Here is a 72089-nt window from a genome sequence, read left to right on the forward strand (position 1 = left end):
ATTGAGGTTGCTGACATTTCTCCCTCTTTTGACTCTCTGATGACACAGCTTGCATTTGACAAAGCAAATGTCATCTGCAACTGTGTCAAAAAAGGACCACGCACTGCAACTCTTGTGAGCGCCCGGTTTGCCTTTGGAAGGAGGAATGCTCCTAACGGGTGCCGAAGTGGAGGGTACAGGCAACCAAGTCTTCCCCCTCCCTCTGCCTCCTGTTTTGGCCGGTAGGGGAATCTCTTCCTCCGAGCTGCTCCCACCACCTTCCTGTTGCTCACGCCATGATGGGTCAAGGACCTCATCATCTTCCCTCCCCTCTTCAAACAGCTGCTTCTCCGGGGTTGTCTCGCCAGCACCGTACGCACCAGAAAGTGGCAACTGAGTCTCGTCATCATCTGATGCGTACTGAGGTGTGCTGACCATAGGCACTGGCCCACTCGCCTCTTCAGATTCAGAGGGACAAAGAAGTTGCGCATCACTGCATACTCCCTCTTCTTCACATTCAGGAATGCTGCTTGGCTGGCCCCCTCTTTCCAAGCCAACAGATTCCGAGAACAGAAGTAGAGATTGTGATGGCTCCTGTCCATGTCTCTCTGACTGCCTGGGCACTTTGGCAGGTGGTGAAGAGACAGATGGTTGCTCTTCGGTGCTCTGACCCTGAGAGGATGCGGAAGTAATTGAAGTCGATGCGTTAGCTGCCATCCATCCGACAACGGCTTCAATTTGTTCCTCCCGCAGCAGTGGGGTACGTTGAGGTCCTACAAAGCTGCGCATAAAGGACTGTTGCCTGCTAAAACTGGGGGATGCTGATCCACTGGTGCCCGCAGCAGGCCCAGAATCCCCACGTCCTCTACCTGTAGAATCCCCACGTCCTCTCCCTGCAGAATCCCCACGTCCTCTCCCTGCTGAAACTCCACGCCCACGCCCACGCCCCCGCGCCTTACTCCCTGCCTTCTTCATCTTGCAAGACTGCTTAAGATAGGCAAAAAAGGACAAAGGGGGGCCTTAGTGTGCTTATTCCTGAACAGCTGGTTACAGGTACAAGAAACACTAATTTTATGAAGTGTGTGTGTGTGGACTAGACTTTAATAGGAGCTGATGTGGCCTACACAAGTTCAAAATGTAGTGTTTGGTGAACTTTTTATGTGGTTTCTTTGTTTGAAACAAACTCAAAGTATGAGAACAAAGAATTGAAACTGATAGTATCACCAACTTTTTGGAGCTATTACAATGCAGGCAGGTAACCTACAATGCAAAAGATGAGGCTCCAAAAAAATTGGGTAATACTAATCTGGCTGCGCCGGCAGGGCACAAGCCAGAAAAAAAGGCTCCTCTATCTACTCCTATATAGTGTTTGCAACCAACCAATGTTGATGGATACGGATGGATGCACACTAATAGGAGAAGAAAAAATGAGCTGCACTCAGAGACAAATATGTGTGAGGCAGTGACGCACGTTGAGCGTCCTACAACCAGACGTAGCTGCAGGACACTCTACTCAGCGTGAGCTGCACTCACACACAGTCAGAGACCTCTCAGACAGCCGTCAACAGTGCAGCTAAGTGGGCACTGGCACTGACAGGCTGCAGAAAGGCTCCGCTGTGTACTCCTATATAGTGTTTGCAACCACCGTAGATGGAGACGGATGGATGCACACTAATAGAAGAAAAAATGAGCTGCACTCAAATAAAAATATGTGTGAGGCAGTGACGCACGCTGAGTGTCCTACAGCCAGACGTAGCTGCAGGACACACTACTCAGCATGAGCTGCACTCACACACAGTCAGAGACCTCTCAGACAGCCGTGAACAGTGCAGCAAAGTGGACACTAGCACTGAAAGGCTGCAGAAAGGCTCCGCTGTCTACTACTAGTGTTTGCAACCAACGTATATGGATACGGATGGAAGCACACTAGATTGAAATTATTTAAAAAATGCAGCTCAAAAAATAAAAGATGTATGAGGCAGCAGTGATCACACTGGGTGGCCTACAGCCTGACGTGGCTGCAGGACCCACTCCACAGCGTGAGCTGCACTCACACAGCCCTTGCAGACAGCTGTGAAAACAGCGCTGCTAGGGAAAAGCAAGCTACAGTGGTGGTTTATGTAGCCTGGATAAAGCACAATATTGTTTTTAGAATCACTATTTCTAACTGTCCCTCACAGTCTTCTACAGCAGCCTGTCCCTAACTGAATTCACAGCAGAGTGACCAGAAATGGCGGCTGCGGTGGCTTTTATAGTGCATCATGACATCATTTCGGCAGCCAATCACAGCCATGCCAATAGTTAACATGCCTACATGCCTAACAGGATGTGCCCACACTTCGGAGGATTCCCATTGGCTTAATCAAAGCAAGCAGGCTCATAGCATGATGGGAACTTCCTATTCCGATTCCGATCCCAGAATCCGATATGAAAAAAGTATCGGAATTAAGTATCGGAATTCCGATACCGCTGATATCGGCCGATACCCGATACTTGCGGTATCGGAATGCTCAACACTAGTCATAATCATTTGATGATGTCATAATCATTGGATGATGTCATAATCATTTTGTTGATGTCATAATCATTTGATGATGTCAAAATCATTTGATGACATAAACATTGGATGATGTAATAATCATTTTATTGATGTCATAATCATTTGATGATGTCATAATCATTTTGTTGATGTCATAATCATTTGATGATGTCATAATCATTGGATGATGTCATAATCATTGGATGATGTCATAATCATTTTGTTGATGTCATAATCATTTGATGATGTCAAAATTATTTGATGTCATAATCATTGGATGATGTCATAATCATTTTGTTAATGTCATAATCATTTGATGATGTCATAATCATTTTGTTGATGTCATAATCATTTTGTTGATGTCATAATGATTTGATGATGTCATAATCATTGGATGTTGTCATAATCATTGGATGATGTCATAATCATTTTGTTGATGTCATAATCATTCGATGATGTCATAATCATTTTGTTGATGTCATAATCATTTGATGATGTCATAATCATTTTGTTGATGTCATAATCATTTGATGATGTCATAATCATTTGATGTCATAATCATTGGATGATGTCATAATCATTTTGTTGATATCATAATCATTTGATGATGTCATAATCATTTTGTTGATGTCATAATCATTTGATGATGCCATAATCATTTTATTGATGTCATAATCATTTGATGATGCCATAATCATTTTGTTGATGTCATAATCATTGGATGATGTCATAATCATTTTGTTGATGTCATAATCATTTGATGATGTCTTAATCATTGGATGATGTCATAATCATTTTGTTGATGTCATAATCATTTGATGATGTCATAATCATTAGATGTTGTCATAATCATTTTGTTGATGTCATAATCATTTGATGATGTCATAATCATTAGATGATGTCATAATCATTTTGTTGATGTCATAATGATTTGATGAAGTCATAATCATTGGATGATGTCATAATCATTGGATGATGTCATAATCATTTTGTTGATGTCATAATCATTTGATGATGTCAAAATCATTTGATGTCATAATCATTGGATGATGTAATAATCATTTTGTTGATGTCATAATCATTTGATGATGTCATAATCATTTTGTTGATGTCATAATGATTTGATGATGTCATAATCATTGGATGATGTCATAATCATTGGATGATGTCATAATCATTTTGTTGATGTCATAATCATTTGATGATGCAATAATCATTTGATGTCATAATCATTGGATGTTGTCATAATCATTTGATGATGTCATAATCATTTTGTTGATGTCATAATCATTTGATGATGTCATAATCATTTTGTTGATGTCATAATCATTTTGTTGATGTCATAATGATTAGATGATGTCATAATCATTGGATGATGTCATAATCATTGGATGATGTCATTATCATTTTGTTTATGTCATAATCATTTGATGATGTCATAATCATTAGATGATGTCATAATCATTTTGTTGATGTCATAATCATTTGATGATGTCATAATCATTAGATGATGTCATAATCATTTTGTTGATGTCATAATCATTTGATGATGTCATAATCATTTGATGTCATAATCATTGGATGATGTCATAATCATTTTGTTGATGTCATAATCATTTGATGATGTCATAATCATTAGATGATGTCATAATCATTTTGTTGATGTCATAATCATTAGATGATGTCATAATCATTAGATGATGTTATAATCATTTTGTTGATGACATAATCATTTGATGATGTCATAATCATTTTGTTGATGTCATAATCATTTGATGATGCCATAATCATTTTGTTGATGTCATAATCATTTGATGATGTCATAATCATTGGATGATGTCATAATCATTTTGTTGATGTCATAATCATTTGATGATGTCATAATCATTTGATGTCATAATCATTGGATGATGTCATAATCATTTGAAGATGTCATAATCATTTTGTTGATGTCATAATCATTGGTTGATGTCATAATCATTTTGTTGATGTCATAATCATTTGATGATGTCATAATCATTTTGTTGATGTCATAATCATTTTGTTGATGTCATAATGATTAGATGATGTCATAATCATTGGATGATGTCATAATCATTGGATGATGTCATAATCATTTTGTTTATGTCATAATCATTTGATGATGTCATAATCATTAGATGATGTCATAATCATTTTGTTGATGTCATAATCATTTGATGATGTCATAATCATTAGATGATGTCATAATCATTTTGTTGATGTCATAATCATTTGATGATGTCATAATCATTAGATGATGTCATAATCATTTTGTTGATGTCATAATCATTTGATGATGTAATAATCATTTGATGTCATAATCATTGGATGATGTCATAATCATTTTGTTAATGTCATAATCATTTGATGATGTCATAATCATTTTGTTGATGTCATAATCATTTTGTTGATGTCATAATGATTTGATGATGTCATAATCATTGGATGTTGTCATAATCATTGGATGATGTCATAATCATTTTGTTGATGTCATAATCATTCGATGATGTCATAATCATTTTGTTGATGTCATAATCATTTGATGATGTCATAATCATTTTGTTGATGTCATAATCATTTGATGATGTCATAATCATTTGATGTCATAATCATTGGATGATGTCATAATCATTTTGTTGATATCATAATCATTTGATGATGTCATAATCATTTTGTTGATGTCATAATCATTTGATGATGCCATAATCATTTTATTGATGTCATAATCATTTGATGATGCCATAATCATTTTGTTGATGTCATAATCATTGGATGATGTCATAATCATTTTGTTGATGTCATAATCATTTGATGATGTCTTAATCATTGGATGATGTCATAATCATTTTGTTGATGTCATAATCATTTGATGATGTCATAATCATTAGATGTTGTCATAATCATTTTGTTGATGTCATAATCATTTGATGATGTCATAATCATTAGATGATGTCATAATCATTTTGTTGATGTCATAATGATTTGATGAAGTCATAATCATTGGATGATGTCATAATCATTGGATGATGTCATAATCATTTTGTTGATGTCATAATCATTTGATGATGTCAAAATCATTTGATGTCATAATCATTGGATGATGTAATAATCATTTTGTTGATGTCATAATCATTTGATGATGTCATAATCATTTTGTTGATGTCATAATGATTTGATGATGTCATAATCATTGGATGATGTCATAATCATTGGATGATGTCATAATCATTTTGTTGATGTCATAATCATTTGATGATGCAATAATCATTTGATGTCATAATCATTGGATGTTGTCATAATCATTTGATGATGTCATAATCATTTTGTTGATGTCATAATCATTTGATGATGTCATAATCATTTTGTTGATGTCATAATCATTTTGTTGATGTCATAATGATTAGATGATGTCATAATCATTGGATGATGTCATAATCATTGGATGATGTCATTATCATTTTGTTTATGTCATAATCATTTGATGATGTCATAATCATTAGATGATGTCATAATCATTTTGTTGATGTCATAATCATTTGATGATGTCATAATCATTAGATGATGTCATAATCATTTTGTTGATGTCATAATCATTTGATGATGTCATAATCATTTGATGTCATAATCATTGGATGATGTCATAATCATTTTGTTGATGTCATAATCATTTGATGATGTCATAATCATTAGATGATGTCATAATCATTTTGTTGATGTCATAATCATTAGATGATGTCATAATCATTAGATGATGTTATAATCATTTTGTTGATGACATAATCATTTGATGATGTCATAATCATTTTGTTGATGTCATAATCATTTGATGATGCCATAATCATTTTGTTGATGTCATAATCATTTGATGATGTCATAATCATTGGATGATGTCATAATCATTTTGTTGATGTCATAATCATTTGATGATGTCATAATCATTTGATGTCATAATCATTGGATGATGTCATAATCATTTGAAGATGTCATAATCATTTTGTTGATGTCATAATCATTGGTTGATGTCATAATCATTTTGTTGATGTCATAATCATTTGATGATGTCATAATCATTTTGTTGATGTCATAATCATTTTGTTGATGTCATAATGATTAGATGATGTCATAATCATTGGATGATGTCATAATCATTGGATGATGTCATAATCATTTTGTTTATGTCATAATCATTTGATGATGTCATAATCATTAGATGATGTCATAATCATTTTGTTGATGTCATAATCATTTGATGATGTCATAATCATTAGATGATGTCATAATCATTTTGTTGATGTCATAATCATTTGATGATGTCATAATCATTAGATGATGTCATAATCATTTTGTTGATGTCATAATCATTTGATGATGTCATAATCATTTGATGTCATAATCATTGGATGATGTCATAATCATTTTGTTGATGTCATAATCATTTGATGATGTCATAATCATTAGATGATGTCATAATCATTTTGTTGATGTCATAATCATTTGATGATGTCATAATCATTAGATGATGTCATAATCATTTTGTTGATGTCATAATCAATTTGTTGATTTCATAATCATTTGATGATGTCATAATCATTTGATGTCATAATCATGGGATGATGTCATAATCATTTTGCTGATGTCATAATCATTTGATGATGTCACAATCATTAGATGATGTCATAATCATTTTGTTTATGTCATAATGATTTGATGATGTCATAATCATTGGATGATGTCATAATCATTGGATGATGTCATCGTCATTTTGTTGATGTCATAATCATTTGATGATGTCATAATCATTTGATGTCATAATCATTGGATGATGTCATAATCATTGGATGATGTCATAATCATTTTGTTGATGTCATAATCATTGGATGATGTCAAAATCATTTGATGTCATAATCATTGGATGATGTAATAATCATTTTTTTGATGTCATAATCATTTCATGATGTCATAATCATTTTGTTGATGTCATAATGATTTGATGATGTCATAATCATTGGATGATGTCATAATCATTGGATGATGTCATAATCATTTTGTTGATGTCATAATCATTTGATGATGTCAAAATTATTTGATGTCATAATTATTGGATGATGTCATAATCATTTTGTTGATGTCATAATCATTTGATGATGTCATAATCATTAGATGATGTCATAATCATTTTGTTTATGTCATAATGATTTGATGATGTCATAATCATTGGATGATGTCATAATCATTGGATGATGTCATCATCATTTTGTTGATGTCATAATCATTTGATGTCATAATCATTGGATGATGTCATAATCATTTTGTTGATGTCATTATCATTTGATGATGTCATAATCATTTTGTTGATGTCATAATCATTTTGTTGATGTCATAATCATTGGATGATGTCATAATCATTAGATGATGTCATAATCATTTGATAATGTCATAATCATTAGATGATGTCATAATCATTTTGTTGATGTCATAATCATTGGATGATGTCATAATCATTTTGTTGATGTCATAATCATTAGATGATGTCATAATCATTTTGTTGATGTCATAATCATTGGATGATGTCATAATCATTTTGTTGATGACATAATCATTTGATGATGTCATAATCATTTTGTTGATGTCATAATCATTGGATGATGTCATAATCATTTTGTTGATGTCATAATCATTTGATGATGCCATAATCATTTTGTTGATGTCATAATCATTTGATGATGTCATAATCATTTGATGTCATAATCATTGGATGATGTCATAATCATTTTGTTGATGTCATAATCATTTGATGATGTCATAATCATTTTGTTGATGTCATAATCATTTTGTTGATGTCATAATCATTGGATGATGTCATAATCATTAGATGATGTCATAATCATTTGATAATGTCATAATCATTGGATGAAGTCATAATCATTTGAAGATGTCATAATCATTTTGTTGATGTCATAATCATTGGATGATGTCATAATCATTTTGTTGATGTCATAATCATGTGATGATGTCATAATCATTAGATGATGTCATAATCATTTTGTTGATGTCATAATCATTAGATGATGTCATAATCATTAGATGATGTTATAATCATTTTGTTGATGACATAATCATTTGATGATGTCATAATCATTTTGTTGATGTCATAATCATTGGATGATGTCATAATCATTTTGTTGATGTCATAATCATTTGATGATGCCATAATCATTTTGTTGATGTCATAATCATTTGATGATGTCATAATCATTTGATGTCATAATCATTGGATGATGTCATAATCATTTTGTTGATGTCATAATCATTTGATGATGTCATAATCATTTGATGTCATAATCATTGGATGATGTCATAATCATTTGAAGATGTCATAATCATTTTGTTGATGTCATAATCATTGGTTGATGTCATAATCATTTTGTTGATGTCATAATCATTTGATGATGTCATAATCATTTTGTTGATGTCATAATCATTTTGTTGATGTCATAATGATTAGATGATGTCATAATCATTGGATGATGTCATAATCATTGGATGATGTCATAATCATTTTGTTTATGTCATAATCATTTGATGATGTCATAATCATTAGATGATGTCATAATCATTTTGTTGATGTCATAATCATTTGATGATGTCATAATCATTAGATGATGTCATAATCATTTTGTTGATGTCATAATCATTTGATGATGTCATAATCATTAGATGATGTCATAATCATTTTGTTGATGTCATAATCATTTGATGATGTCATAATCATTTGATGTCATAATCATTGGATGATGTCATAATCATTTTGTTGATGTCATAATCATTTGATGATGTCATAATCATTAGATGATGTCATAATCATTTTGTTGATGTCATAATCATTTGATGATGTCATAATCATTAGATGATGTCATAATCATTTTGTTGATGTCATAATCAATTTGTTGATTTCATAATCATTTGATGATGTCATAATCATTTGATGTCATAATCATGGGATGATGTCATTATCATTTTGTTGATGTCATAATCATTTGATGATGTCATAATCATTAGATGATGTCATAATCATTTTGTTTATGTCATAATGATTTGATGATGTCATAATCATTGGATGATGTCATAATCATTGGATGATGTCATCATCATTTTGTTGATGTCATAATCATTTGATGATGTCATAATCATTTGATGTCATAATCATTGGATGATGTCATAATCATTTTGTTGATGTCATAATCATTTGATGATGTCAAAATCATTTGATGTCATAATCATTGGATGATGTAATAATCATTTTTTTGATGTCATAATCATTTCATTATGTCATAATCATTTTGTTGATGTCATAATGATTTGATGATGTCATAATCATTGGATGATGTCATAATCATTGGATGATGTCATAATCATTTTGTTGATGTCATAATCATTTGATGATGTCAAAATTATTTGATGTCATAATTATTGGATGATGTCATAATCATTTTGTTGATGTCATAATCATTTGATGATGTCATAATCATTAGATGATGTCATAATCATTTTGTTTCTGTCATAATGATTTGATGATGTCATAATCATTGGATGATGTCATAATCATTGGATGATGTCATCATCATTTTGTTGATGTCATAATCATTTTATGTCATAATCATTGGATGATGTCATAATCATTTTGTTGATGTCATTATCATTTGATGATGTCATAATCATTTTGTTGATGTCATAATCATTTTGTTGATGTCATAATCATTGGATGATGTCATAATCATTAGATGATGTCATAATCATTTGATAATGTCATAATCATTAGATGATGTCATAATCATTTTGTTGATGTCATAATCATTTGATGATGTCATAATCATTTGATGTCATAATCATTGGATGATGTCATAATCATTTTGTTGATGTCATAATCATTTGATGATGTCATAATCATTTGATGTCATAATCATTGGATGATGTCATAATCATTTTGTTGATGTCATAATCATTAGATGATGTCATAATCATTAGATGATGTTATAATCATTTTGTTGATGTCATAATCATTTGATGATGTCATAATCATTTTGTTGATGTCATAATCATTGGATGATGTCATAATCATTTTGTTGATGTCATAATCATTTGATGATGCCATAATCATTTTGTTGATGTCATAATTATTTGATGATGTCATAATCATTTGATGTCATAATCATTGGATGATGTCATAATCATTTTGTTGATGTCATAATCATTTGATGATGTCATAATCATTTGATGTCATAATCATTGGATGATGTCATAATCATTTGAAGATGTCATAGTCATTTTGTTGATGTCATAATCATTTGATGATGTCATAATCATTTTGTTGATGTCATAATCATTTGATGATGTCATAATCATTTGGTTGATGTCATAATCATTTTGTTGATGTCATAATGATTTGATGATGTCATAATCATTGGATGATGTCATAATCATTGGATGATGTCATAATCATTTTGTTTATGTCATAATCATTTGATGATGTCATAATCATTAGATGATGTCATAATCATTTTGTTGATGTCATAATCATTTGATGATGTCATAATCATTAGATGATGTCATAATCATTTTGTTGATGTCATAATCATTTGATGATGTCATAATCATTAGATGATGTCATAATCATTTTGTTGATGTCATAATCATTTGATGATGTCATAATCATTAGATGATGTCATAATCATTTTGTTCATGTCATAATCATTTGATGATGTCATAATCATTTGATGTCATAATCATTGGATGATGTCATAATCATTTTGTTGATGTCATAATCATTTGATGATGTCATAATCATTAGATGATGTCATAATCATTTTGTTGATGTCATAATCATTTGATGATGTCATAATCGTTAGATGATGTCATAATCATTTTGTTGATGTCATAATCATTTGATGATGTCATAATCATTTTGTTGATTTCATAATCATTTGATGATGTCATAATCATTTGATGTCATAATCATGGGATGATGTCATAATCATTTTGTTGATGTCATAATGATTTGATGATGTCATAATCATTGGATGATGTCATAATCATTGGATGATGTCATCATCATTTTGTTGATGTCATAATCATTTGATGATGTCATAATCATTTGATGTCATAATCATTGGATGATGTCATAATCATTGGATGATGTCATAATCATTTTGTTGATGTCATAATCATTTGATGATGTCAAAATCATTTGATGTCATAATCATTGGATGATGTAATAATCATTTTTTTGATGTCATAATCATTTCATGATGTCATAATCATTTTGTTGATGTCATAATGATTTGATGATGTCATAATCATTGGATGATGTCATAATCATTGGATGATGTCATAATCATTTTGTTGATGTCATAATCATTTGATGATGTCAAAATTATTTGATGTCATAATTATTGGATGATGTCATAATCATTTTGTTGATGTCATAATCATTTGATGATGTCATAATCATTTTGCTGATGTCATAATCATTTTGTTGATGTCATAATGATTTGATGATGTCATAATCATTGGATGATGTCATAATCATTGGATGATGTCATAATCATTTTGTTGATGTCATAATCATTTGATGTCATAATCATTGGATGATGTAATAATCATTTTGTTGATGTCATTATCATTTGATGATGTCATAATCATTTTGTTGATGTCATAATCATTTGATGATGTCATAATCTTTGATGTCATAATCATTGGATGATGTCATAATCATTTTGTTGATATCATAATCATTTGATGATGTCATAATCATTTTGTTGATGTCATAATCATTTGATGATGCCATAATCATTTTGTTGATGTCATAATCATTTGATGATGCCATAATCATTTTGTTGATGTCATAATCATTGGATGATGTCATAATCATTGGATGATGTCAAAATCATTTTGTTGATGTCATAATCATTTGATGATGTCAAAATCATTTGATGTCATAAACATTGGATGAAGTAATAATCATTTTGTTGATGTCATAATCATTTGATGATGTCATAATCATTTTGTTGATGTCATAATCATTGGATGATGTCATAATCATTGGATGATGTCATAATCATTGGATGATGTCATAATCATTTTGTTGATGTCATAATCATTTGATGATGTCAAAATTATTTGATGTCATAATCATTGGATGATGTCATAATCATTTTGTTAATGTCATAATCATTTGATGATGTCATAATCATTTTGTTGATGTCATAATCATTTTGTTGATGTCATAATGATTTGATGATGTCATAATCATTGGATGATGTCATAATCATTGGATGATGTAATAATCATTTTGTTGATGTCATAATCATTTGATGTCATAATCATTGGATGATGTCATAATCATTTTGATGATGTCATAATCATTTGATGATGTCATAATCATTAGATGATGTCATAATCATTTTGTTGATGTCATAATCATTTTGTTGATGTCATAATCATTTGATGATGTCATAATCATTTGATGTCATAATCATGGGATGATGTCATAATCATTTTGTTGATGTCATAATCATTTGATGATGTCATAATCATTAGATGATGTCATAATCATTTTGTTGATGTCATAATGATTTGATGATGTCATAATCATTGGATGATGTCATAATCATTGGATGATCTCATCATCATTTTGTTGATGTCATAATCATTTGTTGATGTCATAATCATTTGATGATGTCATAATCATTGGATGATGTCATAATCATTTTGTTGATGTCATAATCATTTGATGATGTCAAAATCATTTGATGACATAAACATTGGATGATGTAATAATCATTTTATTGATGTCATAATCATTTGATGATGTCATAATCATTTTGTTGATGTCATAATCATTTGATGATGTCATAATCATTGGATGATGTCATAATCATTGGATGATGTCATAATCATTTTGTTGATGTCATAATCATTTGATGATGTCAAAATTATTTGATGTCATAATCATTGGATGATGTCATAATCATTTTGTTAATGTCATAATCATTTGATGATGTCATAATCATTTTGTTGATGTCATAATCATTTTGTTGATGTCATAATGATTTGATGATGTCATAATCATTGGATGATGTCATAATCATTGGATGATGTCATAATCATTTTGTTGATGTCATAATCATTCGATGATGTCATAATCATTTTGTTGATGTCATAATCATTTGATGATGTCATAATCATTTTGTTGATGTCATAATCATTTGATGATGTCATAATCATTTGATGTCATAATCATTGGATGATGTCATAATCATTTTGTTGATATCATAATCATTTGATGATGTCATAATCATTTTGTTGATGTCATAATCATTTGATGATGCCATAATCATTTTATTGATGTCATAATCATTTGATGATGCCATAATCATTTTGTTGATGTCATAATCATTGGATGATGTCATAATCATTTTGTTGATGTCATAATCATTTGATGATGTCTTAATCATTGGATGATGTCATAATCATTTTGTTGATGTCATAATCATTTGATGATGTCATAATCATTAGATGTTGTCATAATCATTTTGTTGATGTCATAATCATTTGATGATGTCATAATCATTAGATGATGTCATAATCATTTTGTTGATGTCATAATGATTTGATGAAGTCATAATCATTGGATGATGTCATAATCATTGGATGATGTCATAATCATTTTGTTGATGTCATAATCATTTGATGATGTCAAAATCATTTGATGTCATAATCATTGGATGATGTAATAATCATTTTGTTGATGTCATAATCATTTGATGATGTCATAATCATTTTGTTGATGTCATAATGATTTGATGATGTCATAATCATTGGATGATGTCATAATCATTGGATGATGTCATAATCATTGGATGATGTCATAATCATTTTGTTGATGTCATAATCATTTGATGATGCAATAATCATTTGATGTCATAATCATTGGATGTTGTCATAATCATTTGATGATGTCATAATCATTTTGCTGATGTCATAGTCATTTGATGATGTCATAATCATTTTGTTGATGTCATAATCATTGGATGATGTCATAATCATTTGAAGATGTCATAATCATTTTGTTGATGTCATAATCATTGGATGATGTCATAATCATTTTGTTGATGTCATAATCATTTGATGATGTCATAATCATTTTGTTGATGTCATAATCATTTTGTTGATGTCATAATGATTAGATGATGTCATAATTATTGGATGATGTCATAATCATTGGATGATGTCATAATCATTTTGTTTATGTCATAATCATTTGATGATGTCATAATCATTAGATGATGTCATAATCATTTTGTTGATGTCATAATCATTTGATGATGTCATAATCATTAGATGATGTCATAATCATTTTGTTGATGTCATAATCATTTGATGATGTCATAATCATTAGATGATGTCATAATCATTTTGTTGATGTCATAATCATTTGATGATGTCATAATCATTTGATGTCATAATCATTGGATGATGTCATAATCATTTTGTTGATGTCATAATCATTTGATGATGTCATAATCATTAGATGATGTCATAATCATTTTGTTGATGTCATAATCATTAGATGATGTCATAATCATTAGATGATGTTATAATCATTTTGTTGATGACATAATCATTTGATGATGTCATAATCATTTTGTTGATGTCATAATCATTGGATGATGTCATAATCATTTTGTTGATGTCATAATCATTTGATGATGCCATAATCATTTTGTTGATGTCATAATCATTTGATGATGTCATAATCATTTGATGTCATAATCATTGGATGATGTCATAATCATTTTGTTGATGTCATAATCATTTGATGATGTCATAATCATTTGATGTCATAATCATTGGATGATGTCATAATCATTTGAAGATGTCATAATCATTTTGTTGATGTCATAATCATTGGTTGATGTCATAATCATTTTGTTGATGTCATAATCATTTGATGATGTCATAATCATTTTGTTGATGTCATAATCATTTTGTTGATGTCATAATGATTAGATGATGTCATAATCATTGGATGATGTCATAATCATTGGATGATGTCATAATCATTTTGTTTATGTCATAATCATTTGATGATGTCATAATCATTAGATGATGTCATAATCATTTTGTTGATGTCATAATCATTTGATGATGTCATAATCATTAGATGATGTCATAATCATTTTGTTGATGTCATAATCATTTGATGATGTCATAATCATTAGATGATGTCATAATCATTTTGTTGATGTCATAATCATTTGATGATGTCATAATCATTTGATGTCATAATCATTGGATGATGTCATAATCATTTTGTTGATGTCATAATCATTTGATGATGTCATAATCATTAGATGATGTCATAATCATTTTGTTGATGTCATAATCATTTGATGATGTCATAATCATTAGATGATGTCATAATCATTTTGTTGATGTCATAATCAATTTGTTGATTTCATAATCATTTGATGATGTCATAATCATTTGATGTCATAATCATGGGATGATGTCATAATCATTTTGTTGATGTCATAATCATTTGATGATGTCATAATCATTAGATGATGTCATAATCATTTTGTTTATGTCATAATGATTTGATGATGTCATAATCATTGGATGATGTCATAATCATTGGATGATGTCATCGTCATTTTGTTGATGTCATAATCATTTGATGATGTCATAATCATTTGATGTCATAATCATTGGATGATGTCATAATCATTGGATGATGTCATAATCATTTTGTTGATGTCATAATCATTTGATGATGTCAAAATCATTTGATGTCATAATCATTGGATGATGTAATAATCATTTTTTTGATGTCATAATCATTTCATGATGTCATAATCATTTTGTTGATGTCATAATGATTTGATGATGTCATAATCATTGGATGATGTCATAATCATTGGATGATGTCATAATCATTTTGTTGATGTCATAATCATTTGATGATGTCAAAATTATTTGATGTCATAATTATTGGATGATGTCATAATCATTTTGTTGATGTCATAATCATTTGATGATGTCATAATCATTAGATGATGTCATAATCATTTTGTTTATGTCATAATGATTTGATGATGTCATAATCATTGGATGATGTCATAATCATTGGATGATGTCATCATCATTTTGTTGATGTCATAATCATTTGATGTCATAATCATTGGATGATGTCATAATCATTTTGTTGATGTCATTATCATTTGATGATGTCATAATCATTTTGTTGATGTCATAATCATTTTGTTGATGTCATAATCATTGGATGATGTCATAATCATTAGATGATGTCATAATCATTTGATAATGTCATAATCATTAGATGATGTCATAATCATTTTGTTGATGTCATAATCATTTGATGATGTCATAATCATTTGATGTCATAATCATTGGATGATGTCATAATCATTTTGTTGATGTCATAATCATTTGATGATGTCATAATCATTTGATGTCATAATCATTGGATGATGTCATAATCATTTTGTTGATGTCATAATCATTTGATGATGTCATAATCATTTGATGTCATAATCATGGGATGATGTCATAATCATTTTGTTGATGTCATAATCATTTGATGATGTCATAATCATTAGATGATGTCATAATCATTTTGTTGATGTCATAATGATTTGATGATGTCATAATCATTGGATGATGTCATAATCATTGGATGATGTCATCATCATTTTGTTGATGTCATAATCATTTGTTGATGTCATAATCATTTGATGATGTCATAATCATTGGATGATGTCATAATCATTTTGTTGATGTCATAATCATTTGATGATGTCAAAATCATTTGATGTCATAATCATTGGATGATGTAATAATCATTTTATTGATGTCATAATCATTTGATGATGTCATAATCATTTTGTTGATGTCATAATCATTTGATGATGTCATAATCATTGGATGATGTCATAATCATTGGATGATGTCATAATCATTTTGTTGATGTCATAATCATTTGATGTCATAATCATTGGATGATGTCATAATCATTTTGTTGATGTCATAATCATTTGATGATGTCATAATCATTTTGTTGATGTCATAATCATTTGATGATGTCATAATCATTTTATTGATGTCATAATCATTTGATGATGTCATAATCATTTTGTTGATGTCATAATCATTGGATGATGTCATAATCATTTTGTTGATGTCATAATCATTTGATGATGTCATAATCATTGGATGATGTCATAATCATTTTGTTGATGTCATAATCATTTGATGATGTCATAATCATTAGATGATGTCATAATCATTTTGTTGATGTCATAATCATTTGATGATGTCATAATCATTAGATGATGTCATAATCATTTTGTTGATGTCATAATGATTTGATGATGTCATAATCATTGGATGATGTCATAATCATTGGATGATGTCATAATCATTTTGTTGATGTCATAATCATTTGATGATGTCAAAATCATTTGATGTCATAATCATTGGATGATGTAATAATCATTTTGTTGATGTCATAATCATTTGATGATGTCATAATCATTTTGTTGATGTCATAATGATTTGATGATGTCATAATCATTGGATGATGTCATAATCATTGGATGATGTCATAATCATTTTGTTGATGTCATAATCATTTGATGATGCAATAATCATTTGATGTCATAATCATTGGATGATGTCATAATCATTTGATGATGTCATAATCATTTTGTTGATGTCATAATCATTTGATGATGTCATAATCATTTTGTTGATGTCATAATCATTTTGTTGATGTCATAATCATTAGATGATGTCATAATCATTGGATGATGTCATAATCATTGGATGATGTCATAATCATTTTGTTGATGTCATAATCATTTGATGATGTCATAATCATTAGATGATGTCATAATCATTTTGTTGATGTCATAATCATTTGATGATGTCATAATCATTAGATGATGTCATAATCATTTTGTTGATGTCATAATCATTTGATGATGTCATAATCATTTGATGTCATAATCATTGGATGATGTCATAATCATTTTGTTGATGTCATAATCATTTGATGATGTCATAATCATTAGATGATGTCATAATCATTTTGTTGATGTCATAATCATTAGATGATGTCATAATCATTAGATGATGTTATAATAATTTTGTTGATGTCATAATCATTTGATGATGTCATAATCATTTTGTTGATGTCATAATCATTTGATGATGCCATAATCATTTTGTTGATGTCATAATCATTTGATGATGTCATAATCATTGGATGATGTCATAATCATTTTGTTGATGTCATAATCATTTGATGATGTCATAATCATTTGATGTCATAATCATTGGATGATGTCATAATCATTTGAAGATGTCATAATCATTTTGTTGATGTCATAATCATTGGTTGATGTCATAATCATTTTGTTGATGTCATAATCATTTGATGATGTCATAATCATTTTGTTGATGTCATAATCATTTTGTTGATGTCATAATGATTAGATGATGTCATAATCATTGGATGATGTCATAATCATTGGATGATGTCATAATCATTTTGTTTATGTCATAATCATTTGATGATGTCATAATCATTAGATGATGTCATAATCATTTTGTTGATGTCATAATCATTTGATGATGTCATAATCATTAGATGATGTCATAATCATTTTGTTGATGTCATAATCATTTGATGATGTCATAATCATTAGATGATGTCATAATCATTTTGTTGATGTCATAATCATTTGATGATGTCATAATCATTTGATGTCATAATCATTGGATGATGTCATAATCATTTTGTTGATGTCATAATCATTTGATGATGTCATAATCATTAGATGATGTCATAATCATTTTGTTGATGTCATAATCATTTGATGATGTCATAATCATTAGATGATGTCATAATCATTTTGTTGATGTCATAATCAATTTGTTGATTTCATAATCATTTGATGATGTCATAATCATTTGATGTCATAATCATTGGATGATGTCATAATCATTTTGTTGATGTCATAATCATTTGATGATGTCATAATCATTAGATGATGTCATAATCATTTTGTTTATGTCATAATGATTTGATGATGTCATAATCATTGGATGATGTCATAATCATTGGATGATGTCATCATCATTTTGTTGATGTCATAATCATTTGATGATGTCATAATCATTTGATGTCATAATCATTGGATGATGTCATAATCATTGGATGATGTCATAATCATTTTGTTGATGTCATAATCATTTGATGATGTCAAAATCATTTGATGTCATAATCATTGGATGATGTAATAATCATTTTTTTGATGTCATAATCATTTCATGATGTCATAATCATTTTGTTGATGTCATAATGATTTGATGATGTCATAATCATTGGATGATGTCATAATCATTGGATGATGTCATAATCATTTTGTTGATGTCATAATCATTTGATGATGTCAAAATTATTTGATGTCATAATTATTGGATGATGTCATAATCATTTTGTTGATGTCATAATCATTTGATGATGTCATAATCATTAGATGATGTCATAATCATTTTGTTGATGTCATAATGATTTGATGATGTCATAATCATTGGATGATGTCATAATCATTGGATGATGTCATAATCATTTTGTTGATGTCATAATCATTTGATGTCATAATCATTGGATGATGTCATAATCATTTTGTTGATGTCATTATCATTTGATGATGTCATAATCATTTTGTTGATGTCATAATCATTTTGTTGATGTCATAATCATTGGATGATGTCATAATCATTAGATGATGTCATAATCATTTGATAATGTCATAATCATTAGATGATGTCATAATCATTTTGTTGATGTCATAATCATTTGATGATGTCATAATCATTTTGTTGATGTCATAATCATTAGATGATGTCATAATCATTTTGTTGATGTCATAATCATTGGATGATGTCATAATCATTTTGTTGATGTCATAATCATTTGATGATGTCATAATCATTTTGTTGATGTCATAATCATTGGATGATGTCATAATCATTTTGTTGATGTCATAATCATTTGATGATGTCATAATCATTTTGTTGATGTCATAATCATTTGATGATGTCATAATCATTTGATGTCATAATCATTGGATGATGTCATAATCATTTTGTTGATGTCATAATCATTTGATGATGTCATAATCATTTTGTTGATGTCATAATCATTTTGTTGATGTCATAATCATTGGATGATGTCATAATCATTAGATGATGTCATAATCATTTGATGATGTCATAATCATTGGATGATGTCATAATCATTTGATGATGTCATAATCATTTTGTTGATGTCATAATCATTGGATGATGTCATAATCATTTTGTTGATGTCATAATCATTTGATGATGTCATAATCATTAGATGATGTCATAATCATTTTGTTGATGTCATAATCATTAGATGATGTCATAATCATTAGATGATGTTATAATCATTTTGTTGATGACATAATCATTTGATGATGTCATAATCATTTTGTTGATGTCATAATCATTGGATGATGTCATAATCATTTTGTTGATGTCATAATCATTTGATGATGCCATAATCATTTTGTTGATGTCATAATCATTTGATGATGTCATAATCATTTGATGTCATAATCATTGGATGATGTCATAATCATTTTGTTGATGTCATAATCATTTGATGATGTCATAATCATTTGATGTCATAATCATTGGATGATGTCATAATCATTTGAAGATGTCATAATCATTTTGTTGATGTCATAATCATTGGTTGATGTCATAATCATTTTGTTGATGTCATAATCATTTGATGATGTCATAATCATTTTGTTGATGTCATAATCATTTTGTTGATGTCATAATGATTAGATGATGTCATAATCATTGGATGATGTCATAATCATTGGATGATGTCATAATCATTTTGTTTATGTCATAATCATTTGATGATGTCATAATCATTAGATGATGTCATAATCATTTTGTTGATGTCATAATCATTTGATGATGTCATAATCATTAGATGATGTCATAATCATTTTGTTGATGTCATAATCATTTGATGATGTCATAATCATTAGATGATGTCATAATCATTTTGTTGATGTCATAATCATTTGATGATGTCATAATCATTTGATGTCATAATCATTGGATGATGTCATAATCATTTTGTTGATGTCATAATCATTTGATGATGTCATAATCATTAGATGATGTCATAATCATTTTGTTGATGTCATAATCATTTGATGATGTCATAATCATTAGATGATGTCATAATCATTTTGTTGATGTCATAATCAATTTGTTGATTTCATAATCATTTGATGATGTCATAATCATTTGATGTCATAATCATGGGATGATGTCATAATCATTTTGTTGATGTCATAATCATTTGATGATGTCATAATCATTAGATGATGTCATAATCATTTTGTTTATGTCATAATGATTTGATGATGTCATAATCATTGGATGATGTCATAATCATTGGATGATGTCATCATCATTTTGTTGATGTCATAATCATTTGATGATGTCATAATCATTTGATGTCATAATCATTGGATGATGTCATAATCATTTTGTTGATGTCATAATCATTTGATGATGTCAAAATCATTTGATGTCATAATCATTGGATGATGTAATAATCATTTTTTTGATGTCATAATCATTTCATGATGTCATAATCATTTTGTTGATGTCATAATGATTTGATGATGTCATAATCATTGGATGATGTCATAATCATTGGATGATGTCATAATCATTTTGTTGATGTCATAATCATTTGATGATGTCAAAATTATTTGATGTCATAATTATTGGATGATGTCATAATCATTTTGTTGATGTCATAATCATTTGATGATGTCATAATCATTAGATGATGTCATAATCATTTTGTTTCTGTCATAATGATTTGATGATGTCATAATCATTGGATGATGTCATAATCATTGGATGATGTCATCATCATTTTGTTGATGTCATAATCATTTTATGTCATAATCATTGGATGATGTCATAATCATTTTGTTGATGTCATTATCATTTGATGATGTCATAATCATTTTGTTGATGTCATAATCATTTTGTTGATGTCATAATCATTGGATGATGTCATAATCATTAGATGATGTCATAATCATTTGATAATGTCATAATCATTAGATGATGTCATAATCATTTTGTTGATGTCATAATCATTTGATGATGTCATAATCATTTGATGTCATAATCATTGGATGATGTCATAATCATTTTGTTGATGTCATAATCATTTGATGATGTCATAATCATTTGATGTCATAATCATTGGATGATGTCATAATCATTTTGTTGATGTCATAATCATTAGATGATGTCATAATCATTAGATGATGTTATAATCATTTTGTTGATGTCATAATCATTTGATGATGTCATAATCATTTTGTTGATGTCATAATCATTGGATGATGTCATAATCATTTTGTTGATGTCATAATCATTTGATGATGCCATAATCATTTTGTTGATGTCATAATTATTTGATGATGTCATAATCATTTGATGTCATAATCATTGGATGATGTCATAATCATTTTGTTGATGTCATAATCATTTGATGATGTCATAATCATTTGATGTCATAATCATTGGATGATGTCATAATCATTTGAAGATGTCATAATCATTTTGTTGATGTCATAATCATTTGATGATGTCATAATCATTTTGTTGATGTCATAATCATTTGATGATGTCATAATCATTTGGTTGATGTCATAATCATTTTGTTGATGTCATAATGATTTGATGATGTCATAATCATTGGATGATGTCATAATCATTGGATGATGTCATAATCATTTTGTTTATGTCATAATCATTTGATGATGTCATAATCATTAGATGATGTCATAATCATTTTGTTGATGTCATAATCATTTGATGATGTCATAATCATTAGATGATGTCATAATCATTTTGTTGATGTCATAATCATTTGATGATGTCATAATCATTAGATGATGTCATAATCATTTTGTTGATGTCATAATCATTTGATGATGTCATAATCATTAGATGATGTCATAATCATTTTGTTGATGTCATAATCATTTGATGATGTCATAATCATTTGATGTCATAATCATTGGATGATGTCATAATCATTTTGTTGATGTCATAATCATTTGATGATGTCATAATCATTAGATGATGTCATAATCATTTTGTTGATGTCATAATCATTTGATGATGTCATAATCGTTAGATGATGTCATAATCATTTTGTTGATGTCATAATCATTTGATGATGTCATAATCATTTTGTTGATTTCATAATCATTTGATGATGTCATAATCATTTGATGTCATAATCATGGGATGATGTCATAATCATTTTGTTGATGTCATAATGATTTGATGATGTCATAATCATTGGATGATGTCATAATCATTGGATGATGTCATCATCATTTTGTTGATGTCATAATCATTTGATGATGTCATAATCATTTGATGTCATAATCATTGGATGATGTCATAATCATTGGATGATGTCATAATCATTTTGTTGATGTCATAATCATTTGATGATGTCAAAATCATTTGATGTCATAATCATTGGATGATGTAATAATCATTTTTTTGATGTCATAATCATTTCATGATGTCATAATCATTTTGTTGATGTCATAATGATTTGATGATGTCATAATCATTGGATGATGTCATAATCATTGGATGATGTCATAATCATTTTGTTGATGTCATAATCATTTGATGATGTCAAAATTATTTGATGTCATAATTATTGGATGATGTCATAATCATTTTGTTGATGTCATAATCATTTGATGATGTCATAATCATTTTGCTGATGTCATAATCATTTTGTTGATGTCATAATGATTTGATGATGTCATAATCATTGGATGATGTCATAATCATTGGATGATGTCATAATCATTTTGTTGATGTCATAATCATTTGATGTCATAATCATTGGATGATGTAATAATCATTTTGTTGATGTCATTATCATTTGATGATGTCATAATCATTTTGTTGATGTCATAATCATTTGATGATGTCATAATCTTTGATGTCATAATCATTGGATGATGTCATAATCATTTTGTTGATATCATAATCATTTGATGATGTCATAATCATTTTGTTGATGTCATAATCATTTGATGATGCCATAATCATTTTGTTGATGTCATAATCATTTGATGATGCCATAATCATTTTGTTGATGTCATAATCATTGGATGATGTCATAATCATTGGATGATGTCATAATCATTTTGTTGATGTCATAATCATTTGATGATGTCAAAATCATTTGATGTCATAAACATTGGATGAAGTAATAATCATTTTGTTGATGTCATAATCATTTGATGATGTCATAATCATTTTGTTGATGTCATAATCATTTGATGATGTCATAATCATTGGATGATGTCATAATCATTGGATGATGTCATAATCATTTTGTTGATGTCATAATCATTTGATGATGTCAAAATTATTTGATGTCATAATCATTGGATGATGTCATAATCATTTTGTTAATGTCATAATCATTTGATGATGTCATAATCATTTTGTTGATGTCATAATCATTTTGTTGATGTCATAATGATTTGATGATGTCATAATCATTGGATGATGTCATAATCATTGGATGATGTAATAATCATTTTGTTGATGTCATAATCATTTGATGTCATAATCATTGGATGATGTCATAATCATTTTGATGATGTCATAATCATTTGATGATGTCATAATCATTAGATGATGTCATAATCATTTTGTTGATGTCATAATCATTTTGTTGATGTCATAATCATTTGATGATGTCATAATCATTTGATGTCATAATCATGGGATGATGTCATAATCATTTTGTTGATGTCATAATCATTTGATGATGTCATAATCATTAGATGATGTCATAATCATTTTGTTGATGTCATAATGATTTGATGATGTCATAATCATTGGATGATGTCATAATCATTGGATGATCTCATCATCATTTTGTTGATGTCATAATCATTTGTTGATGTCATAATCATTTGATGATGTCATAATCATTGGATGATGTCATAATCATTTTGTTGATGTCATAATCATTTGATGATGTCAAAATCATTTGATGACATAAACATTGGATGATGTAATAATCATTTTATTGATGTCATAATCATTTGATGATGTCATAATCATTTTGTTGATGTCATAATCATTTGATGATGTCATAATCATTGGATGATGTCATAATCATTGGATGATGTCATAATCATTTTGTTGATGTCATAATCATTTGATGATGTCAAAATTATTTGATGTCATAATCATTGGATGATGTCATAATCATTTTGTTAATGTCATAATCATTTGATGATGTCATAATCATTTTGTTGATGTCATAATCATTTTGTTGATGTCATAATGATTTGATGATGTCATAATCATTGGATGATGTCATAATCATTGGATGATGTCATAATCATTTTGTTGATGTCATAATCATTCGATGATGTCATAATCATTTTGTTGATGTCATAATCATTTGATGATGTCATAATCATTTTGTTGATGTCATAATCATTTGATGATGTCATAATCATTTGATGTCATAATCATTGGATGATGTCATAATCATTTTGTTGATATCATAATCATTTGATGATGTCATAATCATTTTGTTGATGTCATAATCATTTGATGATGCCATAATCATTTTATTGATGTCATAATCATTTGATGATGCCATAATCATTTTGTTGATGTCATAATCATTGGATGATGTCATAATCATTTTGTTGATGTCATAATCATTTGATGATGTCTTAATCATTGGATGATGTCATAATCATTTTGTTGATGTCATAATCATTTGATGATGTCATAATCATTAGATGTTGTCATAATCATTTTGTTGATGTCATAATCATTTGATGATGTCATAATCATTAGATGATGTCATAATCATTTTGTTGATGTCATAATGATTTGATGAAGTCATAATCATTGGATGATGTCATAATCATTGGATGATGTCATAATCATTTTGTTGATGTCATAATCATTTGATGATGTCAAAATCATTTGATGTCATAATCATTGGATGATGTAATAATCATTTTGTTGATGTCATAATCATTTGATGATGTCATAATCATTTTGTTGATGTCATAATGATTTGATGATGTCATAATCATTGGATGATGTCATAATCATTGGATGATGTCATAATCATTGGATGATGTCATAATCATTTTGTTGATGTCATAATCATTTGATGATGCAATAATCATTTGATGTCATAATCATTGGATGTTGTCATAATCATTTGATGATGTCATAATCATTTTGCTGATGTCATAGTCATTTGATGATGTCATAATCATTTTGTTGATGTCATAATCATTGGATGATGTCATAATCATTTGAAGATGTCATAATCATTTTGTTGATGTCATAATCATTGGATGATGTCATAATCATTTTGTTGATGTCATAATCATTTGATGATGTCATAATCATTTTGTTGATGTCATAATCATTTTGTTGATGTCATAATGATTAGATGATGTCATAATTATTGGATGATGTCATAATCATTGGATGATGTCATAATCATTTTGTTTATGTCATAATCATTTGATGATGTCATAATCATTAGATGATGTCATAATCATTTTGTTGATGTCATAATCATTTGATGATGTCATAATCATTAGATGATGTCATAATCATTTTGTTGATGTCATAATCATTTGATGATGTCATAATCATTAGATGATGTCATAATCATTTTGTTGATGTCATAATCATTTGATGATGGCATAATCATTTGATGTCATAATCATTGGATGATGTCATAATCATTTTGTTGATGTCATAATCATTTGATGATGTCATAATCATTAGATGATGTCATAATCATTTTGTTGATGTCATAATCATTAGATGATGTCATAATCATTAGATGATGTTATAATCATTTTGTTGATGACATAATCATTTGATGATGTCATAATCATTTTGTTGATGTCATAATCATTGGATGATGTCATAATCATTTTGTTGATGTCATAATCATTTGATGATGCCATAATCATTTTGTTGATGTCATAATCATTTGATGATGTCATAATCATTTGATGTCATAATCATTGGATGATGTCATAATCATTTTGTTGATGTCATAATCATTTGATGATGTCATAATCATTTGATGTCATAATCATTGGATGATTTCATAATCATTTGAAGATGTCATAATCATTTTGTTGATGTCATAATCATTGGTTGATGTCATAATCATTTTGTTGATGTCATAATCATTTGATGATGTCATAATCATTTTGTTGATGTCATAATCATTTTGTTGATGTCATAATGATTAGATGATGTCATAATCATTGGATGATGTCATAATCATTGGATGATGTCATAATCATGTTGTTTATGTCATAATCATTTGATGATGTCATAATCATTAGATGATGTCATAATCATTTTGTTGATGTCATAATCATTTGATGATGTCATAATCATTAGATGATGTCATAATCATTTTGTTGATGTCATAATCATTTGATGATGTCATAATCATTAGATGATGTCATAATCATTTTGTTGATGTCATAATCATTTGATGATGTCATAATCATTTGATGTCATAATCATTGGATGATGTCATAATCATTTTGTTGATGTCATAATCATTTGATGATGTCATAATCATTAGATGATGTCATAATCATTTTGTTGATGTCATAATCATTTGATGATGTCATAATCATTAGATGATGTCATAATCATTTTGTTGATGTCATAATCAATTTGTTGATTTCATAATCATTTGATGATGTCATAATCATTTGATGTCATAATCATGGGATGATGTCATAATCATTTTGTTGATGTCATAATCATTTGATGATGTCATAATCATTAGATGATGTCATAATCATTTTGTTTATGTCATAATGATTTGATGATGTCATAATCATTGGATGATGTCATAATCATTGGATGATGTCATCGTCATTTTGTTGATGTCATAATCATTTGATGATGTCATAATCATTTGATGTCATAATCATTGGATGATGTCATAATCATTGGATGATGTCATAATCATTTTGTTGATGTCATAATCATTTGATGATGTCAAAATCATTTGATGTCATAATCATTGGATGATGTAATAATCATTTTTTTGATGTCATAATCATTTCATGATGTCATAATCATTTTGTTGATGTCATAATGATTTGATGATGTCATAATCATTGGATGATGTCATAATCATTGGATGATGTCATAATCATTTTGTTGATGTCATAATCATTTGATGATGTCAAAATTATTTGATGTCATAATTATTGGATGATGTCATAATCATTTTGTTGATGTCATAATCATTTGATGATGTCATAATCATTAGATGATGTCATAATCATTTTGTTTATGTCATAATGATTTGATGATGTCATAATCATTGGATGATGTCATAATCATTGGATGATGTCATCATCATTTTGTTGATGTCATAATCATTTGATGTCATAATCATTGGATGATGTCATAATCATTTTGTTGATGTCATTATCATTTGATGATGTCATAATCATTTTGTTGATGTCATAATCATTTTGTTGATGTCATAATCATTGGATGATGTCATAATCATTAGATGATGTCATAATCATTTGATAATGTCATAATCATTAGATGATGTCATAATCATTTTGTTGATGTCATAATCATTTGATGATGTCATAATCATTTGATGTCATAATCATTGGATGATGTCATAATCATTTTGTTGATGTCATAATCATTTGATGATGTCATAATCATTTGATGTCATAATCATTGGATGATGTCATAATCATTTTGTTGATGTCATAATCATTTGATGATGTCATAATCATTTGATGTCATAATCATGGGATGATGTCATAATCATTTTGTTGATGTCATAATCATTTGATGATGTCATAATCATTAGATGATGTCATAATCATTTTGTTGATGTCATAATGATTTGATGATGTCATAATCATTGGATGATGTCATAATCATTGGATGATCTCATCATCATTTTGTTGATGTCATAATCATTTGTTGATGTCATAATCATTTGATGATGTCATAATCATTGGATGATGTCATAATCATTTTGTTGATGTCATAATCATTTGATGATGTCAAAATCATTTGATGACATAAACATTGGATGATGTAATAATCATTTTATTGATGTCATAATCATTTGATGATGTCATAATCATTTTGTTGATGTCATAATCATTTGATGATGTCATAATCATTGGATGATGTCATAATCATTGGATGATGTCATAATCATTTTGTTGATGTCATAATCATTTGATGATGTCAAAATTATTTGATGTCATAATCATTGGATGATGTCATAATCATTTTGTTAATGTCATAATCATTTGATGATGTCATAATCATTTTGTTGATGTCATAATCATTTTGTTGATGTCATAATGATTTGATGATGTCATAATCATTGGATGATGTCATAATCATTGGATGATGTCATAATCATTTTGTTGATGTCATAATCATTCGATGATGTCATAATCATTTTGTTGATGTCATAATCATTTTGTTGATGTCATAATCATTTGATGATGTCATAATCATTTGATGTCATAATCATTGGATGATGTCATAATCATTTTGTTGATATCATAATCATTTGATGATGTCATAATCATTTTGTTGATGTCATAATCATTTGATGATGCCATAATCATTTTATTGATGTCATAATCATTTGATGATGCCATAATCATTTTGTTGATGTCATAATCATTGGATGATGTCATAATCATTTTGTTGATGTCATAATCATTTGATGATGTCTTAATCATTGGATGATGTCATAATCATTTTGTTGATGTCATAATCATTTGATGATGTCATAATCATTAGATGTTGTCATAATCATTTTGTTGATGTCATAATCATTTGATGATGTCATAATCATTAGATGATGTCATAATCATTTTGTTGATGTCATAATGATTTGATGAAGTCATAATCATTGGATGATGTCATAATCATTGGATGATGTCATAATCATTTTGTTGATGTCATAATCATTTGATGATGTCAAAATCATTTGATGTCATAATCATTGGATGATGTAATAATCATTTTGTTGATGTCATAATCATTTGATGATGTCATAATCATTTTGTTGATGTCATAATGATTTGATGATGTCATAATCATTGGATGATGTCATAATCATTGGATGATGTCATAATCATTGGATGATGTCATAATCATTTTGTTGATGTCATAATCATTTGATGATGCAATAATCATTTGATGTCATAATCATTGGATGTTGTCATAATCATTTGATGATGTCATAATCATTTTGCTGATGTCATAGTCATTTGATGATGTCATAATCATTTTGTTGATGTCATAATCATTGGATGATGTCATAATCATTTGAAGATGTCATAATCATTTTGTTGATGTCATAATCATTGGATGATGTCATAATCATTTTGTTGATGTCATAATCATTTGATGATGTCATAATCATTTTGTTGATGTCATAATCATTTTGTTGATGTCATAATGATTAGATGATGTCATAATCATTGGATGATGTCATAATCATTGGATGATGTCATAATCATTTTGTTTATGTCATAATCATTTGATGATGTCATAATCATTAGATGATGTCATAATCATTTTGTTGATGTCATAATCATTTGATGATGTCATAATCATTAGATGATGTCATAATCATTTTGTTGATGTCATAATCATTTGATGATGTCATAATCATGGGATGATGTCATAATCATTTTGTTGATGTCATAATCATTTGATGATGTCATAATCATTAGATGATGTCATAATCATTTTGTTTATGTCATAATGATTTGATGATGTCATAATCATTGGATGATGTCATAATCATTGGATGATGTCATCGTCATTTTGTTGATGTCATAATCATTTGATGATGTCATAATCATTTGATGTCATAATCATTGGATGATGTCATAATCATTGGATGATGTCATAATCATTTTGTTGATGTCATAATCATTTGATGATGTCAAAATCATTTGATGTCATAATCATTGGATGATGTAATAATCATTTTTTTGATGTCATAATCATTTCATGATGTCATAATCATTTTGTTGATGTCATAATGATTTGATGATGTCATAATCATTGGATGATGTCATAATCATTGGATGATGTCATAATCATTTTGTTGATGTCATAATCATTTGATGATGTCAAAATTATTTGATGTCATAATTATTGGATGATGTCATAATCATTTTGTTGATGTCATAATCATTTGATGATGTCATAATCATTAGATGATGTCATAATCATTTTGTTTATGTCATAATGATTTGATGATGTCATAATCATTGGATGATGTCATAATCATTGGATGATGTCATCATCATTTTGTTGATGTCATAATCATTTGATGTCATAATCATTGGATGATGTCATAATCATTTTGTTGATGTCATTATCATTTGATGATGTCATAATCATTTTGTTGATGTCATAATCATTTTGTTGATGTCATAATCATTGGATGATGTCATAATCATTAGATGATGTCATAATCATTTGATAATGTCATAATCATTAGATGATGTCATAATCATTTTGTTGATGTCATAATCATTTGATGATGTCATAATCATTTGATGTCATAATCATTGGATGATGTCATAATCATTTTGTTGATGTCATAATCATTTGATGATGTCATAATCATTTGATGTCATAATCATTGGATGATGTCATAATCATTTTGTTGATGTCATAATCATTAGATGATGTCATAATCATTAGATGATGTTATAATCATTTTGTTGATGTCATAATCATTTGATGATGTCATAATCATTTTGTTGATGTCATAATCATTGGATGATGTCATAATCATTTTGTTGATGTCATAATCATTTGATGATGCCATAATCATTTTGTTGATGTCATAATTATTTGATGATGTCATAATCATTTGATGTCATAATCATTGGATGATGTCATAATCATTTGAAGATGTCATAATCATTTTGTTGATCTCATAATCATTTGATGATGTCATAATCATTTTGTTGATGTCATAATCATTTGATGATGTCATAATCATTTGGTTGATGTCATAATCATTTTGTTGATGTCATAATGATTTGATGATGTCATAATCATTGGATGATGTCATAATCATTGGATGATGTCATAATCATTTTGTTTATGTCATAATCATTTGATGATGTCATAATCATTAGATGATGTCATAATCATTTTGTTGATGTCATAATCATTTGATGATGTCATAATCATTAGATGATGTCATAATCATTTTGTTGATGTCATAATCATTTGATGATGTCATAATCATTAGTTGATGTCATAATCATTTTGTTGATGTCATAATCATTTGATGATGTCATAATCATTAGATGATGTCATAATCATTTTGTTGATGTCATAATCATTTGATGATGTCATAATCATTTGATGCCATAATCATTGAATGATGTCATAATCATTTTGTTGATGTCATAATCATTTGATGATGTCATAATCATTAGATGATGTCATAATCATTTTGTTGATGTCATAATCATTTGATGATGTCATAATCGTTAGATGATGTCATAATCATTTTGTTGATGTCATAATCATTTGATGATGTCATAATCATTTTGTTGATTTCATAATCATTTGATGATGTCATAATCATTTGATGATGTCATAATCGTTAGATGATGTCATAATCATTTTGTTGATGTCATAATCATTGGATGATGTCATAATCATTTTGTTGATGTCATAATCATTGGATGATGTCATAATCATTTTGTTGATGTCATAATCATTTGATGATGTCATAATCATTAGATGATGTCATAATCATTTTGTTTATGTCATAATGATTTGATGATGTCATAATCATTGGATGATGTCATAATCATTGGATGATGTCATCATCATTTTGTTGATGTCATAATCATTTGATGATGTCATAATCATTTGATGTCATAATCATTGGATGATGTCATAATCATTGGATGATGTCATAATCATTTTGTTGATGTCATAATCATTTGATGATGTCAAAATCATTTGATGTCATAATCATTGGATGATGTAATAATCATTTTTTTGATGTCATAATCATTTCATGATGTCATAATCATTTTGTTGATGTCATAATGATTTGATGATGTCATAATCATTGGATGATGTCATAATCATTGGATGATGTCATAATCATTTTGTTGATGTCATAATCATTTGATGATGTCAAAATTATTTGATGTCATAATTATTGGATGATGTCATAATCATTTTGTTGATGTCATAATCATTTGATGATGTCATAATCATTTTGCTGATGTCATAATCATTTTGTTGATGTCATAATGATTTGATGATGTCATAATCATTGGATGATGTCATAATCATTGGATGATGTCATAATCATTTTGTTGATGTCATAATCATTTGATGTCATAATCATTGGATGATGTCATAATCATTTTGTTGATGTCATTATCATTTGATGATGTCATAATCATTTTGTTGATGTCATAATCATTTGATGATGTCATAATCTTTGATGTCATAATCATTGGATGATGTCATAATCATTTTGTTGATATCATAATCATTTGATGATGTCATCATCATTTTGTTGATGTCATAATCATTTGATGATGTCATAATCATTTGATGTCATAATCATTGGATGATGTCATAATCATTGGATGATGTCATAATCATTTTGTTTATGTCATAATGATTTGATGATGTCATAATCATTGGATGATGTCATAATCATTGGATGATGTCATCATCATTTTGTTGATGTCATAATCATTTGATGATGTCATAATCATTTGATGTCATAATCATTGGATGATGTCATAATCATTGGATGATGTCATAATCATTTTGTTGATGTCATAATCATTGGATGATGTCATAATCATTTTGTTGATGTCATAATCATTTGATGATGTCTTAATCATTGGATGATGTCATAATCATTTTGTTGATGTCATAATCATTTGATGATGTCATAATCATTAGATGTTGTCATAATCATTTTGTTGATGTCATAATCATTTGATGATGTCATAATCATTAGATGATGTCATAATCATTTTGTTGATGTCAAAATGATTTGATGAAGTCATAATCATTGGATGATGTCATAATCATTGGATGATGTCATAATCATTTTGTTGATGTCATAATCATTTGATGATGTCAAAATCATTTGATGTCATAATCATTGGATGATGTAATAATCATTTTGTTGATGTCATAATCATTTGATGATGTTATAATCATTTTGTTGATGTCATAATGATTTGATGATGTCATAATCATTGGATGATGTCATAATCATTGGATGATGTCATAATCATTGGATGATGTCATAATCATTTTGTTGATGTCATAATCATTTGATGATGCAATAATCATTTGATGTCATAATCATTGGATGTTGTCATAATCATTTGATGATGTCATAATCATTTTGCTGATGTCATAGTCATTTGATGATGTCATAATCATTTTGTTGATGTCATAATCATTTGATGATGTCATAATCATTTTGTTGATGTCATAATCATTTGATGATGTCATAATCATTTTGTTGATGTCATAATCATTTGATGATGTCATAATCATTGGATGATGTCATAATCATTTTGTTGATGTCATAATCATTTGGTGATGTCAAAATTATTTGATGTCATAATCATTGGATGATGTCATAATCATTTTGTTGATGTCATAATCATTTGATGATGTCATAATCATTAGATGATGTCATAATCATTATGTTTATGTCATAATGATTTGATGATGTCATAATCATTGGATGATGTCATAATCATTGGATGATGTCATCATCATTTTGTTGATGTCATAATCATTTGATGATGTCATAATCATTTGATGTCATAATCATTGGATGATGTCATAATCATTGGATGATGTCATAATCATTTTGTTTATGTCATAATGATTTGATGATGTCTTAATCATTGGATGATGTCATAATCATTGGATGATGTCATCATCATTTTGTTGATGTCATAATCATTTGATGATGTCATAATCATTTGATGTCATAATCATTGGATGATGTCATAATCATTGGATGATGTCATAATCATTTTGTTGATGTCATAATCATTTGATGATGTCAAAATCATTTGATGTCATAATCATTGGATGATGTAATAATCATTTTTTTGATGTCATAATCATTTCATGATGTCATAATCATTTTGTTGATGTCATAATGATTTGATGATGTCATAATCATTGGATGATGTCATAATCATTGGATGATGTCATAATCATTTTGTTGATGTCATAATCATTTGATGATGTCAAAATTATTTGATGTCATAATTATTGGATGATGTCATAATCATTTTGTTGATGTCATAATCATTTGATGATGTCATAATCATTTTGCTGATGTCATAATCATTTTGTTGATGTCATAATGATTTGATGATGTCATAATCATTGGATGATGTCATAATCATTGGATGATGTCATAATCATTTTGTTGATGTCATAATCATTTGATGTCATAATCATTGGATGATGTCATAATCATTTTGTTGATGTCATTATCATTTGATGATGTCATAATCATTTTGTTGATGTCATAATCATTTGATGATGTCATAATCTTTGATGTCATAATCATTGGATGATGTCATAATCATTTTGTTGATATCATAATCATTTGATGATGTCATAATCATTTTGTTGATGTCATAATCATTTGATGATGCCATAATCATTTTGTTGATGTCATAATCATTTGATGATGCCATAATCATTTTGTTGATGTCATAATCATTGGATGATGTCATAATCATTGGATGATGTCATAATCATTTTGTTGATGTCATAATCATTTGATGATGTCAAAATCATTTGATGTCATAAACATTGGATGATGTAATAATCATTTTGTTGATGTCATAATCATTTGATGATGTCATAATCATTTTGTTGATGTCATAATCATTTGATGATGTCATAATCATTGGATGATGTCATAATCATTGGATGATGTCATAATCATTTTGTTGATGTCATAATCATTTGATGATGTCAAAATTATTTGATGTCATAATCATTGGATGATGTCATAATCATTTTGTTAATGTCATAATCATTTGATGATGTCATAATCATTTTGTTGATGTCATAATCATTTTGTTGATGTCATAAAGATTTGATGATGTCATAATCATTGAATGATGTCATAATCATTGGATGATGTAATAATCATTTTGTTGATGTCATAATCATTTGATGTCATAATCATTGGATGATGTCATAATCATTTTGATGATGTCATAATCATTTGATGATGTCATAATCATTAGATGATGTCATAATCATTTTGTTGATGTCATAATCATTTGATGATGTCATAATCATTTTGTTGATGTCATAATCATTTGATGATGTCATAATCATTTGATGTCATAATCATGGGATGATGTCATAATCATTTTGTTGATGTCATAATCATTTGATGATGTCATAATCATTAGATGATGTCATAATCATTTTGTTGATGTCATAATGATTTGATGATGTCATAATCATTGGATGATGTCATAATCATTGGATGATGTCATCATCATTTTGTTGATGTCATAATCATTTGTTGATGTCATAATCATTTGATGATGTCATAATCATTGGATGATGTCATAATCATTTTGTTGATGTCATAATCATTTGATGATGTCATAATCATTAGATGATGTCATAATCATTTTGTTGATGTCATAATGATTTGATGATGTCATAATCATTGGATGATGTCATAATCATTGGATGATGTCATAATCATTTTGTTGATGTCATAATCATTTGATGATGTCAAAATCATTTGATGACATAAACATTGGATGATGTAATAATCATTTTATTGATGTCATAATCATTTGATGATGTCATAATCATTTTGTTGATGTCATAATCATTTGATGATGTCATAATCATTGGATGATGTCATAATCATTGGATGATGTCATAATCATTTTGTTGATGTCATAATCATTTGATGATGTCAAAATTATTTGATGTCATAATCATTGGATGATGTCATAATCATTTTGTTAATGTCATAATCATTTGATGATGTCATAATCATTTTGTTGATGTCATAATCATTTTGTTGATGTCATAATGATTTGATGATGTCATAATCATTGGATGATGTCATAATCATTGGATGATGTCATAATCATTTTGTTGATGTCATAATCATTTGATGTCATAATCATTGGATGATGTCATAATCATTTTGTTGATGTCATAATCATTTGATGATGTCATAATCATTTTGTTGATGTCATAATCATTTGATGATGTCATAATCATTTGATGTCATAATCATTGGATGATGTCATAATCATTTTGTTGATATCATAATCATTTGATGATGTCATAATCATTTTGTTGATGTCATAATCATTTGATGATGCCATAATCATTTTATTGATGTCATAATCATTTGATGATGCCATAATCATTTTGTTGATGTCATAATCATTGGATGATGTCATAATCATTTTGTTGATGTCATAATCATTTGATGATGTCTTAATCATTGGATGATGTCATAATCATTTTGTTGATGTCATAATCATTTGATGATGTCATAATCATTAGATGTTGTCATAATCATTTTGTTGATGTCATAATCATTTGATGATGTCATAATCATTAGATGATGTCATAATCATTTTGTTGATGTCATAATGATTTGATGAAGTCATAATCATTGGATGATGTCATAATCATTGGATGATGTCATAATCATTTTGTTGATGTCATAATCATTTGATGATGTCAAAATCATTTGATGTCATAATCATTGGATGATGTAATAATCATTTTGTTGATGTCATAATCATTTGATGATGTCATAATCATTTTGTTGATGTCATAATGATTTGATGATGTCATAATCATTGGATGATGTCATAATCATTGGATGATGTCATAATCATTTTGTTGATGTCATAATCATTTGATGATGCAATAATCATTTGATGTCATAATCATTGGATGTTGTCATAATCATTTGATGATGTCATAATCATTTTGCTGATGTCATAGTCATTTGATGATGTCATAATCATTTTGTTGATGTAATAATCATTTGATGATGTCATAATCATTTTGTTGATGTCATAATCATTTGATGATGTCATAATCATTTTGTTGATGTCATAATCATTTGATGATGTCATAATCATTGGATGATGTCATAATCATTTTGTTGATGTCATAATCATTTGGTGATGTCAAAATTATTTGATGTCATAATCATTGGATGATGTCATAATCATTTTGTTGATGTCATAATCATTTGATGATGTCATAATCATTAGATGATGTCATAATCATTTTGTTTATGTCATAATGATTTGATGATGTCATAATCATTGGATGATGTCATAATCATTGGATGATGTCATCATCATTTTGTTGATGTCATAATCATTTGATGATGTCATAATCATTTGATGTCATAATCATTGGATGATGTCATAATCATTGGATGATGTCATAATCATTTTGTTGATGTCATAATCATTTGATGATGTCAAAATCATTTGATGTCATAATCATTGGATGATGTAATAATCATTTTTTTGATGTCATAATCATTTCATGATGTCATAATCATTTTGTTGATGTCATAATGATTTGATGATGTCATAATCATTGGATGATGTCATAATCATTGGATGATGTCATAATCATTTTGTTGATGTCATAATCATTTGATGATGTCAAAATTATTTGATGTCATAATTATTGGATGATGTCATAATCATTTTGTTGATGTCATAATCATTTGATGATGTCATAATCATTTTGCTGATGTCATAATCATTTTGTTGATGTCATAATGATTTGATGATGTCATAATCATTGGATGATGTCATAATCATTGGATGATGTCATAATCATTTTGTTGATGTCATAATCATTTGATGTCATAATCATTGGATGATGTCATAATCATTTTGTTGATGTCATTATCATTTGATGATGTCATAATCATTTTGTTGATGTCATAATCATTTGATGATGTCATAATCTTTGATGTCATAATCATTTTGTTGATGTCATAATCATTTTGTTGATATCATAATCATTTGATGATGTCATAATCATTTTGTTGATGTCATAATCATTTGATGATGCCATAATCATTTTGTTGATGTCATAATCATTTGATGATGCCATAATCATTTTGTTGATGTCATAATCATTGGATGATGTCATAATCATTGGATGATGTCATAATCATTTTGTTGATGTCATAATCATTTGATGATGTCAAAATCATTTGATGTCATAAACATTGGATGATGTAATAATCATTTTGTTGATGTCATAATCATTTGATGATGTCATAATCATTTTCTTGATGTCATAATCATTTGATGATGTCATAATCATTGGATGATGTCATAATCATTGGATGATGTCATAATCATTTTGTTGATGTCATAATCATTTGATGATGTCAAAATTATTTGATGTCATAATCATTGGATGATGTCATAATCATTTTGTTAATGTCATAATCATTTGATGATGCCATAATCATTTTGTTGATGTCATAATCATTTGATGATGCCATAATCATTTTGTTGATGTCATAATCATTGGATGATGTCATAATCATTGGATGATGTGATAATCATTTTGTTGATGTCATAATCATTTGATGTCATAATCATTGGATGATGTCATAATCATTTTGATGATGTCATAATCATTTGATGATGTCATAATCATTAGATGATGTCATAATCATTTTGTTGATGTCATAATCATTTGATGATGTCATAATCATTTTGTTGATGTCATAATCATTTGATGATGTCATAATCATTTGATGTCATAATCATGGGATGATGTCATAATCATTTTGTTGATGTCATAATCATTTGATGATGTCATAATCATTAGATGATGTCATAATCATTTTGTTGATGTCATAATGATTTGATGATGTCATAATCATTGGATGATGTCATAATCATTGGATGATGTCATCATCATTTTGTTGATGTCATAATCATTTGTTGATGTCATAATCATTTGATGATGTCATAATCATTGGATGATGTCATAATCATTTTGTTGATGTCATAATCATTTGATGATGTCAAAATCATTTGATGACATAAACATTGGATGATGTAATAATCATTTTATTGATGTCATAATCATTTGATGATGTCATAATCATTTTGTTGATGTCATAATCATTGGATGATGTCATAATCATTGGATGATGTCATAATCATTTTGTTGATGTCATAATCATTTGATGATGTCAAAATTATTTGATGTCATAATCATTGGATGATGTCATAATCATTTTGTTAATGTCATAATCATTTGATGATGTCATAATCATTTTGTTGATGTCATAATCATTTTGTTGATGTCATAATGATTTGATGATGTCATAATCATTGGATGATGTCATAATCATTGGATGATGTCATAATCATTTTGTTGATGTCATAATCATTTGATGTCATAATCATTGGATGATGTCATAATCATTTTGTTGATGTCATAATCATTTGATGATGTCATAATCATTTTGTTGATGTCATAATCATTTGATGATGTCACAATCATTTGATGTCATAATCATTGGATGATGTCATAATCATTTTGTTGATATCATAATCATTTGATGATGTCATAATCATTTTGTTGATGTCATAATCATTTGATGATGCCATAATCATTTTATTGATGTCATAATCATTTGATGATGCCATAATCATTTTGTTGATGTCATAATCATTGGATGATGTCATAATCATTTTGTTGATGTCATAATCATTTGATGATGTCTTAATCATTGGATGATGTCATAATCATTTTGTTGATGTCATAATCATTTGATGATGTCATAATCATTAGATGCTGTCATAATCATTTTGTTGATGTCATAATCATTTGATGATGTCATAATCATTAGATGATGTCATAATCATTTTGTTGATGTCATAATGATTTGATGAAGTCATAATCATTGGATGATGTCATAATCATTGGATGATGACATAATCATTTTGTTGATGTCATAATCATTTGATGATGTCAAAATCATTTGATGTCATAATCATTGGATGATGTAATAATCATTTTGTTGATGTCATAATCATTTGATGATGTCATAATCATTTTGTTGATGTCATAATGATTTGATGATGTCATAATCATTGGATGATGTCATAATCATTGGATGATGTCATAATCATTGGATGATGTCATAATCATTTTGTTGATGTCATAATCATTTGATGATGCAATAATCATTTGATGTCATAATCATTGGATGTTGTCATAATCATTTGATGATGTCATAATCATTTTGCTGATGTCATAGTCATTTGATGATGTCATAATCATTTTGTTGATGTCATAATCATTTGATGATGTCATAATCATTTTGTTGATGTCATAATCATTTGATGATGTCATAATCATTTTGTTGATGTCATAATCATTTGATGATGTCATAATCATTGGATGATGTCATAATCATTTTGTTGATGTCATAATCATTTGGTGATGTCAAAATTATTTGATGTCATAATCATTGGATGATGTCATAATCATTTTGTTAATGTCATAATCATTTGATGATATCATAATCATTTTGTTGATGTCATAATCATTTTGTTGATGTCATAATGATTTGATGATGTCATAATCATTGGATGATGTCATAATCATTGGATGATGTCATAATCATTTTGTTGATGTCATAATCATTTGATGTCATAATCATTGGATGATGTCATAATCATTTTGTTGATGTCATAATCATTTGATGATGTCATAATCATTTTCTTGATGTCATAATCATTTGATGATGTCATAATCATTTGATGTCATAATCATTGGATGATGTCATAATCATTTTGTTGATATCATAATCAATTGATGATGTCATAATCATTTTGTTGATGTCATAATCATTTGATGATGCCATAATCATTTTATTGATGTCATAATCATTTGATGATGCCAAAATCATTTTGTTGATGTCATTATCATTGGATGATGTCATAATCATTTTGTTGATGTCATAATCATTTGATGATGTCTTAATCATTGGATGATGTCATAATCATTTTGTTGATGTCATAATCATTTGATGATGTCATAATCATTAGATGTTGTCATAATCATTTTGTTGATGTCATAATCATTTTGTTGATGTCATAATCATTGGATGATGTCATAATCATTGGATGATGACATAATCATTTTGTTGATGTCATAATCATTTTGTTGATGTCATAATCATTGGATGATGTCATAATCATTAGATGATGTCATAATCATTTGATGTCATAATCATTGGATGATGTCATAATCATTTTGTTGATGTCATAATCATTTGATGATGTCATAATCATTAGATGATGTCATAATCATTTTGTTGATGTCATAATCATTTGATGATGTCATAATCATTAGATGATGTCATAATCATTTTGTTGATGTCATAATCATTTGATGAAGTCATAATCATTGGATGATGTCATAATCATTGGATGATGTCATAATCATTTTGTTGATGTCATAATCATTTGATGATGTCAAAATCATTTGATGTCATAATCATTGGATGATGTAATAATCATTTTGTTGATGTCATAATCATTTGATGATGTCATAATCATTTTGTTGATGTCATAATGATTTGATGATGTCATAATCATTGGATGATGTCATAATCATTGGATGATGTCATAATCATTTTGTTGATGTCATAATCATTTGATGATGCAATAATCATTTGATGTCATAATCATTGGATGATGTCATAATCATTTGATGATGTCATAATCATTTTGTTGATGTCATAATCATTTGATGATGTCATAATCATTTTGTTGATGTCATAATCATTTGATGATGTCATAATCATTTTGTTGATGTCATAATCATTTGATGATGTCATAATCATTTTGTTGATGTCATAATCATTTGATGATGTCATAATCATTGGATGATGTCATAATCATTTTGTTGATGTCATAATCATTTGGTGATGTCAAAATTATTTGATGTCATAATCATTGGATGGTGTCATAATCATTTTGTTGATGTCATAATCATTTGATGATGTCATAATCATTTTGTTGATGTCATAATCATTTTGTTGATGTCATAATGATTTGATGATGTCATAATCATTGGATGATGTCATAATCATTGGATGATGTCATCATCATTTTGTTGATGTCATAATCATTTGATGATTTCATAATTATTTGATGTCATAATCATTGGATGATGTCATAATCATTGGATGATGTCATAATCATTTTGTTGATGTCATAATCATTTGATGATGTCAAAATCATTTGATGTCATAAACATTGGATGATGTAATAATCATTTTGTTGATGTCATAATCATTTGATGATGTCATATTCATTTTGTTGATGTCATATTGATTTGATGATGTCATAATCATTGGATGATGTCATAATCATTGGATGATGTCATAATCATTTTGTTGATGTCATAATCATTTGATGATGTCAAAATTATTTGATGTCATAATCATTGGATGATGTCATAATCATTTTGTTAATGTCATAATCATTTTGTTGATGTCATAATGATTTGATGATGTCATAATCATTGGATGATGTCATAATCATTGGATGATGTCATAATCATTTTGTTGATGTCATAATCATTTTGTTGATGTCATAATGATTTGATGATGTCATAATCATTGGATGATGTCATAATCATTGGATGATGTCATAATCATTTTGTTGATGTCATAATCATTTGATGTCATAATCATTGGATGATGTCATAATCATTTTGTTGATGTCATAATCATTTGATGATGTCATAATCATTTTCTTGATGTCATAATCATTTGATGATGTCATAATCATTTGATGTCATAATCATTGGATGATGTCATAATCATTTTGTTGATATCATAATCATTTGATGATGTCATAATCATTTTGTTGATGTCATAATCATTTGATGATGCCATAATCATTTTATTGATGTCATAATCATTTGATGATGCTATAATCATTTTGTTGATGTCATAATCATTGGATGATGTCATAATCATTTTGTTGATGTCATAATCATTTGATGATGTATTAATCATTGGATGATGTCATAATCATTTTGTTGATGTCATAATCATTGGATGATGTCATAATCATTTTGTTGATGACATAATCATTTTGTTGATGTCATAATCATTTGATGATGTCAAAATCATTTGATGTCATAATCATTGGATGATGTAATAATCATTTTGTTGATGTCATAATCATTTGATGATGTCATAATCATTTTGTTGATGTCATAATGATTTGATGAAGTCATAATCATTGGATGATGACATAATCATTGGATGATGTCATAATCATTTTGTTGATGTCATAATCATTTGATGATGTCAAAATCATTTGATGTCATAATCATTGGATGATGTAATAAACATTTTGTTGACGTCATAATCATTTGATGATGTCATAATCATTTTGTTGATGTCATAATGATTTGATGATGTCATAATCATTGGATGATGTCATAATCATTGGATGATGTCATAATCATTGGATGATGTCGTAATCATTTTGTTGATGTCATAATCATTTGATGATGCAATAATCATTTGATGTCATAATCATTGGATGATGTCATAATCATTTGATGATGTCATAATCATTTTGTTGATGTCATAATGATTTGATGATGTCATAATCATTGGATGATGTCATAATCATTGGATGATGTCATCATCATTTTGTTGATGTCATAATCATTTGTTGATGTCATAATCATTTGATGATGTCATAATCATTGGATGATGTCATAATCATTTTGTTGATGTCATAATCATTTGATGATGTCAAAATCATTTGATGTCATAAACATTGGATGATGTAATAATCATTTTGTTGATGTCATAATCATTTGATGATGTCATAATCATTTTGTTGATGTCATAATCATTTGATGATGTCTTAATCATTGGATGATGTCATAATCATTGGATGATGTCATAATCATTTTGTTGATGTCATAATCATATGATGATGTCAAAATTATTTGATGTCATAATCATTGGATGATGTCATAATCATTTTGTTAATGTCATAATCATTTGATGATGTCATAATCATTTTGTTGATGTCATAATCATTTTGTTGATGTCATAATGATTTGATGATGTCATAATCATTGGATGATGTCATAATCATTGGATGATGTCATAATCATTTTGTTGATGTCATAATCATTTGATGTCATAATCATTGGATGATGTCATAATCATTTTGTTGATATCATAATCATTTGATGATGTCATAATCATTTTGTTGATGTCATAATCATTTGATGATGCCATAATCATTTTATTGATGTCATAATCATTTGATGATGCCATAATCATTTTGTTGATGTCATAATCATTGGATGATGTCATAATCATTTTGTTGCTGTCATAATCATTTGATGATGTCATAATCATTAGATGTTGTCATAATCATTTTGTTGATGTCATAATCATTTGATGATGTCATAATCATTAGATGATGTCATAATCATTTTGTTGATGTCATAATGATTTGATGAAGTCATAATCATTGGATGATGTCATAATCATTGGATGATGTCATAATCATTTTGTTGATGTCATAATCATTTGATGATGTCAAAATCATTTGATGTCATAATCATTGGATGATGTCATAATCATTTTGTTGATGTCATAATGATTGGATGATGTCATAATCATTGGATGATGTCATAATCATTGGATGATGTCATAATCATTTTGTTGATGTCATAATCATTTGATGATGCAATAATCATTTGATGTCATAATCATTGGATGATGTCATAATCATTTGATGATGTCATAATCATTTTGCTGATGTCATAATCATTTGATGATGTCATAATCATTTTGTTGATGTCATAATCATTTGATGATGTCATAATCATTTTGTTGATGTCATAATCATTTGATGATGTCATAATCATTTTGTTGATGTCATAATCATTTGATGATGTCATAATCATTGGATGATGTCATAATCATTTTGTTGATGTCATAATCATTTGGTGATGTCAAAATTATTTGATGTCATAATCATTGGATGATGTCATAATCATTTTGTTAATGTCATAATCATTTGATGATGTCATAATCATTTTGTTGATGTCATAATCATTTTGTTGATGTCATAATGATTTGATGATGTCATAATCATTGGATGATGTCATAATCATTGGATGATGTCATAATCATTTTGTTGATGTCATAATCATTTGATGTCATAATCATTGGATGATGTCATAATCATTTTGTTGATGTCATAATCATTTGATGATGTCATAATCATTTTCTTGATGTCATAATCATTTGATGATGTCATAATCATTTGATGTCATAATCATTGGATGATGTCATAATCATTTTGTTGATATCATAATCATTTGATGATGTCATAATCATTTTGTTGATGTCATAATCATTTGATGATGCCATAATCATTTTATTGATGTCATAATCATTTGATGATGCCATAATCATTTTGTTGATGTCATTATCATTGGATGATGTCATAATCATTTTGTTGATGTCATAATCATTTGATGATGTCTTAATCATTGGGTGATGTCATAATCATTTTGTTGATGTCATAATCATTTGATGATGTCATAATCATTAGATGTTGTCATAATCATTTTGTTGATGTCATAATCATTTTGTTGATGTCATAATCATTGGATGATGTCATAATCATTGGATGATGACATAATCATTTTGTTGATGTCATAATCATTTTGTTGATGTCATAATCATTGGATGATGTCATAATCATTCGATGATGTCATAATCATTAGATGATGTCCTAATCATTTTGTTGATGTCATAATCATTGGATGATGTCATAATCATTTGATGATGCCATAATCATTTTATTGATGTCATAATCATTTGATGATGCTATAATCATTTTGTTGATGTCATAATCATTGGATGATGTCATAATCATTTTGTTGATGTCATAATCATTTGATGATGTATTAATCATTGGATGATGTCATAATCATTTTGTTGATGTCATAATCATTGGATGATGTCATAATCATTTTGTTGATGACATAATCATTTTGTTGATGTCATAATCATTTGATGATGTCAAAATCATTTGATGTCATAATCATTGGATGATGTAATAATCATTTTGTTGATGTCATAATCATTTGATGATGTCATAATCATTTTGTTGATGTCATAATGATTTGATGAAGTCATAATCATTGGATGATGTCATAATCATTGGATGATGTCATAATCATTTTGTTGATGTCATAATCATTTGATGATGTCAAAATCATTTGATGTCATAATCATTGGATGATGTAATAAACATTTTGTTGATGTCATAATCATTTGATGATGTCATAATCATTTTGTTGATGTCATAATGATTTGATGATGTCATAATCATTGGATGATGTCATAATCATTGGATGATGTCATAATCATTGGATGATGTCGTAATCATTTTGTTGATGTCATAATCATTTGATGATGCAATAATCATTTGATGTCATAATCATTGGATGATGTCATTATCATTTGATGATGTCATAATCATTTTGTTGATGTCATAATGATTTGATGATGTCATAATCATTGGATGATGTCATAATCATTGGATGATGTCATCATCATTTTGTTGATGTCATAATCATTTGTTGATGTCATAATCATTTGATGATGTCATAATCATTGGATGATGTCATAATCATTTTGTTGATGTCATAATCATTTGATGATGTCAAAATCATTTGATGTCATAAACATTGGATGATGTAATAATCATTTTGTTGATGTCATAATCATTTGATGATGTCATAATCATTTTGTTGATGTCATAATCATTTGATGATGTCATAATCATTGGATGATGTCATAATCATTGGATGATGTCATAATCATTTTGTTGATGTCATAATCATATGATGATGTCAAAATTATTTGATGTCATAATCATTGGATGATGTCATAATCATTTTGTTAATGTCATAATCATTTGATGATGTCATAATCATTTTGTTGATGTCATAATCATTTTGTTGATGTCATAATGATTTGATGATGTCATAATCATTGGATGATGTCATAATCATTGGATGATGTCATAATCATTTTGTTGATGTCATAATCATTTGATGTCATAATCATTGGATGATGTCATAATCATTTTGTTGATGTCATAATCATTTGATGATGTCATAATCATTTAGTTGATGTCATAATCATTTGATGATGTCATAATCATTTGATGTCATAATCATTGGATGATGTCATAATCATTTTGTTGATATCATAATCATTTGATGATGTCATAATCATTTTGTTGATGTCATAATCATTTGATGATGCCATAATCATTTTATTGATGTCATAATCATTTGATGATGCCATAATCATTTTGTTGATGTCATAATCATTGGATGATGTCATAATCATTTTGTTGCTGTCATAATCATTTGATGATGTCATAATCATTAGATGTTGTCATAATCATTTTGTTGATGTCATAATCATTTGATGATGTCATAATCATTAGATGATGTCATAATCATTTTGTTGATGTCATAATGATTTGATGAAGTCATAATCATTGGATGATGTCATAATCATTGGATGATGTCATAATCATTTTGTTGATGTCATAATCATTTGATGATGTCAAAATCATTTGATGTCATAATCATTGGATGATGTAATAATCATTTTGTTGATGTCATAATCATTTGATGATGTCATAATCATTTTGTTGATGTCATAATGATTGGATGATGTCATAATCATTGGATGATGTCATAATCATTGGATGATGTCATAATCATTTTGTTGATGTCATAATCATTTGATGATGCAATAATCATTTGATGCCATAATCATTGGATGATGTCATAATCATTTGATGATGTCATAATCATTTTGCTGATGTCATAATCATTTGATGATGTCATAATCATTTTGTTGATGTCATAATCATTTGATGATGTCATAATCATTTTGTTGATGTCATAATCATTTGATGATGTCATAATCATTTTGTTGATGTCATAATCATTTGATGATGTCATAATCATTGGATGATGTCATAATCATTTTGTTGATGTCATAATCATTTGGTGATGTCAAAATTATTTGATGTCATAATCATTGGATGATGTCATAATCATTTTGTTAATGTCATAATCATTTGATGATGTCATAATCATTTTGTTGATGTCATAATCATTTTGTTGATGTCATAATGATTTGATGATGTCATAATCATTGGATGATGTCATAATCATTGGATGATGTCATAATCATTTTGTTGATGTCATAATCATTTGATGTCATAATCATTGGATGATGTCATAATCATTTTGTTGATGTCATAATCATTTGATGATGTCATAATCATTTTCTTGATGTCATAATCATTTGATGATGTCATAATCATTTGATGTCATAATCATTGGATGATGTCATAATCATTTTGTTGATATCATAATCATTTGATGATGTCATAATCATTTTGTTGATGTCATAATCATTTGATGATGCCATAATCATTTTATTGATGTCATAATCATTTGATGATGCCATAATCATTTTGTTGATGTCATTATCATTGGATGATGTCATAATCATTTTGTTGATGTCATAATCATTTGATGATGTCTTAATCATTGGGTGATGTCATAATCATTTTGTTGATGTCATAATCATTTGATGATGTCATAATCATTAGATGTTGTCATAATCATTTTGTTGATGTCATAATCATTTTGTTGATGTCATAATCATTGGATGATGTCATAATCATTGGATGATGACATAATCATTTTGTTGATGTCATAATCATTTTGTTGATGTCATAATCATTGGATGATGTCATAATCATTAGATGATGTCATAATCATTTGATGTCATAATCATTGGATGATGTCATAATCATTTTGTTGATGTCATAATCATTTGATGATGTCATAATCATTTTGTTGATGTCATAATGATTTGATGATGTCATAATCATTGGATGGTGTCATAATCATTGGATGATGTCATAATCATTGGATGATGTCGTAATCATTTTGTTGATGTCATAATCATTTGATGATGCAATAATCATTTGATGTCATAATCATTGGATGATGTCATAATCATTTGATGATGTCATAATCATTTTGTTGATGTCATAATGATTTGATGATGTCATAATCATTGGATGATGTCATAATCATTGGATGATGTCATCATCATTTTGTTGATGTCATAATCATTTGTTGATGTCATAATCATTTGATGATGTCATAATCATTGGATGATGTCATAATCATTTTGTTGATGTCATAATCATTTGATGATGTCAAAATCATTTGATGTCATAAACATTGGATGATGTAATAATCATTTTGTTGATGTCATAATCATTTGATGATGTCATAATCATTTTGTTGATGTCATAATCATTTGATGATGTCATAATCATTGGATGATGTCATAATCATTGGATGATGTCATAATCATTTTGTTGATGTCATAATCATATGATGATGTCAAAATTATTTGATGTCATAATCATTGGATGATGTCATAATCATTTTGTTGATGTCATAATCATTTGATGATGTCATAATCATTTTGTTGATGTCATAATCATTTGATGATGTCATAATCATTTGATGTCATAATCATTGGATGATGTCATAATCATTTTGTTGATATCATAATCATTTGATGATGTCATAATCATTTTGTTGATGTCATAATCATTTGATGATGCCATAATCATTTTATTGATGTCATAATCATTTGATGATGCCATAATCATTTTGTTGATGTCGTAATCATTGGATGATGTCATAATCATTTTGTTGCTGTCATAATCATTTGATGATGTCATAATCATTAGATGTTGTCATAATCATTTTGTTGATGTCATAATCATTTGATGATGTCATAATCATTAGATGATGTCATAATCATTTTGTTGATGTCATAATGATTTGATGAAGTCATAATCATTGGATGATGTCATAATCATTGGATGATGTCATAATCATTTTGTTGATGTCATAATCATTTGATGATGTCAAAATCATTTGATGTCATAATCATTGGATGATGTAATAATCATTTTGTTGATGTCATAATCATTTGATGATGTCATAATCATTTTGTTGATGTCATAATGATTGGATGATGTCATAATCATTGGATGATGTCATAATCATTGGATGATGTCATAATCATTGGATGATGTCATAATCATTTTGTTGATGTCATAATCATTTGATGATGCAATAATCATTTGATGTCATAATCATTGGATGATGTCATAATCATTTGATGATGTCATAATCATTTTGCTGATGTCATAATCATTTGATGATGTCATAATCATTTTGTTGATGTCATAATCATTTGATGATGTCATAATCATTTTGTTGATGTCATAATCATTTGATGATGTCATAATCATTTTGTTGATGTCATAATCATTTGATGATGTCATAATCATTGGATGATGTCATAATCATTTTGTTGATGTCATAATCATTTGGTGATGTCAAAATTATTTGATGTCATAATCATTGGATGATGTCATAATCATTTTGTTAATGTCATAATCATTTGATGATGTCATAATCATTTTGTTGATGTCATAATCATTTTGTTGATGTCATAATGATTTGATGATGTCATAATCATTGGATGATGTCATAATCATTGGATGATGTCATAATCATTTTGTTGATGTCATAATCATTTGATGTCATAATCATTGGATGATGTCATAATCATTTTGTTGATGTCATAATCATTTGATGATGTCATAATCATTTTCTTGATGTCATAATCATTTGATGATGTCATAATCATTTGATGTCATAATCATTGGATGATGTCATAATCATTTTGTTGATATCATAATCATTTGATGATGTCATAATCATTTTGTTGATGTCATAATCATTTGATGATGCCATAATCATTTTATTGATGTCATAATCATTTGATGATGCCATAATCATTTTGTTGATGTCATTATCATTGGATGATGTCATAATCATTTTGTTGATGTCATAATCATTTGATGATGTCTTAATCATTGGGTGATGTCATAATCATTTTGTTGATGTCATAATCATTTGATGATGTCATAATCATTAGATGTTGTCATAATCATTTTGTTGATGTCATAATCATTTTGTTGATGTCATAATCATTGGATGATGTCATAATCATTGGATGATGACATAATCATTTTGTTGATGTCATAATCATTTTGTTGATGTCATAATCATTGGATGATGTCATAATCATTAGATGATGTCATAATCATTTGATGTCATAATCATTGGATGATGTCATAATCATTTTGTTGATGTCATAATCATTTGATGATGTCATAATCATTAGATGATGTCATAATCATTTTGTTGATGTCATAATCATTGGATGATGTCATAATCATTTGATGATGCCATAATCATTTTATTGATGTCATAATCATTTGATGATGCTATAATCATTTTGTTGATGTCATAATCATTGGATGATGTCATAATCATTTTGTTGATGTCATAATCATTTGATGATGTATTAATCATTGGATGATGTCATAATCATTTTGTTGATGTCATAATCATTGGATGATGTCATAATCATTTTGTTGATGACATAATCATTTTGTTGATGTCATAATCATTTGATGATGTCAAAATCATTTGATGTCATAATCATTGGATGATGTAATAATCATTTTGTTGATGTCATAATCATTTGATGATGTCATAATCATTTTGTTGATGTCATAATGATTTGATGAAGTCATAATCATTGGATGATGTCATAATCATTGGATGATGTCATAATCATTTTGTTGATGTCATAATCATTTGATGATGTCAAAATCATTTGATGTCATAATCATTGGATGATGTAATAAACATTTTGTTGACGTCATAATCATTGGATGATGTCATAATCATTTGATGATGTCATAATGATTTGATGATGTCATAATCATTGGATGATGTCATAATCATTGGATGATGTCATAATCATTGGATGATGTCGTAATCATTTTGTTGATGTCATAATCATTTGATGATGCAATAATCATTTGATGTCATAATCATTTTTTTGATGTCATAATCATTTGTTGATGTCATAATCATTTGATGATGTCATAATCATTGGATGATGTCATAATCATTTTGTTGATGTCATAATCATTTGATGATGTCAAAATCATTTGATGTCATAAACATTGGATGATGTAATAATCATTTTGTTGATGTCATAATCATTGGATGATGTCATAATCATTTTGTTGATGTCATAATCATTTGATGATGTCAAAATCATTTGATGTCATAAACATTGGATGATGTAATAATCATTTTGTTGATGTCATAATCATTTGATGATGTCATAATCATTTTGTTGATGTCATAATCATTTGATGATGTCATAATCATTGGATGATGTCATAATCATTGGATGATGTCATAATCATTTTGTTGATGTCATAATCATATGATGATGTCAAAATTATTTGATGTCATAATCATTGGATGATGTCATAATCATTTTGTTAATGTCATAATCATTTGATGATGTCATAATCATTTTGTTGATGTCATAATCATTTTGTTGATGTCATAATGATTTGATGATGTCATAATCATTGGATGATGTCATAATCATTGGATGATGTCATAATCATTTTGTTGATGTCATAATCATTTGATGTCATAATCATTGGATGATGTCATAATCATTTTGTTGATGTCATAATCATTTGATGATGTCATAATCATTTTGTTGATGTCATAATCATTTGATGATGTCATAATCATTTGATGTCATAATCATTGGATGATGTCATAATCATTTTGTTGATATCATAATCATTTGATGATGTCATAATCATTTTGTTGATGTCATAATCATTTGATGATGCCATAATCATTTTATTGATGTCATAATCATTTGATGATGCCATAATCATTTTGTTGATGTCATAATCATTGGATGATGTCATAATCATTTTGTTGCTGTCATAATCATTTGATGATGTCATAATCATTAGATGTTGTCATAATCATTTTGTTGATGTCATAATCATTTGATGATGTCATAATCATTAGATGATGTCATAATCATTTTGTTGATGTCATAATGATTTGATGAAGTCATAATCATTGGATGATGTCATAATCATTGGATGATGTCATAATCATTTTGTTGATGTCATAATCATTTGATGATGTCAAAATCATTTGATGTCATAATCATTGGATGATGTAATAATCATTTTGTTGATGTCATAATCATTTGATGATGTCATAATCATTTTGTTGATGTCATAATGATTGGATGATGTCATAATCATTGGATGATGTCATAATCATTGGATGATGTCATAATCATTTTGTTGATGTCATAATCATTTGATGATGCAATAATCATTTGATGCCATAATCATTGGATGATGTCATAATCATTTGATGATGTCATAATCATTTTGCTGATGTCATAATCATTTGATGATGTCATAATCATTTTGTTGATGTCATAATCATTTGATGATGTCATAATCATTTTGTTGATGTCATAATCATTTGATGATGTCATAATCATTTTGTTGATGTCATAATCATTTGATGATGTCATAATCATTTGATGATGTCATAATCATTTTGTTGATGTCATAATCATTTGGTGATGTCAAAATTATTTGATGTCATAATCATTGGATGATGTCATAATCATTTTGTTAATGTCATAATCATTTGATGATGTCATAATCATTTTGTTGATGTCATAATCATTTTGTTGATGTCATAATGATTTGATGATGTCATAATCATTGGATGATGTCATAATCATTGGATGATGTCATAATCATTTTGTTGATGTCATAATCATTTGATGTCATAATCATTGGATGATGTCATAATCATTTTGTTGATGTCATAATCATTTGATGATGTCATAATCATTTTCTTGATGTCATAATCATTTGATGATGTCATAATCATTTGATGTCATAATCATTGGATGATGTCATAATCATTTTGTTGATATCATAATCATTTGATGATGTCATAATCATTTTGTTGATGTCATAATCATTTGATGATGCCATAATCATTTTATTGATGTCATAATCATTTGATGATGCCATAATCATTTTGTTGATGTCATTATCATTGGATGATGTCATAATCATTTTGTTGATGTCATAATCATTTGATGATGTCTTAATCATTGGGTGATGTCATAATCATTTTGTTGATGTCATAATCATTTGATGATGTCATAATCATTAGATGTTGTCATAATCATTTTGTTGATGTCATAATCATTTTGTTGATGTCATAATCATTGGATGATGTCATAATCATTGGATGATGACATAATCATTTTGTTGATGTCATAATCATTTTGTTGATGTCATAATCATTGGATGATGTCATAATCATTAGATGATGTCATAATCATTTGATGTCATAATCATTGGATGATGTCATAATCATTTTGTTGATGTCATAATCATTTGATGATGTCATAATCATTAGATGATGTCATAATCATTTTGTTGATGTCATAATCATTGGATGATGTCATAATCATTGGATGATGTCATAATCATTTTGTTGATGTCATAATCATTTGATGATGTCAAAATCATTAGATGATGTCATAATCATTGGATGATGTAATAATCATTTTGTTGATGTCATAATCATTTGATGATGTCATAATCATTTTGTTGATGTCATAATGATTTGATGATGTCATAATCATTGGATGATGTCATAATCATTGGATGATGTCATAATCATTTTGTTGATGTCATAATCATTTGATGATGCAATAATCATTTGATGTCATAATCATTGGATGATGTCATAATCATTTGATGATGTCATAATCATTTTGTTGATGTCATAATCATTTGATGATGTCATAATCATTTTGTTGATGTCATAATCATTTGATGATGTCATAATCATTTTGTTGATGTCATAATCATTTGATGATGTCATAATCATTTGATGTCATAATCATTGGATGATGTCATAATCATTTTGTTGATATCATAATCATTTGATGATGTCATAATCATTTTGTTGATGTCATAATCATTTGATGATGCCATAATCATTTTATTGATGTCATAATCATTTGATGATGCCATAATCATTTTGTTGATGTCATAATCATTGGATGATGTCATAATCATTTTGTTGCTGTCATAATCATTTGATGATGTCATAATCATTAGATGTTGTCATAATCATTTTGTTGATGTCATAATCATTTGATGATGTCATAATCATTAGATGATGTCATAATCATTTTGTTGATGTCATAATGATTTGATGAAGTCATAATCATTGGATGATGTCATAATCATTGGATGATGTCATAATCATTTTGTTGATGTCATAATCATTTGATGATGTCAAAATCATTTGATGTCATAATCATTGGATGATGTAATAATCATTTTGTTGATGTCATAATCATTTGATGATGTCATAATCATTTTGTTGATGTCATAATGATTGGATGATGTCATAATCATTGGATGATGTCATAATCATTGGATGATGTCATAATCATTTTGTTGATGTCATAATCATTTGATGATGCAATAATCATTTGATGCCATAATCATTGGATGATGTCATAATCATTTGATGATGTCATAATCATTTTGCTGATGTCATAATCATTTGATGATGTCATAATCATTTTGTTGATGTCATAATCATTTGATGATGTCATAATCATTTTGTTGATGTCATAATCATTTGATGATGTCATAATCATTTTGTTGATGTCATAATTATTTGATGATGTCATAATCATTGGATGATGTCATAATCATTTTGTTGATGTCATAATCATTTGGTGATGTCAAAATTATTTGATGTCATAATCATTGGATGATGTCATAATCATTTTGTTAATGTCATAATCATTTGATGATGTCATAATCATTTTGTTGATGTCATAATCATTTTGTTGATGTCATAATGATTTGATGATGTCATAATCATTGGATGATGTCATAATCATTGGATGATGTCATAATCATTTTGTTGATGTCATAATCATTTGATGTCATAATCATTGGATGATGTCATAATCATTTTGTTGATGTCATAATCATTTGATGATGTCATAATCATTTTCTTGATGTCATAATCATTTGATGATGTCATAATCATTTGATGTCATAATCATTGGATGATGTCATAATCATTTTGTTGATATCATAATCATTTGATGATGTCATAATCATTTTGTTGATGTCATAATCATTTGATGATGCCATAATCATTTTATTGATGTCATAATCATTTGATGATGCCATAATCATTTTGTTGATGTCATTATCATTGGATGATGTCATAATCATTTTGTTGATGTCATAATCATTTGATGATGTCTTAATCATTGGGTGATGTCATAATCATTTTGTTGATGTCATAATCATTTGATGATGTCATAATCATTAGATGTTGTCATAATCATTTTGTTGATGTCATAATCATTTTGTTGATGTCATAATCATTGGATGATGTCATAATCATTGGATGATGACATAATCATTTTGTTGATGTCATAATCATTTTGTTGATGTCATAATCATTGGATGATGTCATAATCATTAGATGATGTCATAATCATTTGATGTCATAATCATTGGATGATGTCATAATCATTTTGTTGATGTCATAATCATTTGATGATGTCATAATCATTAGATGATGTCATAATCATTTTGTTGATGTCATAATCATTGGATGATGTCATAATCATTGGATGATGTCATAATCATTTTGTTGATGTCATAATCATTTGATGATGTCAAAATCATTAGATGATGTCATAATCATTGGATGATGTAATAATCATTTTGTTGATGTCATAATCATTTGATGATGTCATAATCATTTTGTTGATGTCATAATGATTTGATGATGTCATAATCATTGGATGATGTCATAATCATTGGATGATGTCATAATCATTTTGTTGATGTCATAATCATTTGATGATGCAATAATCATTTGATGTCATAATCATTGGATGATGTCATAATCATTTGATGATGTCATAATCATTTTGTTGATGTCATAATCATTTGATGATGTCATAATCATTTTGTTGATGTCATAATCATTTGATGATGTCATAATCATTTTGTTGATGTCATAATCATTTGATGATGTCATATTCATTTTGTTGATGTCATAATCATTGGATGATGTCATAATCATTTTGTTGATGTCATAATCATTTGATGATGTCATAATCATTGGATGATGTCATAATCATTTTGTTGATGTAATAATCATTTGGTGATGTCAAAATTATTTGATGTCATAATCATTGGATGATGTCATAATCATTTTGTTGATGTCATAATCATTTGATGATGTCATAATCATTTTGTTGATGTCATAATCATTTTGTTGATGTCATAATGATTTGATGATGTCATAATCATTGGATGATGTCATAATCATTGGATGATGTCATCATCATTTTGTTGATGTCATAATCATTTGATGATGTCATAATTATTTGATGTCATAATCATTGGATGATGTCATAATCATTTTGTTGATGTCATAATCATTTGATGATGTCATAATCATTGGATGATGTCATAATCATTTGATGATGTCATAATCATTTTGTTGATGTCATAATCATTTGATGATGTCATAATCATTTGTTGATGTCATAATCATTTGATGATGTCATAATCATTGGATGATGTCATAATCATTTTGTTGATGTCATAATCATTTGATGATGTCAAAATCATTTGATGTCATAAACATTGGATGATGTAATAATCATTTTGTTGATGTCATAATCATTTGATGATGTCATAATCATTTTGTTGATGTCATAATCATTTGATGATGTCATAATCATTGGATGATGTCATAATCATTGGATGATGTCATAATCATTTTGTTGATGTCATAATCATATGATGATGTCAAAATTATTTGATGTCATAATCATTGGATGATGTCATAATCATTTTGTTAATGTCATAATCATTTGATGATGTCATAATCATTTTGTTGATGTCATAATCATTTTGTTGATGTTATAATGATTTGATGATGTCATAATCATTGGATGATGTCATAATCATTGGATGATGTCATAATCATTTTGTTGATGTCATAATCATTTGATGTCATAATCATTGGATGATGTCATAATCATTTTGTTGATGTCATAATCATTTGATGATGTCATAATCATTTTGTTGATGTCATAATCATTTGATGATGTCATAATCATTTGATGTCATAATCATTGGATGATGTCATAATCATTTTGTTGATATCATAATCATTTGATGATGTCATAATCATTTTGTTGATGTCATAATCATTTGATGATGCCATAATCATTTTATTGATGTCATAATCATTTGATGATGCCATAATCATTTTGTTGATGTCATAATCATTGGATGATGTCATAATCATTTTGTTGCTGTCATAATCATTTGATGATGTCATAATCATTAGATGTTGTCATAATCATTTTGTTGATGTCATAATCATTTGATGATGTCATAATCATTAGATGATGTCATAATCATTTTGTTGATGTCATAATGATTTGATGAAGTCATAATCATTGGATGATGTCATAATCATTGGATGATGTCATAATCATTTTGTTGATGTCATAATCATTTGATGATGTCAAAATCATTTGATGTCATAATCATTGGATGATGTAATAATCATTTTGTTGATGTCATAATCATTTGATGATGTCATAATCATTTTGTTGATGTCATAATGATTGGATGATGTCATAATCATTGGATGATGTCATAATCATTGGATGATGTCATAATCATTTTGTTGATGTCATAATCATTTGATGATGCAATAATCATTTGATGCCATAATCATTGGAAGATGTCATAATCATTTGATGATGTCATAATCATTTTGCTGATGTCATAATCATTTGATGATGTCATAATCATTTTGTTGATGTCATAATCATTTGATGATGTCATAATCATTTTGTTGATGCCATAATCATTTGATGATGTCATAATCATTTTGTTGATGTCATAATCATTTGATGATGTCATAATCATTGGATGATGTCATAATCATTTTGTTGATGTCATAATCATTTGGTGATGTCAAAATTATTTGATGTCATAATCATTGGATGATGTCATAATCATTTTGTTAATGTCATAATCATTTGATGATGTCATAATCATTTTGTTGATGTCATAATCATTTTGTTGATGTCATAATGATTTGATGATGTCATAATCATTGGATGATGTCATAATCATTGGATGATGTCATAATCATTTTGTTGATGTCATAATCATTTGATGTCATAATCATTGGATGATGTCATAATCATTTTGTTGATGTCATAATCATTTGATGATGTCATAATCATTTTCTTGATGTCATAATCATTTGATGATGTCTTAATCATTGGGTGATGTCATAATCATTTTGTTGATGTCATAATCATTTGATGATGTCATAATCATTAGATGTTGTCATAATCATTTTGTTGATGTCATAATCATTGGATGATGTCATAATCATTGGATGATGACATAATCATTTTGTTGATGTCATAATCATTTTGTTGATGTCATAATCATTGGATGATGTCATAATCATTAGATGATGTCATAATCATTTGATGTAATAACACTGGTCAACAGCATTTTTGGTGCCAAAGATATTTCATCGAATTTAGGGTATTTTTGGGGTGCTGATTCTGAATATGTCATCAGTTTTGCCAGATTGGCTCAAGTTTTTGAGATTTTTGGTATCTTATTTATAGCACTTGTTGGTAAATGCGACGCATCATCTCATTAATTTCTTTGGATTAGTACTTGAACTGAGCAGTTCTCAATATAGTTTTGTGTTAATTAGTGTTCTAAAAGTTTGTTCATAGCTTGATTTTTGCACTAACTTTATGTTGTTGTCTGTTTTCCAGTGAAAAGCATGAACTCATCAAGAAGAAGTTGTCTTAACGATCCAGACTCATTCTGTTACATTTGTGGTGAATACACACTGCCAAAACATAGAAGAAACATAACAGACTTCGTAAAAAAAGTGTATTTTGCCTATTTTGGGGTTATGCTTGGGGACCAAGACAAGTTTTGGGCACCACACATAGTGTGCAAAGCATGTATCGAATTATTACGAAAATGGAGCAAAGGACAAAGAAAAAGCTTCAAATTTGGTGTTCCAATGGTGTGGAGAGAGCCAAAAAATCATCATGATGACTGTTATTTATGGTAAACACAGGTACAGGCACATCTTCACAATGAGGGACAGGCCTTCTTGCAGATTCCATGTTACTCCCATTTTCGTTTCTTATGCTTATTGAATCCTTGCACTTGCACTGCACAGAAATAACAGTCATCATGATGATTTTTTGGCTCTCTCCACACCATTGGAACACCAAATTTGAAGCTTTTTCTTTGTCCTTTGCTCCATTTTCGTAATAATTCGATACATGCTTTGCACACTATGTGTGGTGCCCAAAACTTGTCTTGGTCCCCAAGCATAACCCCAAAATAGGCAAAATACACTTTTTTTACGAAGTCTGTTATGTTTCTTCTATGTTTTGGCAGTGTATATTCACCACAAATGTAACAGAATGAGTCTGGATCGTTAAGACAACTTCTTCATGATGAGTTCATGCTTTTCACTGGAAAACAGACAACAACATAAAGTTAGTGCAAAAATCAAGCTATGAACAAACTTTTAGAACACTAATTAACACAAAACTATATTGAGAACTGCTCAGTTCAAGTACTAATCCAAAGAAATTAATGAGAAGATGCGTCGCATTTACCAACAAGTGCTATAAATAAGATACCAAAAATCTCAAAAACTTGAGCCAATCTGGCAAAACTGATGACATATTCAGAATCAGCACCCCAAAAATACCCCAAATTCATTAAAATATTTTGGACACCAGAAAAAAAAATTTTTTTCGTTGACCTGTGTAATCATTGGATGATGTCATAATCATTTTGTTGATGTCATAATCATTTGATGATGTCATAATCATTAGATGATGTCATAATCATTTTGTTGATGTCATAATCATTGGATGATGTCATAATCATTGGATGATGTCATAATCATTTTGTTGATGTCATAATCATTTGATGATGTCAAAATCATTAGATGATGTCATAATCATTGGATGATGTAATAATCATTTTGTTGATGTCATAATCATTTGATGATGTCATAATCATTTTGTTGATGTCATAATGATTTGATGATGTCATAATCATTGGATGATGTCATAATCATTGGATGATGTCATAATCATTTTGTTGATGTCATAATCATTTGATGATGCAATAATCATTTGATGTCATAATCATTGGATGATGTCATAATCATTTGATGATGTCATAATCATTTTGTTGATGTCATAATCATTTGATGATGTCATAATCATTTTGTTGATGTCATAATCATTTGATGATGTCATAATCATTTTGTTGATGTCATAATCATTTGATGATGTCATAATCATTTTGTTGATGTCATAATCATTGGATGATGTCATAATCATTTTGTTGATGTCATAATCATTTGATGATGTCATAATCATTGGATGATGTCATAATCATTTTGTTGATGTCATAATCATTTGGTGATGTCAAAATTATTTGATGTCATAATCATTGGATGATGTCATAATCATTTTGTTGATGTCATAATCATTTGATGATGTCATAATCATTTTGTTGATGTCATAATCATTTTGTTGATGTCATAATGATTTGATGATGTCATAATCATTGGATGATGTCATAATCATTGGATGATGTCATCATCATTTTGTTGATGTCATAATCATTTGATGATGTCATAATTATTTGATGTCATAATCATTGGATGATGTCATAATCATTGGATGATGTCATAATCATTTTGTTGATGTCATAATCATTTGATGATGTCAAAATCATTTGATGTCATAAACATTGGATGATGTAATAATCATTTTGTTGATGTCATAATCATTTGATGATGTCATAATCATTTTGTTGATGTCATATTGATTTGATGATGTCATAATCATTGGATGATGTCATAATCATTGGATGATGTCATAATCATTTTGTTGATGTCATAATCATTTGATGATGTCAAAATTATTTGATGTCATAATCATTGGATGATGTCATAATCATTTTGTTAATGTCATAATCATTTGATGATGTCATAATCATTTTGTTGATGTCATAATCATTTTGTTGATGTCATAATGATTTGATGATGTCATAATCATTGGATGATGTCATAATCATTGGATGATGTCATAATCATTTTGTTGATGTCATAATCATTTGATGTCATAATCATTGGATGATGTCATAATCATTTTGTTGATGTCATAATCATTTGAAGATGTCATAATCATTTTCTTGATGTCATAATCATTTGATGATGTCATAATCATTTGATGTCATAATCATTGGATGATGTCATAATCATTTGATGATGTCATAATTATTTGATGTCATAATCATTGGATGATGTCATAATCATTGGATGATGTCATAATCATTTTATTGATGTCATAATCATTTGATGATGCCATAATCATTTTGTTGATGTCATAATCATTGGATGATGTCATAATCATTTTGTTGATGTCATAATCATTTGATGATGTCTTAATCATTGGATGATGTCATAATCATTTTGTTGATGTCATAATCATTGGATGATGTCATAATCATTTTGTTGATGACATAATCATTTTGTTGATGTCATAATCATTTGATGATGTCAAAATTATTTGATGTCATAATCATTGGATGATGTCATAATCATTTTGTTAATGTCATAATCATTTGATGATGTCATAATCATTTTGTTGATGTCATAATCATTTTGTTGATGTCATAATGATTTGATGATGTCATAATCATTGGATGATGTCATAATCATTGGATGATGTCATAATCATTTTGTTGATGTCATAATCATTTGATGTCATAATCATTGGATGATGTCATAATCATTTTGTTGATGTCATAATCATTTGATGATGTCATAATCATTTTGTTGATGTCATAATGATTTGATGATGTCATAATCATTGGATGATGTCATAATCATTGGATGATGTCATCATCATTTTGTTGATGTCATAATCATTTGTTGATGTCATAATCATTTGATGATGTCATAATCATTGGATGATGTCATAATCATTTTGTTGATGTCATAATCATTTGATGATGTCAAAATCATTTGATGTCATAAACATTGGATGATGTAATAATCATTTTGTTGATGTCATAATCATTTGATGATGTCATAATCATTTTGTTGATGTCATAATCATTTGATGATGTCATAATCATTAGATGATGTCATAATCATTTTGTTGATGTCATAATGATTTGATGAAGTCATAATCATTGGATGATGTCATAATCATTGGATGATGTCATAATCATTTTGTTGATGTCATAATGATTTGATGATGTCATAATCATTGGATGATGTCATAATCATTGGATGATGTCATAATCATTAGATGATGTCATAATCATTTTGTTGATGTCATAATCATTTGATGATGTCATAATCATTTGATGATGTCATAATCATTTTGTTGATGTCATAATGATTTGATGATGTCATAATCATTGGATGATGTCATAATCATTGGATGATGTCATAATCATTTGATGATGCAATAATCATTTGATGTCATAATCATTGGATGATGTCATAATCATTTGATGATGTCATAATCATTTTGTTGATGTCATAATCATTTGATGATGTCATAATCATTTTGTTGATGTCATAATCATTTGATGATGTCATAATCATTTTGTTGATGTCATAATCATTTGATGATGTCATAATCATTGGATGATGTCATAATCATTTTGTTGATGTCATAATCATTTGGTGATGTCAAAATTATTTGATGTCATAATCATTGGATGATGTCATAATCATTTTGTTGATGTCATAATCATTTGATGATGTCATAATCATTTTGTTGTTGTCATAATCATTTTGTTGATGTCATAATGATTTGATGATGTCATAATCATTGAATGATGTCATAATCATTGGATGATGTCATCATCATTTTGTTGATGTCATAATCATTTGATGATGTCATAATCATTTGATGTCATAATCATTGGATGATGTCATAATCATTGGATGCTGTCATAATCATTTTGTTGATGTCATAATCATTTGATGATGTCAAAATCATTTGATGTCATAAACATTGGATGATGTAATAATCATTTTGTTGATGTCATAATCATTTGATGATGTCATAATCATTTTGTTGATGTCATATTGATTTGATGATGTCATAATCATTGGATGATGTCATAATCATTGGATGATGTCATAATCATTTTGTTGATGACATAATCATTTTGTTGATGTCATAATCATTTGATGATGTCAAAATCATTTGATGTCATAATCATTGGATGATGTAATAATCATTTTGTTGATGTCATAATCATTTGATGATGTCATAATCATTTTGTTGATGTCATAATGATTTGATGATGTCATAATCATTGGATGATGTCATAATCATTGGATGATGTCATAATCATTGGATGATGTCGTAATCATTTTGTTGATGTCATAATCATTTGATGATGCAATAATCATTTGATGTCATAATCATTGGATGATGTCATAATCATTTGATGATGTCATAATCATTTTGTTGATGTCATAATGATTTGATGATGTCATAATCATTGGATGATGTCATAATCATTGGATGATGTCATCATCATTTTGTTGATGTCATAATCATTTGTTGATGTCATAATCATTGGATGATGTCATAATCATTTTGTTGATGTCATAATCATTTGATGATGTCAAAATCATTTGATGTCATAAACATTGGATGATGTAATAATCATTTTGTTGATGTCATAATCATTTGATGATGTCATAATCATTTTGTTGATGTCATAATCATTTGATGATGTCATAATCATTAGATGATGTCATAATCATTTTGTTGATGTCATAATGATTTGATGAAGTCATAATCATTGGATGATGTCATAATCATTGGATGATGTCATAATCATTTTGTTGATGTCATAATGATTTGATGATGTCATAATCATTGGATGATGTCATAATCATTGGATGATGTCATAATCATTAGATGATGTCATAATCATTTTGTTGATGTCATAATCATTTGATGATGTCATAATCATTTGATGATGTCATAATCATTTTGTTGATGTCATAATGATTTGATGATGTCATAATCATTGGATGATGTCATAATCATTGGATGATGTCATAATCATTTGATGATGCAATAATCATTTGATGTCATAATCATTGGATGATGTCATAATCATTTGATGATGTCATAATCATTTTGTTGATGTCATAATCATTTGATGATGTCATAATCATTTTGTTGATGTCATAATCATTTGATGATGTCATAATCATTTTGTTGATGTCATAATCATTTGATGATGTCATAATCATTGGATGATGTCATAATCATTTTGTTGATGTCATAATCATTTGGTGATGTCAAAATTATTTGATGTCATAATCATTGGATGATGTCATAATCATTTTGTTGATGTCATAATCATTTGATGATGTCATAATCATTTTGTTGTTGTCATAATCATTTTGTTGATGTCATAATGATTTGATGATGTCATAATCATTGGATGATGTCATAATCATTGGATGATGTCATCATCATTTTGTTGATGTCATAATCATTTGATGATGTCATAATCATTTGATGTCATAATCATTGGATGATGTCATAATCATTGGATGCTGTCATAATCATTTTGTTGATGTCATAATCATTTGATGATGTCAAAATCATTTGATGTCATAAACATTGGATGATGTAATAATCATTTTGTTGATGTCATAATCATTTGATGATGTCATAATCATTTTGTTGATGTCATATTGATTTGATGATGTCATAATCATTGGATGATGTCATAATCATTGGATGATGTCATAATCATTTTGTTGATGTCATAATCATTTGATGATGTCAAAATTATTTGATGCCATAATCATTGGATGATGTCATAATCATTTTGTTGATGTCATAATGATTTGATGAAGTCATAATCATTGGATGATGTCATAATCATTGGATGATGTCATAATCATTTTGTTGATGTCATAATCATTTGATGATGTCAAAATCATTTGATGTCATAATCATTGGATGATGTAATAATCATTTTGTTGATGTCATAATGATTTGATGATGTCATAATCATTGGATGATGTCATAATCATTGGATGATGTCATAATCATTTTGTTGATGTCATAATCATTTGATGATGCAATAATCATTTGATGTCATAATCATTGGATGATGTCATAATCATTTGATGATGTCATAATCATTTTGCTGATGTCATAATCATTTGATGATGTCATAATCATTTTGTTGATGTCATAATGATTTGATGATGTCATAATCATTGGATGATGTCATAATCATTGGATGATGTCATAATCATTGGATGATGTCATAATAATTTTGTTGATGTCATAATCATTTGATGATGCAATAATCATTTGATGTCATAATCATTGGATGATGTCATAATCATTTGATGATGTCATAATCATTTTGCTGATGTCATAATCATTTGATGATGTCATAATCATTTTGTTGATGTCATAATCATTTGATGATGTCATAATCATTTTGTTGATGTCATAATCATTTGATGATGTCATAATCATTTTGTTGATGTCATAATCATTTGATGATGTCATAATCATTGGATGATGTCATAATCATTTTGTTGATGTCATAATCATTTGGTGATGTCAAAATTATTTGATGTCATAATCATTGGATGATGTCATAATCATTTTGTTAATGTCATAATCATTTGATGATGTCATAATCATTTTGTTGATGTCATAATCATTTTGTTGATGTCATAATGATTTGATGATGTCATAATCATTGGATGATGTCATAATCATTGGATGATGTCATAATCATTTTGTTGATGTCATAATCATTTGATGTCATAATCATTGGATGATGTCATAATCATTTTGTTGATGTCATAATCATTTTGTTGATGTCATAATCATTTGATGATGTCATAATCATTTTGTTGATGTCATAATCATTTGATGATGTCATAATCATTTGATGTCATAATCATGGGATGATGTCATAATCATTTTGTTGATGTCATAATCATTTGATGATGTCATAATCATTAGATGATGTCATAATCATTTTGTTGATGTCATAATGATTTGATGATGTCATAATCATTGGATGATGTCATAATCATTGGATGATGTCATCATCATTTTGTTGATGTCATAATCATTTGTTGATGTCATAATCATTTGATGATGTCATAATCATTGGATGATGTCATAATCATTTTGTTGATGTCATAATCATTTGATGATGTTAAAATCATTTGATGTCATAAACATTGGATGATGTAATAATCATTTTGTTGATGTCATAATCATTTGATGATGTCATAATCATTTTGTTGATGTCATAATCATTTGATGATGTCATAATCATTGGATGATGTCATTATCATTGGATGATGTCATAATCATTTTGTTGATGTCATAATCATTTGATGATGTCAAAATTATTTGATGTCATAATCATTGGATGATGTCATAATCATTTTGTTAATGTCATAATCATTTGATGATGTCATAATCATTTTGTTGATGTCATAATCATTTTGTTGATGTCATAATGATTTGATGATGTCATAATCATTGGATGATGTCATAATCATTGGATGATGTAATAATCATTTTGTTGATGTCATAATCATTTGATGTCATAATCATTGGATGATGTCATAATCATTTTGATGATGTCATAATCATTTGATGATGTCATAATCATTAGATGATGTCATAATCATTTTGTTGATGTCATAATCATTTGATGATGTCATAATCATTTTGTTGATGTCATAATCATTTGATGATGTCATAATCATTTGATGTCATAATCATGGGATGATGTCATAATCATTTTGTTGATGTCATAATCATTTGATGATGTCATAATCATTAGATGATGTCATAATCATTTTGTTGATGTCATAATGATTTGATGATGTCATAATCATTGGATGATGTCATAATCATTGGATGATGTCATCATCATTTTGTTGTTGTCATAATCATTTGTTGATGTCATAATCATTTGATGATGTCATAATCATTGGATGATGTCATAATCATTTTGTTGATGTCATAATCATTTGATGATGTCAAAATCATTTGATGTCATAAACATTGGATGATGTAATAATCATTTTGTTGATGTCATAATCATTTGATGATGTCATAATCATTTTGTTGATGTCATAATCATTTGATGATGTCATAATCATTGGATGATGTCATAATCATTGGATGATGTCATAATCATTTTGTTGATGTCATAATCATTTGATGATGTCAAAATTATTTGATGTCATAATCATTGGATGATGTCATGATCATTTTGTTAATGTCATAATCATTTGATGATGTCATAATCATTTTGTTGATGTCATAATCATTTTGTTGATGTCATAATGATTTGATGATGTCATAATCATTGGATGATGTCATAATCATTGGATGATGTCATAATCATTTTGTTGATGTCATAATCATTTGATGTCATAATCATTGGATGATGTCATAATCATTTTGTTGATGTCATAATCATTTGATGATGTCATAATCATTTTGTTGATGTCATAATCATTTGATGATGTCATAATCATTTGATTTCATAATCATTGGATGATGTCATAATCATTTTGTTGATATCATAATCATTTGATGATGTCATAATCATTTTGTTGATGTCATAATCATTTGATGATGCCATAATCATTTTGTTGATGTCATAATCATTGGATGATGTCATAAATATTTTGTTGATGTCATAATCATTTGATGATGTCTTAATCATTGGATGATGTCATAATCATTTTGTTGATGTCATAATCATTTGATGATGTCATAATCATTAGATGTTGTCATAATCATTTTGTTGATGTCATAATCATTTGATGATGTCATAATCATTAGATGATATCATAATCATTTTGTTGATGTCATAATGATTTGATGATGTCATAATCATTGGATGATGTCATAATCATTGGATGATGTCATCATCATTTTGTTGATGTCATAATCATTTGTTGATGTCATAATCATTTGATGATGTCATAATCATTGGATGATGTCATAATCATTTTGTTGATGTCATAATCATTTGATGATGTCAAAATCATTTGATGTCATAAACATTGGATGATGTAATAATCATTTTGTTGATGTCATAATCATTTGATGATGTCATAATCATTTTGTTGATGTCATAATCATTTGATGATGTCATAATCATTGGATGATGTCATAATCATTGGATGATGTCATAATCATTTTGTTGATGTCATAATCATTTGATGATGTCAAAATTATTTGATGTCATAATCATTGGATGATGTCATAATCATTTTGTTAATGTCATAATCATTTGATGATGTCATAATCATTTTGTTGATGTCATAATCATTTTGTTGATGTCATAATGATTTGATGATGTCATAATCATTGGATGATGTCATAATCATTGGATGATGTCATAATCATTTTGTTGATGTCATAATCATTTGATGTCATAATCATTGGATGATGTCATAATCATTTTGTTGATGTCATAATCATTTGATGATGTCATAATCATTTTGTTGATGTCATAATCATTTGATGATGTCATAATCATTTGATTTCATAATCATTGGATGATGTCATAATCATTTTGTTGATATCATAATCATTTGATGATGTCATAATCATTTTGTTGATGTCATAATCATTTGATGATGCCATAATCATTTTATTGATGTCATAATCATTTGATGATGCCATAATCATTTTGTTGATGTCATAATCATTGGATGATGTCATAAATATTTTGTTGATGTCATAATCATTTGATGATGTCTT

Source organism: Dendrobates tinctorius, unplaced genomic scaffold (assembly GCF_039654945.1).
Source record: "Dendrobates tinctorius isolate UK_male_01 unplaced genomic scaffold, ASM3965494v1 ptg000019l, whole genome shotgun sequence".
NCBI lineage: Eukaryota > Metazoa > Chordata > Amphibia > Anura > Dendrobatidae > Dendrobates > Dendrobates tinctorius.